The sequence below is a fragment of the Cottoperca gobio genome, unplaced genomic scaffold (genome assembly GCF_900634415.1).
Source record: "Cottoperca gobio unplaced genomic scaffold, fCotGob3.1 fCotGob3_332arrow_ctg1, whole genome shotgun sequence".
NCBI lineage: Eukaryota > Metazoa > Chordata > Actinopteri > Perciformes > Bovichtidae > Cottoperca > Cottoperca gobio.
Window position 1 is genome coordinate 10,069 of NW_021166938.1, and position 65,796 is coordinate 75,864.

At 41.6% G+C, this 65,796-nt stretch overlaps 4 protein-coding genes, 1 non-coding gene and 1 gene segment (V, D, J or C); 5 read left to right on the top strand and 1 right to left on the bottom strand.

Moving 5' to 3' along the window:
* The first annotated feature begins 4,341 nt into the window (after window positions 1-4,341).
* Window positions 4,342-6,854, top strand: LOC115005630 (transcription factor 15-like). Its single transcript, XM_029427554.1, has 2 exons — window positions 4,342-4,824; window positions 5,880-6,854. Exons 1-2 carry the CDS (start codon window positions 4,342-4,344, stop codon window positions 5,943-5,945), a joined length of 549 nt encoding a protein of 182 aa, XP_029283414.1. The 3' UTR covers window positions 5,946-6,854.
* A 14,562-nt stretch (window positions 6,855-21,416) lies between these two features.
* On the top strand, window positions 21,417-36,868 carry LOC115005626 (casein kinase II subunit alpha). 2 transcript variants are annotated; one of them, XM_029427527.1, is made up of 14 exons: window positions 21,417-21,590; window positions 27,337-27,648; window positions 27,737-27,848; window positions 27,926-28,027; window positions 28,162-28,218; window positions 29,439-29,489; window positions 29,885-29,944; window positions 30,187-30,270; window positions 30,503-30,613; window positions 33,058-33,159; window positions 33,786-33,886; window positions 34,194-34,342; window positions 34,428-34,517; window positions 35,353-36,868. In XM_029427527.1, exons 2-14 carry the CDS (start codon window positions 27,548-27,550, stop codon window positions 35,469-35,471), a joined length of 1,239 nt encoding a protein of 412 aa, XP_029283387.1. In that variant the 5' UTR covers window positions 21,417-21,590; window positions 27,337-27,547; the 3' UTR covers window positions 35,472-36,868. The 2 variants fall into 2 exon arrangements, with proteins under 2 accessions (XP_029283387.1, XP_029283389.1); XM_029427529.1 differs by lacking the exon at window positions 28,162-28,218 and having other exon boundaries at window positions 21,420-21,590.
* On the top strand, window positions 29,700-29,790 carry LOC115005635 (small nucleolar RNA SNORA57). The gene has a single exon (XR_003831970.1). It is a non-coding gene; the product is annotated as a small nucleolar RNA SNORA57 (small nucleolar RNA).
* A 385-nt stretch (window positions 36,869-37,253) lies between the features above and the next one.
* Window positions 37,254-47,617, bottom strand: slc2a10 (solute carrier family 2 member 10). 3 transcript variants are annotated; one of them, XM_029427559.1, is made up of 6 exons: window positions 47,443-47,617; window positions 44,451-44,526; window positions 41,758-43,022; window positions 41,392-41,514; window positions 38,377-38,512; window positions 37,254-38,290 (listed from the first exon to the last, which is right to left on the bottom strand). In XM_029427559.1, exons 3-6 carry the CDS (start codon window positions 42,845-42,847, stop codon window positions 38,194-38,196), a joined length of 1,446 nt encoding a protein of 481 aa, XP_029283419.1. In that variant the 5' UTR covers window positions 42,848-43,022; window positions 44,451-44,526; window positions 47,443-47,617; the 3' UTR covers window positions 37,254-38,193. The 3 variants fall into 3 exon arrangements, 2 of the variants coding, with proteins under 2 accessions (XP_029283419.1, XP_029283418.1); XM_029427558.1 differs by having other exon boundaries at window positions 41,758-43,026; XR_003831969.1 differs by lacking the exon at window positions 37,254-38,290 and adding an exon at window positions 41,200-41,299 and having other exon boundaries at window positions 38,470-38,512; window positions 41,758-43,026.
* A 2,244-nt stretch (window positions 47,618-49,861) lies between these two features.
* Window positions 49,862-55,863, top strand: tp53rk (TP53 regulating kinase). The gene is made up of 3 exons (XM_029427516.1): window positions 49,862-50,006; window positions 52,785-53,101; window positions 54,966-55,863. The coding sequence occupies exons 2-3, from the start codon at window positions 52,879-52,881 to the stop codon at window positions 55,445-55,447; spliced, it is 705 nt and encodes a 234-aa protein (XP_029283376.1). The 5' UTR covers window positions 49,862-50,006; window positions 52,785-52,878; the 3' UTR covers window positions 55,448-55,863.
* Window positions 55,864-60,393: 4,530 nt separating this feature from the next.
* On the top strand, window positions 60,394-61,659 carry LOC115005633 (Ig gamma-1 chain C region secreted form-like). The segment is given in 2 exon segments: window positions 60,394-60,504; window positions 61,236-61,659. Coding segments are annotated over 2 exon segments (441 nt in total).
* Window positions 61,660-65,796: the final 4,137 nt, after the last annotated feature.

Genomic DNA, 65,796 nt, shown 5'->3' on the forward strand with positions numbered 1-65,796 from the left:
AATAAGTCTTTATTATTGTGTCATGTTTTCAACTATACATAGCCCAATTGGACTCCAGCAATTCATATCAGCCATATCTAGAATACTACGTACAATAATCAGAGAGACTCTACGATGAAATTCCCTCCCTTTTTGTTCGTTTATATATTTATTTATTTTTTGTATTACTCACTCTGTTAAGCGTCTTTGAGTTATTATAAAAGTGCTATACAAGTATAATGTATTATTATTATTATTATTATTATTATTACTATTAAATTCATTATGCATCTACTGTACAATACAGGAGAAATCTGAATAATTACTAGTTAAAATGAACAGACGTTGCACTTTCTGATTCTCAGTAGATAACATCAAATTACCTCAGGGTTTTGTTCAGCGTTCAATGGAACATTTACTCTATTAAATCATCATCGTATGTGTACAATATAATATATGTCAATTCACACTTAGAATAGAACTCCCTATAGAACTTTTCAGGTCACTTGAAATTCATAAAATGTATGTATTTTACTTAAGTTAATGACAAAAAGAAGATTTCACTAAATTCCAGTATGATCCACAGTGCCAATCTGCTCTAGTGACACAACTGATCTGATCGTTTGTTATAAATAAATGTAAGTTTTGCCACTCTTTGACATAAGTTCCTGATAGAAGAGCGTGTCCATTCTGCTTCTGTAGAAACGGATTAATCATATAACATATTGTCATATTGTTGAAGAGACAAAGAAAAGACAATGATGAGGACATCGCAGTCCTGTGTGGCAGGCAGAATGCAGTTCAGTGCAACATTACGACAATGTAAGTATTTCTTAATAAAGACACTGTGGATGCTGTTTTTATATACATGAAACTCTAGTGTTATACTATTTAATATGCCATTACAGTATGTCTCCCCCACCCACTCTCTCTACACACACACACACACACACACACACACACACACACACACACACACACACACACACACACACACAGATAAATCATAAAGGCCCTGTGCAGCTGGCTGTTTCTCTTCAGTGCAGCTGTTTCCGATGAGTCAAGTTATCTGAGAGCGGTGTTTCCCAGCAGACAGTGAACACTGACCCTCCTCGTCTCGTCACTCCATACTGTGCAGTGGAGATATAGCAGAGCAGTATACTGCCTGCTGTCTGAAAACCTGCAGTGCCTTTTTTTGTCTGGCATCTTCATCTTTTTATGGATCTGTTTTTTATTTTGTTTTTTTAAAGTAGTCAAAATGCTCATAGTCAAAATTAAACAACACTTTGCTTGGTCTTTTATTCAGATATGAACCTGTCTGTGACACGATGGTTGACAAGTTTTTAAACCTGCAAATAAATACATTCAACAATGCCAACATATTATGAAATGACCGTTCTGCACAAAATGGCAGCAAATAATTCTGGTTTAAACGTATGATGTGTCATGAACACTGTCTGTACTCTACACTATCACTGCTCAATTAGTTTCACCATTGATTGATTGGCATCATGCCTGACACATTTACAGTGGGCGGGAAAAACCAGAACATTATTGCACATCATCAGTGCACAGAATGTCTCACCTGTCCCTTTATTAAAAATGCACAAGCTTATTAACGCTCAGGATCATTCAGGCAATATTTAGACTTAAACTTGACTGAAATGTGCTCCCTGTCTGCCTCTGAATACAGTTATAACACTCTATTATATAATATTATATATAATATGATATTTTGCAAAGCAGACATATCTGTGTTTAGTGCTGGTCAAGGAGCACGCAGGGGGTTTTCAATGTGCTTCATAGAGCTGTGCTGGGTGATATTTACTTTATACATTATACATAATAGTGTATATATGATTACTGCAGCTTTAAACCAAGTCATCCAACCTGTCTAAACAATTTGGTGACATGGAAATAACAATAATTAATTCCTAATGGATGGCCTTCCCCAGTACCGGCCTGGTAACCAACCTAAAGTAATAATCCCACTCACCGTGACTTCTCCAACCTCATGAAAACAATATCCCTTTTACTGGAAAGATTATGACTGAAAGTGCACTATATTGTTTGTTGGCAGCTTCATCCCATGATATTGGCTTCAGCTTCAAAAAGCATTTGGTGGACCTCATACTATAGTAAGAAGCACCATTCTCACATCTTCTCTGACAGACATCCCGCCCAACACACACTTCATTAGTACTTTAATCACCTCAACAGGCTTTTAATGGCATTCCTTTAAGTTGATGCAGGGGGTTGGGGGGTTAAAGTATTTACGGTTACAAACTGTGAAGCATGAGGGTGTTGGGGGAGAGAGAGTGCAGTGGGGTCGTGTTGCTGGCTGGCCGCGCGTGGTAAAACAACATGGTGTCCTGCTTTATGAGTGGAGCCAGGTTCCATACAGGTCACTGTTGTTGGTGCAGCTGAGCTGGGGGCCAGGGGCCGCCAGTGCCCCGATTTGATGTGTCGAAGGGTTGTGTTTGTAAAAACAGACCCTTTGATGACACTCTCGCTTTTCCAGCAGTCGTCCCCCCGCCCTCCAGCAGCACCAGTCAATCTGGAAGCCATTTGCTCGGTTTCAACAGAGAAAGTTCAGGCTTGATCACCTCCAGCATCTGCTCAGTGTTTATTTACCCACAGCAATTAACCCATTAGACAAAGTGAAACAGGGCAACTGTAGAGCCACCGATCACTGTGGCCCTCTGATGACGGGAGCAGGGCCGACTGCATTGTAGTGTAAAGCGTAGTCTAAAAGAAGCTTTCTTTTTAACCTGATCATTTGATAAACAATGTCTCTTTAATAAAAATAAATACATGAAAGGTTTTGAAATGTCATTTGAAGCTCCTTCCTGCATGCCACATTCTTTTTCACATTCACAACATGACACCTGCCTGAAAGTGGTGCAGAAAAGGTGGAGAGACTCTGGTATGTCTCCTGCACTTTTTGAAAGGCAGTGCGGAATTTGAGAGGAAATTCAGACCGAAGCTAAATGTAATGCAGTCTAAGGGACTGTATGAAAGGGACAGTGTTATGTCGTCTGACTTTTTAATTATTCTCTGTCTGTTTGCTCGAGGACCAGAAGCTTGTTTTTAGGGCTAAACCAGGGCTTCATTTTCCTCAACATAATCAACTGGTAACTAATATGGTCAATATGTAGAAATCAAATAAACGTGGATATTAATACTCAGTTAATTAAACAGTATCTCTACAGAGATTTTTAACTAGCCCACAATAGCTCCCACCCTCACTATGTCAGCAGCAGGAGTACAGTAATGTTAAATGTAAAGTGAACCTGTCATGCAGTTCATACATTGCAATCTTTTTCTACTAATTCATTTAATTGAAAGGCGCTGACTCGCTACAGTTTCAAAGGTTTTGTTTAAAACCTGTACACAAACCAGAGCGACTGCTACACAAGCGCACATGCTGCACAAAGGACCCACGCAGTACGTGTAGTACCTGATTATGCAGGATCTGGGGTGTTGCAAGTTTTCTCTCATTCAAAGGGAGGGTGCTCAATGTCATTAATTAATAATCATTATTAATCCTGGGAGGGCCTTGTCTAATTAAAGTGAAACACAAGTTCAGCCCCCTTTCCAGCTGAGTCCTACTGCACGGTCCTACCTTCATGAATGTTAGACTGTTTAGAGAGGAGCTATTTTGGAGGCTGCTCTTGAATTGCACTAAACTAAAACTTATATATTTCTAATATATAGTTATCCTCATTGATATATAACACTGTTGTAATAGACCCTAATAAACTGGTAACTGAGTGTTTTTTTGTTTGTCAGATCTTTATCTACAAAGTACAGTAACTAACTGGAAAATATACGAAGAAATCAGAAGTGCACTACAGTAGGTCTACTTGAGTAATTGTAGTTATGTTGCACCACTTTTCACAGCATTTTTATTGTGATCAATCTGCATCTGAAGGTCATCAAACTATTGTTCCAAAGTGAATGTGTCATGATCCCTCAGGTGCCAGTTTTTAGAAAAGCAAATATCAGCCAGTGTTCTTTGCTCTCCACTCATAAAAACGAATGGCTAGTGTTGGGGAAGTCCACATCTTGCCATACTCCACGGATGCCTGAAACTTCTAGGACCAAAACATTTTGGAGGATGGTAGCATTGCATGTGCCCCACCCCTCCCCCTGCTGAAGGGCTACTGTAGCTGCTATAAGAACCCTCCCTGCTACGATGACCATCACACTGGAACATCCTATGAAGAGTGTCAAAACAAACTGGGAACTTTTGTCTAAACCTTGGAGTTACAGCCACTTTAACGCTTGTCTGCATGCATCTCTTTTCTACTTGAAAATAAGGGATTGTCTTTCCCCTGGGAAACAATTGTTTACCTATAAATGATGGCTTTCACTATGCTGAGGCCGGTATCGACGCATCCCTTCTCTTACCCCGCTGACCTGACCTTGATGTCGGACGACGAGGAGGAGAACCGCAGCGAGAGCGACAGCAGCACCGACCAGGGCTACGGCTGCTGCGGGATTCCGGGGGAGAGTTACAGGCGGGAGTCCGGCGGCGTGGTACCACATAGGAACGCCGCTAACGCCAGGGAGAGACACCGGACCCAGAACGTCAACACGGCCTTTACGGCGCTGCGGACACTCATCCCCACGGAACCGGTGGACAGAAAACTCTCCAAAATCGAGACTCTGCGTCTGGCGTCCAGCTATATCTCACACCTGGCCAACGTGCTGGTGGTCGGGGACGGGAGGGAGGACGGACAGCCGTGCCTAAGTGCTGTCTACAATGATGTGAAGGGGGGTGGAGAAGGCAGACAGCCTCGGAATATCTGCACATTCTGCCTCAGCAACCAACGGAAAGGGGTAAAATATCTAGTAAATATAGCCTACTATTAGGCTTAAGGCTCACAGAAAAACACTGTCAAAACTACATTTTCTAAAATTGTACTAAAATATCTTTCTCATTGGCAAGTGTAACGCACATAGAAAATATTACTTTACATATCCTTTCCCTCAATATGTAGGATACTGCTTAATACGGCTTATAATAAGAATACATAGCAAAGCTATTTACTATAAAGTTTCAACTTTTACAACACGTCCGCCTGTTGTTCCTGCATCATCGTTCCTGCAAAATACGCAGAGGGATCCAAGTGTGCTGCCAATTAAAAACATTAGGGTGGGGTTATAAAACGTACGTGATGGATCATTTGTGTACCGAATGTCCGATAAACCATAAAATGTCTAATATTTCATTTTCATTACGGGGTTACAGTGTGTGTATCGGTGTGGGCCAGAAACAGTTGCACATTTATATATGGGGTCAGAATGAAGAGAGAAAGCAAAGTAAATAAAATGTCTGAATGCTAATGAATTGAATATTGTTTGGAGTCCTTTTGGCAGCAGTAGCCAGTTCGTGCTGTGATACATTTTCATTAATTGTGGTGTGAACAGAATGAATGTGTATGCTATTTTATTTCAGCATTGTTACACTTTACATCAGCATTTCGGGATGAGTGCTATGAATTTCATTGAAAAAATAATTCTAAATGTATAATTATATAGACATACTAAATGTACTTTTCAGCAGTTCATCAGTATATCAAATTAAGAGAGGTCATAGGACAGAGTGGGGTTAGAATCAGCTGCATGCTTCTCAGTCAAATGGACATGGTCCATCTTGCAGGTAAAATCTTGGTGTTTAGTTTATTTATTAGTGCTTTATCATTCAGTGCATGGAGATGTCCTTTAAAGGAAAACTGTGTCTTCATCCATTTTAGACAGCTATGGAATTGCACTGAACCTATTCATTTGCTCGAAGGAAAGAACTTCAAAACATCTGAACTTAGAAATTGTGATTAGTTAAAAAATATTGCCTATAGATACAAAGTGACAATAATGTCCCTCTTTGTTCACAGGTGAAAGACAGACGAGACTTTGTAAAAATGCGTGGAAGCAGTGTGAGACAAATAAGTCGGCGATGAAACCGTCTGAGTAGGATGATTGGATCTACTCTTCAGACTCCAGGGAAACCTCCACCGTCCATTCCACAAGGCTCGAAGCATCTCAGTCTTTGAGGACGACTTTGCTTTGGCTCATTGGTCACTTTATCTTGTATGAGAAAAGAGGATTGGCATCAAAACCATCCAAGTATCTGAAGCAGAAACAGGCACTCATTCCAACACACTAACTAATGTCATTGGAAATATTGTAAAAGTGAGAGAATAGGAGTGTAACGCTGCGACATGGCCATGGGTCTTCTTTTCATTTAAATGACATGAGATGTTCAGGGGATTGGTGGAACAATTAAAGATCTTTCATGAGCAGAGTATGAGCCTGAGTCAAAGCATAATGTTCTGACAGGTTTTTGCAGCATAGATAATGCTAATCACCTGTTATTACCTAAAGGCACAATGCATAATCCAAATGTTAATAAAAGGAGACGTTCAAATTAAAACAAAGGATTTGAACCAGCTATCACTTTTAGAGGAACTTAAGGATCTTTTATATTTGAACTGACAACAGATGAACTTTATTTACATAAATAATGTCTTATTTTATGTATAGGTCAAACTTGTTTAATCACATATGTGAAATTATCAAGGCATTAGCATGACTGCTGAGACACGGAGATGCTATTGGTGCCTATCCCCGGCCTTATAACTTGTATTGGGTAAGGTACTGAGACAAACTCGCATTGAAGTCTTTAAAATGAAGAGGTTTTGGAACAGACTTGGAGCCTGCAGCAGGGCAGTTTCAGGACTGATATGTGGACAGATCACACACACTGGTGGTGTGAAGATATGTGCAAGGACATTTTTGTGGGACACTACTTTCTTTGCTTTTTCATTACATGTTGTAATCTACTTCGAAATAAAATTTATTTTTACATAGATGTGTCTCTCTTGTTTGCTTTGACAATGGATTGAACTATTTTTTAATTCTAGTTGAGTTGTTATTGGCATATTTTTAAATATTTAGAATTACTGGCCCGTAACAAAGCTGTTCAAAATATCAAATATGAACTGATTACTGGTTACATTTAAGTTAACATTTGATTAACTCAATTTGCAAAAACAAAACAGAGCACACAACCTGATATTGTCAAAGGTTATAAACCACATTCATGTAAATGTAGGACAGCCGGAGCCCAAACAATAAACTACTTCTGCTGCATGTAACCGCTCAGAGGAGGAAACCTATACGGGGAATTCCAATGAAGGTTTACCCTCTCTGTCTGAGTAATGCCAAGGAATCTCAACTGAGGAAGTAATCAATCTCTTCCTCAGCGGGCTCTTTCTGAAATCTGCTGTATCCCAGCAGTGTCTGACCACAGACAGCCCTGTCAGGGTGGTAGGTGTAGTGCCAGTTAGGAAGGCATGAATCAGAGTCAACTCTGGGAAAAGGTAAAGGCAAAACAGGAAAGACACAAATTAGTGTTGTTGGATCTATTGTGGTGACTGATGATTACTCATGGGGACCATCAGGGGGTGTAGCACATTACTGGAGCCATGCCAACAAGATCAACCACAGAGAGGAAGAAGCTTGTTAAAACTTTGGTGTTAGAGCTGAAAAACAAAACTCCATTTGGAAGTTCACAAATTTGTGCATTCTCATGTTTGACAAATCAAACACAGAATCTGGTTTTCCTGAATGCAACTAAAACAAATGATCTGTTTATATGAATAACACTGTTTTTAAAGTTTTGGACATCAATAATCAGTATCCGGGAAAATACAGAAATCTGAGGGCTGATCTTTTGCATAACTGCTCTGGTAGTAAATCTCCCGGGTTGGAATCCACATGTGGTGTTGATCAGTCACAGCTAATATCACCTAGCACCCTGTGTCCAGACAAACACAGCTGCTGAATAATTAATTTTAAGGAATCCGCATACAAGTAGAGAGAGAAATGCAGTTTTTTTAATTGGAAGTACCAAAAGCTACACAAAGTGATCAGATTGATTTGAATCTGATTGAAATCTGCACCGCATTACCTTGCACCAATCATATAATGTGGCGAAAAATAAGAGTAGACAAGATGTCCACTGTGATGGATTACCTCATTCAAACAAATATCTACTAGCTGATATTTATAGTGAAATGACCAGACAATTTAAATCACTGCAGTATTTCTTGAATAAAACAAATCAATATAAAGGAATAGTTTGACATCTAGGGAAATACACTTATTTGCTTTCTTGAGAAGATTGATACCACTCAAGTATATAGCTACAGCCAGGAGTTGGTTAGCTTAGCCTAGCATAGAGGCTGTAAACAAGCGGGGAACGCTAGCATGGCTGTGTCTAAAGATAACAAAATCTGCCTCCCAGCACCTCCAAAGCTATTAGGTTGTGTGCCTGACTAGCTGTGTCACCCTCTACCCACTCTTTTTGCTAAGCACACTGGCTATGGCTTCATATTTACTTTAGCCTACAGATGTGAGAGTAGTGTCGACCTTCTCATCTAACTCTCTGCAAGAAAGTGAATAAGTATATTTCCCAAAATGCTATTTTTTTAGATCCCTAATGGGTTTTTGCTCAAGGTGTAGGGGTTGATTTAGTCACATGTACAATACAATACCTTATGATGCCTAGGTCCTCTGTAGTTCCGCCATAACCATTTCTACAAAAGCACTCAAAAGTTGCATCACAGTGTGTGGCGCAACAGCCGAGTCGCAGCCAACCATGAGATTTATTGCAGATTTTAAACATTTGACAAGACAGTTATGACCAAACTGAATCATTTAAATTACCCCTGAAGTGATGTTTGGAGGTACACCTCTCTGGACAAAAGTTATTGCACTCGCAGTCCTCTGGGGCAACCCAAATAACTGCACACTTGCATAAAGCATCTCAACCCTCCAGTTTCTCTCCACCTGTCAGTGCTAAAGCCTAATTAGAAGCTGCTGTGTGAGCTTATCCTGCAGCTCAGAGGGCCCGGTGGAGCCCCGCTCGATGACTCCCAGAGGCCCCCCCAGGCAGGAAGATGTCATAGAGGAACAGGAAGGAAAAGGCCTGAGCGCTCGACCCTGCCGAGGCCCTCCCTGTGGGGCACTGGGCTCTGCGTCAGTGCCAGCTTTGACTTTAATCGGGGCCCAGAGGACCCACCGTCCTCAGCTGATACTTGTTTTAATTCCGGGGTGAGAAAGCATGGCTGAACATTAAACATAGAATAAAATAATACAAAATCTTATAAAGTACAACTTGTAGTATGTGTAATATGAGCTTTAAATCAGTTCATAGCAATCTGTGGATGTAGGAAATATTGAAAACTATACATGCAGATTGTATTGTTCTGGGTTCTGCTGTAAAGCAAAAGCAGAAACATGAACTGGAAATGCTGAATCACTGCATAAATAGGCATAAGAACCTCCATAAGTGACTATAGATAAGTACATGCAGAGTGTCTTTGACCAGAAATATGGTAGTGATAAAAAGTAGTGTTGTTGTCCAAAAAAGCTGACAAGGATGGTAAACGCAGAGATAATACAGAGGGGGAAAATGTCATATCTTTTGTATTATTGGAATCCTTTGCACCTTGGATAGAACGCTAGGCATGCCTTATCCACCCGTGGCAATCTATTTAAAACAACTTACAGTAGATCAAATATTTCTCAATTATCTGCTCATTCACAAAATGCTTATCAACTGTTTCAATATTTCAATGAGCTGCTGTAGTTGCAGCAGCAGAGGGTTTATACTATGCTGAAGGTTTTGAACATCAGGTGTTTATTCCTAGCTTGCTGTCTGCAAGCATTTGTAAATAAGACAAGAAAGCTTGCATGTAAAGAAAATGTAAGCATTTTAGAAACATGTTCATTGACATGAATTGTGTTAGACCACAACAGACAACTGCTGTGCTTATTGTGTTTAGAGTTTTGAAAATATGACTATGGATTGGACAAAATGATGTTAGCGATTGTAAAAAACTGTAATTACAAAAACCCTCCCAGCATTTATGGTACAATCCCTCATACAGCACAGTAATGTGAGGGCCCTAGTCCTCGCTCTCCTACATTTGGCAACACCTGGGTAGACTTTCAGCTAAAATTGCAGTCAGTTGTGTTTGGAATGAGTACTTTATTATTTAATTCTATTGTAAATATTCTGCAAAGCTTTTCTATATTTCAATATGGTTACTGCAGAAATGCAAGGAATTTGCCATCATTCTGTTTTAAAAACAGCGTGTTAGCATCTGAAATATTTTCTGCATATATAATGTATCTTGCAGGTGGTGGAGAAAAAATTTGAAAAGAGTTCATTCATTTTGGAAAATGTAGTCACTAAATACATTTTTTGTGAAACTGACGAAAGATTATTCACAGTTTGGTCCACATAAACTTCTGTTTTGCTGAATGTGTGAAGAGTTTTGACAAATGCAATACATTGTAAGACGCCCCCTTTAGTAAAGAGGAGTCCTATCTTTCAGCTGTTTCACGGCGTCTCTATGCCTTCGTTGTTATAGGTATAGAAGTTGGGGAGACTCTCGAACAACCAAAAAACAGAGACCGCCTATGTATAGGGTATTCCGTGCTACACCCCTGGTCCCGCGGGTCTCAGAGGCCCTTTTGTCTGTGTGCCAATTTACTGTTCACTCTAAGTATGTGATATATTCTCTTATAAGTTATTGAGTGGCTATGTATTATTCTTTAAATGATTGTGTCCATGAAGGTACTGCTTTGGCTCAAATTGGTTACCCATCCAAATTTTAGGATCAGGCCAAAACTTTGCCAGCTGTCACTTGATGTGCAGTTTTTGAGGAGGGTCACTCGGACGATCAGATCGATAAACTGTAGTGAGCTGGTATTATGTAATTACCAGCCACGCTGGCATTGTTTTCACCTTGTGAGTCTGTGTGTGTGTCATCACGGTAAAATGTGCTCCTGGAGACATCTACTGTAGCAGGAACTACTTTGCCAGGTGTTGATATTTCTGTCTGTCTGATCAATTGATGATTGTCACCACGCTCACAACCATGCAAGATTAAAAATATGGAAAATAATTCATATTTACTTACAAGTGTAATTAAATATGAATTACTGGTTGTGGTGGTCTAGTGGTGAAAAGCTGTGAGTTCAATACCATGGCTGCTTCCATTGTACCCCTGAGCAAGGTACTTAAACCCTAAGAAATGTATGTGGTCCATTACTTTAGAGATGGGCGACTCTGCTATATATCACTGACATATCGGTCCAGCAGAGCAAATGAGTGTGTGGGCGAGTGTTCTGTATGTTGATACACTCTTCTCAGCAGCGGACATTCTCGGGACTATTGTTTCCCTCCCAATATGCGGTGGGAGGAAGCGGTGGAATGACCTGAGACATTAGTACAGACAATATCAGTCCACCGGGGCAGGCCCCTGATTGCTCTCTGCTTGGCTCCTGAGCTCTACCTCAGTCTTAGGGCGGCGGTCCTTAATGCAGAGGTGAAAGGTGACTAATCAGAGGCCTGATATCTCCTCCTGACAAAATAGTCTGCTCTGAAGGAGGAAAGAGGTAGACTTCCGCACAACCCCAAAAACCTACTTTGCAAAGACATCATGTTTTCTGCATTGCATCTTTGCCCAGTGAAATACTTTAGGCCTACTTCTGAAAAAAAAACGGTTTGTGATTTGTCTTTTTTTCCCTTGTTATAGAATAATCTTACTAACTTGAACGCCTTTTACCAACAATAAAGCTTGTTCTTCAGAAGGACAAATTCACGTATAAGGAAGCCTATGGATCTGCATTTAAACAAGTCATGAAGAACAATAAATGCAAGTGTTTACTGCTTGGAGCCTCCTGTAACTGCAACATGGATGGGAGGAAGAATATACGTTTGAAAACTTTGAACCAGTTTCAACACCCACAGCAATTGTTTAGAGGATATCCTCAATCAAGGCCCCAGAAAGCACAATGAATAGTCTCGCTGACAGAAACCTGCTGCCCCCAACAACCTCCTAGACCTGCCTGCTGTGTGCCTGCTCCATGCTCAACACTACAGTGACGTGAACTTATTTTTCCTCATTGAACGTTGCCATCTGATAATAACTTAGTGAGTACTGGCAAAAAGTCGAGAAATCTTGAAAGTAAATGGCGTTCCACTAAATTGGAAGAACCTCGTTTAGTCTGGTTAGATCATCTTAAAACGTATAAGAAGGCTCTCCGTAATGCCAGAGCAGCTTATTACTCTTCATTAATAGAAGAAAATAAGAACAACCCCAGGTTTCTTTTCAGCACTGTAGCCAGGCTGACAGAGAGCCACAGCTCTACAGAGCCTTCTATTCCTATATCTCTCAGTAGTGATGACTTCATGAGCTTCTTTAACAATAAAATTATAATTATTAGAGACAAAATTAATCTCCTCCTGCCCTCAATTGGTAATGACTTAACTTCAACCTACGGAATTTTAAAAACATTAGTAACTCCTGAAATATATCTAGACTGTTTTACTCCAATCAACCTTAACCAACTAACTTCAACAATCTCATCGTCTAAGCCATCAACCTGTCTTTTAGACCCGATTCCAACTAAACTGTTTAAAGAAGTTTTACCCTTAATTAACACCTCGTTATTAAATATGATTAACCTGTCTCTATTATCTGGTTACGTACCACAATCCTTTAAAGTAGCTGTAATAAAACCACTTCTTAAAAAGCCTAGTCTTGATCCAGAGGTTTTAGCCAACTATAGACCGATATCTAACCTTCCCTTTCTCGCTAAGATCCTTGAGAAAGCAGTTGCAAAACAGTTATGTGATTTTTTACATAACAATAGTTTATTTGAGGTTTTTCAATCTGGATTTAGAGTTCATCATAGCACAGAGACGGCACTGGTGAAAGTTACCAATGATCTTCTATTGGCATCAGACAAAGGACTTGTCTCTGTTCTTGTCTTGTTAGACCTCAGTGCTGCTTTCGACACTGTTGATCATGACATTCTACTACAGAGACTGGAACATTGTGTTGGCATAAAAGGAACCGCACTAAGCTGGTTCAAGTCCTATTTATCTGAGCGATCTCAATTTGTATGTGTTAACGATAAATCCTCCATGACAGCCAAAGTCAGTCTTGGAGTTCCGCAATGTTCTGTACTTGGACCGATTTTATTCACCTTATATATGCTTCCTTTGGGCAATATTATAAGGAACCACTCTATAAACTTTCATTGCTATGCGGATGATACCCAATTATATCTATCAATTAAACCAGACGAAACCAATAAATTGGCTAAACTTCAAGCATGCCTTAAGGACATAAAAACTTGGATGTCCAGCAACTTTTTGATGTTAAACATAGACAAAACTGAAGTTATTATACTTGGCCCTAAATGCCTCCGAAACGCATTTTCTAATGACATAGAAGCTCTGGATGGCATTCATTTGGCCTCCAGCATCACTGTAAGGAATCTTGGCGTCATCTTTGATCAGGATCTGTCTTTTAACTCCCACATAAAACAAATCTCAAGGACTGCCTTCTTTCATCTACGTAACGTTGCAAAAATAAGACACATCCTGTCTCAAAATGATGCAGAAAAACTAGTCCATGCATTTGTTACTTCAAGGCTGGATTACTGCAACTCATTGTTATCAGGTTGTCCCAAAAAGTTGCTTAAGACTCTTCAGTTGATCCAAAATGCAGCGGCATGTGTATTGACAAGAACAAGGAAACGGGATCATATTACTCCTGTATTAGCTGCTCTGCACTGGCTCCCGGTAAAATACAGAATATAATTCAAAATCCTTCTCCTGATTTACAAAGCAATTAACGGTCAGGCTCCAGCATATCTTAAAGATCTCATAGTACCTTATAAACCAACTAGAGCATTGCGCTCCCAGACTGCAGGGTTACTTATAGTTCCTAGAGTCTCTAAGAGTACAATGGGAGCCAGAGCCTTCAGCTATCAAGCTCCTCTCCAGTGGAACCACATTTAAGAGTAGGCTAAAGACTTTCCTTTTTGATAAAGCTTATAGTTAGGGCTGGCTCAGGTTTGCCCTGGATCAGCCCCTAGTTATGCTGCTATAGGCTTAGACTGCCGGGGGACACCTCAATGCTCTCTTCCTTCTCTTCCTCTCTCCTCCCCTCCCTCTCTTCTTCTCCCTCTCTATCTGTATGCATTTATGTAAATGTATGTTACTAACTCATCATCCGGGGTATCATCTCCAGAGTTTCTGTGTCTCATGTGGCAGCTTGCCACTGATAAAGTTTACATCAGGATCAGGAATCGTGGCTGCGCCTGCTGCCCTGGTCCTGCTGGACACCGGGAAGCCTTTTTGACATTTTCCTGGATTCATCCAAACTTTCTCTTTTTCAACACAACATCATTTTCTGTCCAATGTTGTATTTGTACTATGTTGTTTATCCTGTACACACGACATCTATTGCACGTCTGTCCGTCCTGGGAGAGGGATCCCTCCTCAGTTGCTCTCCCTGAGGTTTCTTCCATTTTTCCCCCTTTAATTATGGGGTTTCTTTTAGGAAGTTTTTCCTTGTGTGATGCGAGGGTCTAAGGACAGAGGGTGTCGTAACCTGTACAGTCTGTAAAGCACACTGAGACAAATGTATCATTTGTGATATAGGGCTATACAAATAAATTTGATTTGATTTGATTTGATTTGGCATTAAGGCGAACTAAAACTTGGTTCAGGCTTTACTGTATTCATAAAACAGTTTATCCTATTAGTGTATAGGTGGCTCAAAGGCAAATATTAGTTGATGGGCCCTTATTGGGCACTTATGGGCCCGAAAGGGTGCTTCAGATCCGGTCCAGTGGATGGAGCCGTGCCAGCGGGTGTTTGAGAGGGTAAAGAAAGCCCTCTGTGGGGAGCCACTACTGTTCTCTCCTAATTTTGCTCTCCCTTTTGTTTTGCAGACCGACGCCTCGAACAGCGGGGTGGGAGCCGTTCTGGCCCAGGAGGTGGAAGGGGTTGACCGCACATTAGCCGGAAGCTGGCTCAGCGGGAGGTGAACTACAGTACGGTGGAGAAAGAGTGCCTCGCCATACGGTGGGCGGTCGACGCCATGCGTTATTATCTCCTGGGGCGCTCTTTCACTCTCTGGTCGGACCATGCCCCGCTCCAGTGGCTCCACCGCATGAAGGATGCCAACGCCCGGATCACCCGTTGGTATCTGGCGTTGCAACCGTTCAACTTCAAGGTGATCCACAGGCCGGGTAACCGGATGGTTGTGGCTGATTTTCTCTCTCGCTCGGCGGAGGGGGGGGGGGAGTTAGCTTGCGGCCGGCGGGCTCCTAGCCTGAGTCGGGCGGTGGGGGTGTGTGGCAGTGGGGTGTGGTTAGGGCGCCGGCTCCTGAGGAGAGACAGGAGTGTCCTAGCTGGAGGCCAGACAGCTGAGCGGAATCAGGTAATCAGTCACATAATAAATGCACGGTGATGGCCTGGTTCTGGTCTTGCAGTAGGCTGGGTCCCAGCAGTGAGGTCGTTTGAAGCCACAGCCCAGCGGTGACACAGGACCACAGTGCACGAGAGCCGGAAAGCAGCGGAGTCGCGGAGCAGCCGAAGCACCTGTCTGTGACCACGTGTCAATTAAAAGTCTGTTTGGTACACTATTTCCTCTCCGATCATCATTCCCTCTACGGTGGACAGGTGTAGTCCACAGTATTATGTTTTGGGGGCTGTTGACAACATTGGCCAGTTGGTAATCAGGAAGTATACTATTACTTAAAAGGTTTGCGCTTGTAGCCTTGCGACCACGTTCGTCGGAGCTGCGGGTTACTCGCCCTTCAGAGGCTGCGAAGGGCTGTCCCTCTCCGAGAGGGAACTGTGTGCCACCGATTTTGGATCTTCGTACTGGCGGACTCCGGACAAGTTTATCGGTGGTGAGATCAAAAGTTTTATATAGACCATCAGGTGTGCACCAAATCCGCATGGTTGCTGGAAGTGTCCCAGGCTCTTCTGACGTGGGCTGCCCCTTGCTTGACCAGACTACGGGCAATGTATCTACCAGGGGAGCGGAATAATGTTGCACACTTCCTCTCACGCCACAAACCTCCACCAGGGGAGTGGCGGTTTCATCCAGATGTGGTGCACAGCATCTGGGGACTCTTCGGCAGGGCAAAGGTAGCTCTTTTTGCCTCGAAGCGGTCAACCCACTGTCCCCTATGGTTCTTCCTGACGTAGAGGAAAGGTCAAGACTCTTGTGACCGGTGCGAGCCCTCAGAGCTTATATCAGGTATACCGCATATGAATACGGCATGTATACGACAATCAGAACAACTCTACGCTACGCTCGAAGCAGCGCCTCTCCCACTGGATCGCGGATGTAATTTCCCATGCATACAGGGTGAATGACCGTTCTCTGCCGCCCAGAGTAAAGTGCCACTCCACCAGGATCATGGGTATCCCTGAGAGGTGTGCCCTTGGAGGACATATGTGCTGCGGCCACATGGGCATCACAGAGCACATTCTTCAGGTTTTACAGGGTCAATGTAGCCACCCCTCATCCGTTAGGCGTGGTGCAGAGTCCCTCTGTGCCACCTTTATGGGGTAGGTATTCGGGATTCCTCACGACTCTGTTGTTATAAGTCATTCAGTGTTAAGCACTGCCTCTGGTAGTCAGTAAGGATGAAATAGAACGAAGGTTACGTATGTAACTACGGTTCTATGAATCCTGGATCCTGTCATTTGGTATTAAAAAATACCAAATGACAGTAGTAGTAGGATTTGACAAAGAACAAAAAACAGAACATACATATGGTGAAGTAAGAAATCTAAGGAAGAACCTGAGTGGAACAGTACAAGGGAAATAAAAGATAAAACACATATATAAATAAGTCTATAAACATTGCTAAAGAAATGATTCAAAAGATGCCAGTGATTGTAAACTTTGAGCTCATAAATCAGGTTTAAGAACTCTAAGAAGCCTGATTGGAAAGCCTGATCACCTCTTACTAATAGTTTCCCTGTATGTTGCAGTGTTGTAAGTATTTTAGTAGTGTTGTGTTGTGAATGAGTGGGGTTGCTTGAAGATTTTTTAATGTTGAGGCTCCCCCTTTTGGACATAGTAAGAAATATGTTTTTCCAGATTTCTTCAAATTATTAATTTTTAAAGCTTACTTTCAAAAGAATATTGATTTTCAGATAAAACATTAAAACAATGTATATACATGTTATTTATCTTATCTTTGTTTATTAAATTACAATCTTTCAGAAACTGCAATTATAAAAGACAAGGGGACGGTTTCACAGACAGAGTTTAGTTTAAACCAGGAATAGGCCTTAATGTGGACTAGTTAATATAAAACATTTAAGTCTCTAGCATAAAGGTGGCTTAAGTTTGGTTTAGTTAGTCGCAGACTATAGAGTCTTGGAGTAAGGTAAACAAGATTAAACGAGAACACCTGGGTTAAGCCTCATTAGGTTAAGTATGAACACATGCTGTTGGTGTAATGGTGCCCATAAAAACCCAGAATGGATTCAAAAACATCAATTCTAATGTGAATCTAGAGACTGGCAGTATGGCAGATGCAAAAAGAATACGTTCCAAAAACTTTAGTGAATATAAAAAAACGGTACTAAAGCAAATTGTGTCCAACCATCCCAATTATAGAAAGTAAAAATCATATTGCTGCTACAGAGAAAAAGAAAGAGTGGTTGATTTATATTTTCCAAAATCACATGTAGAATTATATCTGCCTTTATAGACTCTGTGGAAGAACCTTGAACTGGCATTAAAAAGCTTGAGAGCGATTTAAGACTGGTGGAGGATCAAACACAAACAACACGGATGAATTCAGTGACTTGCTGCCTGGAATTATAGAGCACCAGCAACCTCTGGGTGGTATAGATAGTGTGCAAACACGTGACAAAACTGTGTGATGTATGCGTGCGACGCCATGTTGGATGATATACAAATAAACAATGGCGTCTAAAGCGAACAACAACAGCAATACAACTCCGACTTCTTCAAAGTATTCTGACTCTCTGGAGTCCTCTGCAAAGGCAAGATTCGGAGGAAAAAATCCAAATTTGAGGCCGTGACCCGTACACGCTAAAGCCGTCGGATTATATTGAGGATTTGGAGTCATTACCGCCGATTGAATATCCGGATATTGTGAACTACCTTGTGCTACAAACGTCGTGGGCAACCAACGCACAAATGAAGGCATACAAGAGCTTAGATGCTTATAATTTCTTTGTTTCTGGCTGGGTTGGTAGTCTTCTTACCAAACCACTGAAAGATGACAAGGTGCTCGTCCATGCCCGTGTAAATCACTCTCAAAGATCTCGAGATACACCGCTCAAGCCATGGTTTGTGAGTGAGAAGAGCGGCGATGTTATCCTCGCACACTGTGATTGTATGGCTGGATTAAGCGAAGCATGTTCTCACATTGGTGCTTTGCTTTTCGCAAGTGAAGTAGTCTCAAGAATAAGCCAAACAAAAACATGCACAGAAGAAAAGAGCAAATGGCTGCCATCACATGTAAAGAAAATACCTTATTTACCAGTCAGCGATATGGAGAAGTAAGGTCTTACAGTGTTCGGGTATATCATAAGCACAAATGTTTAACGTAAACATTGAAAACATAGCTTTAGCTTGAGCTCTTACCAGATATAAAGTGGACACCACACACACGGGTGAATTGTGCTTTTTCTTCTGTTAAATCCTTTACGAGTTATGTTGCTAAACCACAGCTCACGGCGTTCGGTAGACAGCAATTCATCCCTCGTTTGTGGATCGTTATTTTGATGATTGTAGGAAATCTAAGGAACCGTTTCTCTGGGTCACAAGTAGCGTTATTACCACAATTATACACTGCGCACACGATTGGCATTTTCTTTCAATCTTAGACGTGTTGCTGATCTGTGAAGCACAGTGGCACACGCACTGTAGATACATTTACATAGGTATTTGGTAATATACGAGTATGACTGTGGATCATATGGTTATATTTGTGTTTCTAATGGTGTTTTATTCCCAGAGGAAAGGAATCTAAACAGGCTTGAAGAGCCAGGGCACAGTGAGTGTGTGCCATCCACATCTGCTGTAGCATCCCTGAGAGAAGATGATGCCACCACCTTTCAGCAGAGAACAACAAAGATGACCATGCATGAAAAGTTAGTCAGAGAGCAAAAAAAGAAATGAAACTCTAAATTAGGATTGCATACACCCTGGACATTGATGGAAAACCAGTCCTTACAGTTTCTGTACTCCTCAGCATCAGGAGTTGATGGACACTTGATGGGAACATGACATCCATCTATGCAACCAATCACACCTTGAAAATGGCCATATTCATAGAATTGCAGATTATTGTTGGCTTGGGCAGCAGCATCAAATCAAATCAAATCAAATGTATTTGTATAGCCCAATATCACAAATTATACATTTGTCTCAGTGTGCTTTACAGACTGTACAGGTTAGTACATCAGGGAACTTTATATAAATACTCCTCAATTCACAAATGGCCTTGCAGACTTTGTGAACTATTCTACAAATAGTTGCTTCACTGACTTCACCAGTTTCCCAATGAAAGGTTCCAGTTGCCAAACACTTGGTGTGAAGTGGGTAAAGGCATTCCTCTTTGAGACAAGGAGGAAAGGTTAGACCAGGGTTTTTCAGGCCAAGGACCCCCAAACTGGTGTAGCATGGAGCAGGGACCCCCTACTGCAGCGGTATTCAAATGGGGGGGGGGGGGGGTGCTGTCAGAGATCTGTGCGAGAGGGGGGTGCTGTCCGAGTTGTGTGCGACCGGGGTGTGGTATGTGAATGTGCAACAACAAAAGAAAATTCTTTTTTTAGAAAATAATATTTGCTTTATCTACAAACAGTTTCGTGCTTTAGATTTTGCGCTTTAAAACAAGGCCCTTATTAACGTAGCCAATTAATGAAAAAGTATAGATCCAATGAAAATGTAATGCAATACAGATGGATAATCTGTGTTTACTGACCTGCGCCACAATCTGCCTAATCACGTTACAAAAAGAAGTTCTCCATTATTACTTATCTGGGCCTCAGCCCTCGTACCAAGGTTCCAGATAAGTCTTTGGCCCATAAACAATTCTACACTGTAAAAAATTGACACAGACACTAATCACAAGAACGGGACACAGCTGGAGGAGGCAGCAAAGACACAAGGGAAGGGTGATTGGACGGGGAGGATCAAATCAGGGCAGGGCAAACAATCACAGAAGGAGGGAATCAGGGAAAACACAAAGACAAGAAGTAAAACTAGACATGACACAAAGGGGAGGAAACTTTTCAAAATAAAACAGGAAGTAGGAACCCAAGGATCATGACAAACACACCTGTCAGTCAAGGGAAACACACCCACATACTTGTGTCAGATTAATGTTTGTTCAATGTCAAAATGTCCCTTTTAATCTGTAACATTGACACAGAAGACACACATTTAGAAGGGAAAGGTGCTGTTCACTTCGCTCTGCATCGGCCAATCGGCTTGTTGCTCCCTCACTGCCAGTGGGACCCAGATTCCCCTCAAACAAACCCGCCTGTTTGCTATCCTTGCTCCAAAAATGGTGGAATGACCTCCCCATTGATGTCAGGTCAGCAGACTGTCTTCACATCTTCCGCCGCAGACTGAAAACTCACCTGTTTCGACTGCACCTCTGCAAATGATATACAAAAAAAAAAGAAGAAAAAAATGTTCTTTGAATGTTGCACTTATATTGGTTTGGCTTATTTGAAGCTAATGTTCTGCACTTAAAGGATTTTACCTATTTGAAGATAATGTACCTGCAATATTCTTGCTGTTCGGAGTTGTATCCTCATGATTGTTTGCACTTATTGGACAAAAACGTCAGCTAAATGAACTGTAATGTAATGAGCCACTGAGAGCTGAATTTTCTATGAAACAAATATTTACTTCATATTACAGATTTCCAATTCCCTCCCATTCCCCTTAACACAGGCAGCAGTGGACAGTGGTGGATGATGCGTGGTTTCTGATAAGCACTGCAGTCAAAAGGTATTAGGACATCATTAGGTTCTGTACAGCTCATTGGATTTGAAATGACTGTGAGCTTAAAGTGCTAACCCTTAGTTTTGATGTATGTTTTCGCCAACATACAACATAGGCTACAATGTATGAATTGTATCCCTTTTTATACATAGTACCTCAATTTTAAACACCAAATATTACTTGCATTTGGTTAAAGTCACTGTGTTTCCGCCCTGCTGATGGGCCGTTAGACCAGACTTCAGCAATCTCGTAGACAGCTCATACTCATAACTCACAGTTATTAAACTGCTACAAGCTACAAGTGTTGGTAATTATTATATTATTTATTTATTTTGGGTATAGTATCCTATACATTCTATTGTTTTGGGGCTTTCAAACATGAACAGTTTGTTAAGGTTTGATGATTGACATGATTAGTGAAACATATCTCACAGTTTGACCATAAAAGACGCTCAGTGTGCTGAAGTACAGCTGAAAATGAAATGACAGCTACCACGTTTTCGCTGGTCTGCCGCCCTGCAGAGGTTTGTCCCTCCACGGCCTCCGTTGCATTACTCGAGGACGTAGGACGGTGGTCAACCATATTGTCTCTGATACAGCAGAAATCACACACTGGCACTGACACACCGGCGACGGAGGGAGTCGAGGACCATTGGCTTAAACAAACTCACCTAACTGGGAAGCATTTCGGTCGTCGAATTGATCAAGGGGGTAAATATCAACTCCTATGTTTCTCTACTGTCCATAATGCAGACTCTCATTCTCTATGGAAACAAGCGAGAGAGCACTTTAGCCTAACGTTGTGCTAAGGTTAGCGGTCTAGCAACTCGGGCCCGCCTAGAGCCGATAAGTTAGCAGCACCTTCTGCTGTAGCTAACTAATAAGCATTTGCTTTGCTTTGGAAAATAAAGCTAGTTTAACCACAGCACGTTTGTAAACAGCACAACATTAGCTATACATGTAACGTTACCGTTTATATTCCAATGTTGACATAACGTTAACATTGTGGATGTCGCATAATTCCGAATGAATAACTAACGATAACGTTGGATTTTACGTTAACTAAACTGATCCAAACAACGCTAAATTGTGCTCCTATTATTGTGCCTTTCGATGCAAGACAACCGTGGGAGCTTTTGTAAAAGTTACGATTTCTGTGAGTTTAGTTTAACTTTGATAAATGCCGAATTGTCGAGTCGGAGAAGGTCTTTGACGTTTCATGACTGTACTTGAGGATTTTAGGCAGTTATTACATATTATTCGATATAGATCGTGTGCATGTGACGTCACGCTTACGTCCCAACCCGTAAGTGAGCCATGTTGGATGATATACACAACCAAGACTGCGCCCGTTCACGTGTGAGTTGCTGCAACGTTTCGTAATTTTCTTTGTATTTAAACGTCTAAGATTGAAAGAAAATGCCAATCGTGTGCGCAGTGTATAATTGTGGTAATAACGCTACTCGTGACCCAGAGAAACGGTTCTTTAGATTTACTAAAATCATCAAAAACAACGATCCACAAAAGAGGGATGAATTGCTGTCTACCGAACGCCGTACGCTGGTTTAGCAACATAACTCGTGAGGATTTAACAGAAGAAAAAGCACAATTCACCCGTGTGTGTGTGTGGCGTCCACTTTATATCTGGTAAGAGCTCATGCTAAAGCTATGTTTTCAATGTTTACGTTAAACATTTGTGCTTATGATATACCTGAACACTGTAAGACCTTACTTCTCCATATCGCTGACTGGTAAATAAGGCACTTTCTTTACATGTGATGGCAGCCATTTGCTCTTTTCTTCTGTGCATGTTTTTGTTTTGCTTATTCTTGAGACTACTTCACTTGCGAAAAGCAAAGCACCAATGTGAGAACATGCTTCGGTTAATCCAGCCATACAATCACAGTGTGCGAGGATAACATCGCCGCTCTTCTCACTCACAAACCACGGCTTGAGCGGTGTATCTCGAGATCTTTGAGAGTGATTTACACGGGCATGGACGAGCACCCTGTCATCTTTCAGTGGTTTGGTAAGAAGACTACCAAGCCAGCCAGAAACAAAGACATTATAAGCATCTAAGCTCTTGTATGCCTTCATTTGTGTGTTGGTTGCCCACGGCGTTTGTAGCACAATGTAGTTCACAATATCTGGATATTCAATTGGCGGTAATGACTCCAAATCCTCAATATAATCCGACAGCTTTAGCGTGTACGGGTCACGGCCGCAAATGTGGACTTTTCCTCTGAATCTTGCCTTTGCAGAGGACTCCAGAGTCACAATACTGAGAAGAAATCGGAGTTGTATTGCTGTTGTTCGCTTTAGACGCCATTGTTGATTTGTTATCCAACCAACATGGAATCGCACGCATACGTCACACAGTTTTGTCACGTGTTTGCACACTACCTATACACAAACTGCGGAAATGTAATGGAAAACAAGATGGTTAAAAAGTCATCTTTATATATATATATGTGGCCCAATTGAACAAAACACAGATTTTCATCAAGGGGCTTTACAACCTGTACAAATAATAAGCAAATTCTTAACATGGCTATTTCGAACATTTAAGTAGTTTGACTCATTGGCCTTGGAGAGCTGCATTTTCTTGCGGCTGAGCACAAAGCCACTTGGGGGTCTGTCTGGGAGTTGTCAGACTAGCTGCAGATTGATGTAATAGTGGAATAAATCAATGTACAGGACACTTAGACTTTAATTTGCCAGTTTATTGAGTACATCTAGCTATGACTAATATGCAACAGTGCTGCAATAAATTCTACATTCAGACATTAAAGAGGAAACTCTAATATTAGCCCAACAGCAGCACTCTATTGTTGGAAACTTGCCTCTTATTCCACTCAAGCCAATATAAATAATTTGTTATACCAAGTTAGAAAATATGCTGGTATGGTTTGTGTATGCATTTTAAAACCAGACACTGCAATGCTTTCCTTCTTATTTCACACATGTATTGGGGAGGTTTCTGTTGTTCGGTGTTACTTACTTGACCTGGGTTAGAAAGAGATTAAATTGTTATGGTGTCATTCAAAGAATGGATTTGACTGTTTGAATAATATCAATAGTTGCATCCTTTACTGACTGTCAACTCTAATAAAGAAAGTACAATTAAAAAAACATTTTGACAATATTGTCACTTAACATTGAACTATACAGATATATATAATACTGTAGATATGTAGAGTGTTCTTCTCGGGCTGCATTTAAAAATAAAATTGAGAAAATAAATAAAATGGCTTTTGAAAGATGGTGCATCTTAAAATAAAGTGTAGCAGCAGCTTGAGTTTCCCTTTTTCTTTAACTGTTTCACATCTTGATTTAACTCTCAACCAATGTTAGAATAAATCAGTCCCAACACATCTTAACAATTGAACAGTTTAACCCAGGCTAGCACATCCTGGGTTAAACTGTTCTGTGGCTGATGATGCTGTCAGGTGGCCTGTTTGCTTTATTTAGTCACAAATCAAAATCATATTTGGCTCTGAGTGCTTATTTTCTGTGCCCTCAGTTCAGACTTGAGTGGGTATGTTTGGTCAAAAACGTTGTGCTTTGTCTCATAGTGGCGTTTCACATCACTACTTTTAATGAGCACCACGGTCTCTGAGCACATGAGACGCTGGTGTTACGCTCCAGTGGGAAGGATGAACGAATGAGTCCATTCTGGGTTGAAAGCTCTGTTGACTTTTCTCTTCTTGGAGAGTGCCATGAGTAGTTATTTGTTCTCTCCCTGTCTGCCGCTCACTCGTCTCTTCGTCTGTGTTTCTCTCCCTTTCTCCGTCTTCTCTCCCTGTATCGCTAACTCGTCTTTCCGTCTGTCACTCGCCTCGCGTCTATATTATTCAGAGTCGCAATGTTTGCCGGTTTGAATGCACAGATCACGTGGGATGGCTTAACTCGCATGTAATTGGTCTGAGTTTCCTGAACGGAGCGAATGTGAATGCAAAAAAAATAAGTCAGGCTCCGTATAGGTCGGCATCCGACTGCTAGTGACCCCTGGGTAAGAGCATAATGTTTTGAGCTTCAGGCTCCGAGGCCTGTACTACGAAGCAAGTTCAACATACCCAGGATATCTTTATCACCAATTTAAAGTTTGAATGTCTGACCCGTTTCTGATTGGCTGGTGATCAGCGTGGTCGATGCTGGGATCATTTCAATGACTTCTGAGACTACTTTCAAGTTTGAATCTCAAACTTCTTACCGTTGCATTTGTTTAACATTCCTGAATAACATTTCTATGTACATGGCTTTGTTTGCTCCCTGGGTACATGGTGTTTTAGGGCAATTGAAGGTAAAAACAACATAATATTTAATTTAGTAATATAATATTTATTATTATTTAGAAATGTTATTAACTTCAATCTCAGAGAATTACATTTTTTATAATAACATTATATAGCAGCTTAATAATAAGAGAAATAATATAAGATTTTAAATACAAAATTAATATAATCAATATGTAATATAAATATTAAATACTAAGAATAATAATTATACAAACAGAATAATAATCAACATTAAAATTGAGGGGAGACAATTGGCCTACATTTTATTTGATGGGGGGGCAGTAAGGGACATGGATAGGGGGACGCTGGCCCAAAAAAGGTTGAGAACCACTGATATAGCCTATAACTTCCTCGTATTTTACGATCTGCCCACCGAGCTGTGATTGGTCAACAAATGGCGCTTTTACACAAGTTGAGCTTTTATTAGCTCAACTTTAGCTAACTTTAGCTTTATTTCGTTCATATGCGATTTAACTCCAGATAATAAGACCATCTGTCTCTCCTGCAAACCACCATGTTGTGTAAACAAGAGGGACTGACCTGAACTACCTCCTGACTTTTGAATTCAGTATAAATACCGCAGCAGAGGATTCACTCCTCTGAGCAGCACACGGCAGTCTTACAAGCTTACGTGTGAGCGTTTGTACATCTTTTTGTATGTATAATTCTGCTCCTTCTTGCAAGAATATTGATTAAAACTCTTATTTGATTTTGATCCTGACTTTGTGGGTTTATTTAAATATATTTTTCCAACAACGGTAAATGCTGATAGATTGTACACATCAAATGAAACGTAGACTACATTTATTACTGAGTTTATTACTGAGTGTCAGAGTGAACGTACCCTCAGCAAGATACAAAAAATTCACCACATTTAGTACGACACAAACTTCCGCTGTGGATTTTCCAAAATAAAATACAGTAAAACTATGGTTGCAGGTCCAAGTTTAAGAGGAAGTTAACAATAAACACAAGTTAATTATTTAATGTAGCATAAATGTACCTTACAAAACACAGCAGATTTGCCTCATTCCCGATATCAGTCGACTCGTCCAGTTGCAGTGTGAAAAACTGGCTTTGGCGTAAACGTGTGATCAGCTGATCTTTCACATTGTCAGCCATGGCTGTTATTCGCCGCTGGACAGTGTCATTGGAGAGGGGACCCTGTTAATTTTGTCGCTTGCTTTCTCCCCAAACAATAATGTAGTCATGATCTTGGCAGCTGGTTTGACTCAATTCTCACCTATCTAATGAGGTTTACCTGTTTTTGCGATGAGAAGGGATAGCCTATATGATGCCTCTGTAGCCTTCACAGTTTCTAATGTCATTTGTTTCTTGAGTTCATCACGTTCTCTCAAACACTTAAAGGTTTCCCAATGTAATCTTTGTGTTAGCTCTCAAAATGTCGCTTGAGCTCGGCGGGTTTCATAGCCTCGTTCGCCAACGACTCGTAGCACAAAGCAAAGTGAGGAATGGGATCCTCTTCATCTCCAGTCCAAACAATTCCAAATCTTATGTCGCTGTGATATTTTCTTTTCACTTTAGCGCTGGACTTTCCACGTTCATGCCGAGTTTCACAGCTTTCAGGCGGGTGGTGGTCGGACGGCGAACCGCTCTCCTGGGACTCAGTAACGGACACAAAATGACTTGTTGCTGCGGCTGAAGCACTTGAAGCTGCTGAAGCAGCTGCATCAGGACGATGCACCTTGCCTGTTGCGTCAGATTGTTCATTTAATTTTCTTTTAACTGACCCTGTCTTTAGCCATCGATCCATCTTGTCAGTTGACCGCTCAAATTGACAGCGCAGATAATTTGTGACGTAAGAACGTAAACATCTAAGATCTACACATGGCTGCGTAAATTATTTCAAACGTGACATTTTACCAATATACTCGCGGACCACTAAGGGTCGCTCGGTCTGCGGACCACTCTTTGAGAGACTGCTGTAAACAAATGGTTTTACCAACAGAGGTGGAGCACATCTCATGACTGATAAAATAATTGTTTGTGTGTTTATGCCCAACATGCACTGGTGTGGTGATTTGTGGCCCCTCTATCTAACGTCATTGCTGATGGATGGTGACACTTGTGATGTATCCGTATTAATCAGGAATTCAATTGCTCTAATTCTTCATTTCCTCTCCCACCTTCTTTGTCAGCTATCCCACCGTGCCCCTGGTGGCCCCTTCCCCCGTCCTCAGGCAAAGCCCCCCCCCCCCTTCCCCCCCAACCCCTTTCTCTGTTGCGATCAACTCTCCTCACCCCCTACCTTCCCTCCTCTTCCTCCCTCCCGCCCACCCATTCCCCCTGTACTCCAACCGTCATCCGCTGCAGTAAAATCTCCCAACCATCTCTGCCAAGCTGTCGGACATGTCAGGACCTGTGCCGAGCCGGGCCCGAGTGTACACTGAGGTCAACACTCACCGGCCCAGGGAGTACTGGGACTATGAGTCCCATGTTGTTGAATGGGGGTAATCACCTTGTTGACTCTTGCACATCATTTGCAGCATGCTGCTAGACAACTCTTCAACCCAGCTCATATTTGAGTTTTCTTCACAGAAATCAGGATGACTTTCAATTGGTGCGTAAGCTAGGGCGTGGCAAGTACAGTGAAGTCTTTGAGGCAATCAACATCACCAATAATGAGAAGGTGGTGGTGAAGATACTGAAGGTAAATCTATACAGACAGGCTCTGATGAATGTTTTAATGCTTTAATCCCATCTGCCTAACTGCCTTTTTTCTTTTAGCCTGTGAAGAAAAAGAAAATCAAGCGTGAGATCAAGATTTTGGAGAACCTACGTGGAGGTCCTAACATTATCTCCCTCATTGATATTGTGAAAGACCCTGTAGTAAGTATAGCATATTGATTGGCAAGGAACACTTGACACTTTGGTCATGAGTACAGTAGAGGCCATATGTAAATGATATGTTTTGTTTTCCTGACTTATGTTGGTGTTCTGAAATATCATTACTTTACCAATAGCGTGGCGAGCCCACCACCTGTGCAAGCTTATCGATTTCGCTTGGGAAGTATGTGTCTGTAAGTACTTGGCCATCTATGGCTGTAAGTTAGATAAGTGTATCTGAGCAGTTTAATAGCATTGCATTCCAATGTAGCTCTCCCCAAAGAATGCACTGTTAATATATTATGATGGAGTGCTGTCATAATCATTTTAAAATCTGTTGTTTCAGCATATTTCTGCTTTAAAAGATAACCGCAAGTAAATCTCCCTTGTTGGCTTGTGCTCAGTTTAAACAATTAGTTGATCAACAGAAGACTATTCAACAATTTCCATAACTCATTGCCAAGGGAAAAGGCCAAACATTTCTTTTTGTAGACTTTAAAATATTAGGATTTTGCTGCTACCCTTTTGTTTTAATGTTTTTTTTATTTTAATTTTTTTAATATCTTTGAGATTGGCCTGTTAAAGCAAAATATAACCTTTTGAAAAACGACGTCTTGGACTATGGACAAACTTCTGTCTGGCATTTGCTTTCTGGCAATGAGTGGATTAACTAGTTGGCCAAAGATTAATCGCTGACAGTGCTGATAGTTGACAAATTGTAAAATATTCTACTTTTCCCTCTTATTTACATCATTGTAAATTGAGTACCTTTTTCAAATGTCTTTTGATTGTTGCTCAGACACACAAAGAAGTTTATGATATTGCTGATTAATAGAATATAAAGCCATTAATAGATAAATAGTGAAAGTTGGTTAGTTTCATCTCTAACTTGTAGCTTCAAACTGTAAGCAACAAGTGTGGTTATGGTCAACAGACTACTTGTGTATTGCTTACATTTTTAGTGTTAAAACACTATTAGCTACCTAACAAGCGCTAATTACATGGCATTAAATGGACATTTTGCAGATGTCTGTTAGCTAGAATGTAAAGCTCTGAAGGGCTGTGTTGCACCTCAATGGTGAAGCTGGAAAGCCGGTTCATGAGTGACTAAAATAAACTTTTTGATCTGCCAGTGACAGCTGTGGCCTCTTGACTATCCAGGCAAGTTTCCTTGCTTACTAGTGTACAAAAAATGAATGGATATTGGGATTGGAGACTTGGCCATAGTGTTGCTCACAGTGTGGCTGCTTGCTTAATTTGTACAGAGTTTGCATTAATGCCATAGCTTTTTTTTTTTTTTTTTTTTTTTTATAACTGTTTTTCAGTCAAATACATTAATTTAACTGGGCCTTTTGGTAGATATTATTGGTTGAGACTGCAACACATTAAATACAGAAACTAATATTTTTTTCAGTCCCGGACGCCCGCCTTGGTCTTTGAGCATGTTGACAACACAGACTTCAAGGTAGGAGCTGAATTTTCTCTTGCCTCTATAAAATGTTGTGTGAGATTATGGAAACCTCCTTTCTTGGCATACTCGTGGTTTGTGTGTGTGTGTGTGTGTGTGTGTGTGTGTGTGTGTGTGTGTGTGTGTGTGTGTGTGTGTGTGTGTGTGTGTGTGTGTGTGTGTGTGTGTGTGTGTGTGTGTGTGTGTGTGTGTGTGTGTGTGTGTGTGTGTGATGGAGGAATATGAATGTCCAGTTCTATGTCTTCGGTGCCAGAAAGGCAACCATCTTCTGGTTCTATCCTCAATCACTGCCACATTTCCACAGCTCGGTGTGAGTGACGTATGACTGTTCCATGAACGTGTGCTTCCTGTTTATTGTAAGACATTACGAATGACATTGTTTTGGTCTCCAGCAACTGTACCAGACCCTGACAGACTATGACATCCGGTTCTACATGTACGAGATCCTCAAGGTGAGTCCTCCATGTTTCAGTTGCCCCTCGGCCCATAATCTATAACCTCCTTAATGTCTTGAGTGGTAAAGCATTGAGTCCTTTAACAAGTTTTTGTACATTTACACTAACATGCCATTGTTAAGGTCATCAACATTGTGTGTGTTATCTAGTACGCATCCTTTTCTTGTAATATGTTGCTATTTTGGAATCACTTGGAAGAAAAAACTGACCAATGGTTAACGTAGTTCCTTTGTGTGTAGGCCCTAGACTACTGCCACAGCATGGGAATCATGCATAGAGATGTGAAGCCTCATAACGTGATGATTGATCATGAACAACGCAAGGCAAGTGATTAAGTCAGTCACTAACCTTAGCCATTCGACAATAACTATTGCTTTTGTGTAGCTTTTTATCTGTTATGTCGCTACTTTTATTATTTTTCCCCATTGTGTAGTTGGACTCATTAATTCAGTTATCTGTCACAAATAATTAAATATCTATTTTTTCCCCCTGTGTTGAACACTAATGTTTGCGCTGTCTGTTTGTAGTTGCTAACTTATTCAGATCTGTCTGTAGTTACGCCTTATTGACTGGGGTCTGGCAGAGTTTTACCACCCAGGACAGGAGTACAACGTTAGAGTAGCCTCCCGCTACTTTAAAGGACCTGAGCTCCTGGTGGACTATCAGGTACAGCTGGGGCTTGTATGCTTTAGGTTAAGTTGACATGTTTTAAGTATGAGGGGTGTATTTCTGGGATGCCATTTGTTTTGAATTAATCTTGATGATCTGTCATACATGTAATCTAAGACACTGCTGGTCAGATTACAGTGTTTCCTCCAAACCTACTGACCTTGCATTTAGTGACATTTGTGTATGTATCAAATCATTTTTATAGAGAACTTACAAATATAATTCTCTAATGGTGATAATTATGTTAGTTATTTATAGCTGTCTGAATAGATTGTATGTCATTTTATTTAGGGGTTTCAGATGTATGAGACCTGTAGTTTGTGTGTGTTTCAGATGTATGAGACCTGTAGTGTGTGTGTGTGTGTGTTTCAGATGTATGAGACCTGTAGTGTGTGTGTGTGTGTGTGTGTGTGTGTGTGTGTGTGTGTGTGTGTGTGTTTCATATGTATGAGACCTGTAGTGCGTGTGTGTTTCATATGTATGAGACCTGTAGTGTGTGTGTGTGTTTCAGATGTATGAGACCTGTAGTGTGTGTGTGTGTGTGTGTGTGTGTGTGCGTTTCAGATGCATGAGACCTGTACTGTGTGTATGTGTGTTTCAGATGTATGAGACCTGTAGTTTGTGTGTGTGTGTGTTTCAGATGTATGAGACCTGTAGTTTGTGTGTGTGTGTTTCAGATGCATGAGACCTGTACTGTGTGTATGTGTGTTTCAGATGTATGAGACCTGTAGTTTGTGTGTGTGTGTTTCAGATGTATGAGACCTGTAGTTTGTGTGTGTGTGTTTCAGATGCATGAGACCTGTACTGTGTGTGTGTATGTGTGCGTTTCAGATGTATGAGACCTGTAGTTTGTGTGTATGTGTGTTTCAGATGCATGAGACCTGTACTGTGTGTGTGTGTTTCATATGTATGAGACCTGTAGTGTGTGTGTGTGTGTGTGCGTTTCAGATGTATGAGACCTGTAGTGTGTGTGTGTGTTTCATATGTATGAGACCTGTAGTGTGTGTGTGTTTCAGATGTATGAGACCTGTAGTGTGTGTGTGTTTCAGATGTATGAGACCTGTAGTGTGTGTGTGTGTGTGTGTTTCAGATGTATGAGACCTGTAGTGTGTGTGTGTGTGTTTCAGATGTATGAGACCTGTAGTGTGTGTGTGTTTCAGATGTATGAGACCTGTAGTGTGTGTGTTTCAGATGTATGAGACCTGTAGTGTGTGTGTGTGTTTCAGATGTATGAGACCTGTACTGTGTGTGTGTTTCAGATGTATGAGACCTGTACTGTGTGTGTGTTTCAGATGTATGAGACCTGTAGTGTGTGTGTGTGTGTGTTTCAGATGTATGAGACCTGTAGTGTGTGCGTTTCAGATGCATGAGACCTGTAGTTTGTGTGTGTGTGTGTGTTTCAGATGTATGAGACCTGTAGTGTGTGTGTGTGTGTGTTTCAGATGTATGAGACCTGTAGTTTGTGTGTGTGTGTATGTGTGTTTCAGATGCATGAGACCTGTACTGTGTGTGTGTGTGTTTCATATGTATGAGACCTGTAGTGTGTGTGTGTGTGTGTGTGTGTGTGCGTTTCAGATGTATGAGACCTGTAGTGTGTGTGTTTCATATGTATGAGACCTGTAGTGTGTGTGTTTCAGATGTATGAGACCTGTAGTGTGTGTGTTTCAGATGTATGAGACCTGTAGTGTGTGTGTGTTTCAGATGTATGAGACCTGTAGTGTGTGTGTGTGTGTTTCAGATGTATGAGACCTGTAGTGTGTGTGTGTGTTTCAGATGTATGAGACCTGTACTGTGTGTGTGTGTGTGTTTCAGATGTATGAGACCTGTACTGTGTGTGTGTTTCAGATGTATGAGACCTGTACTGTGTTTCAGATGTATGAGACCTGTACTGTGTGTGTGTTTCAGATGCATGAGACCTGTAGTGTGTGTGTTTCAGATGCATGAGACCTGTAGTGTGTGTTTCAGATGTATGAGACCTGTAGTGTGTGTTTCAGATGTATGAGACCTGTAGTGTGTGTGTGTGTGTTTCAGATGTATGAGACCTGTAGTGTGTGTGTTTCAGATGTATGAGACCTGTAGTGTGTGTGTTTCAGATGTATGAGACCTGTAGTGTGTGTGTGTTTCAGATGTATGAGACCTGTAGTGTGTGTGTTTCAGTTGTATGAGACCTGTAGTGTGTGTGTTTCAGATGTATGAGACCTGTAGTGTGTGTGTGTGTGTTTCAGATGTATGAGACCTGTAGTGTGTGTTTCAGATGTAGGAGACCTGTAGTGTGTGTGTGTCAGATGTATGAGACCTGTACTGTGTGTGTGTGTGTGTGTCAGATGTATGAGACCTGTACTGTGTGTGTGTGTGTGTGTGTTTCAGTTGTATGAGACCTGTAGTGTGTGTGTGTGTGTGTGTGTCAGATGTATGAGATCTGTACTGTGTGTGTGTTTCAGATGTACGACTACAGTCTGGATATGTGGAGCTTGGGTTGTATGTTGGCTAGCATGGTCTTCAGGAAGGAGCCCTTCTTCCATGGCCATGACAACTATGACCAGGTAGACACAAAGCAGGGTTGGTTGATGGGGGCGGGAAATGATCCTTGTGTCTCTGTACCCACTAAATGCTGGGCCACACCGCCTACCTGAGCAGTGCATGTGCTTTGTGGAACCTCTTAATTTCTGTGCACATGGTAATGGTTTAGAGCAGCGACAGAGACCAAATATAGACGCATATTCTTTTTGCTAGTCATATTGACATCATGCCACCGACAACTTTCACTATAGTTTTAATGTCTATCTGTAGAATATGTTGCGTATTCTTCAAATGTTAAATTTTTTTCACACAATTGAGCACACGTTTCTTATTTTTTCTGTCTAAAGGTTTAAATGTAAAAATGCAACATCTCAATGCAGAAAGATGGGGCTGGCAGGCCGCAGCAGTTTAGCGAGGTAGCTGTAGGCAATTTGTCCCCAGCGTTTCTGTAAAGACAACCCACAATACTATTCAGTGGAAGGCTACAGTTATGGCAAGCTGTGACTTGCCCTAAAGTGGAATATTTTCCATGATAGCCCAGTATTTTCTGTAACTGACTTGTCTGGGTTCAATATAGATTTATTTCTGAAAGGGTTAGTCTCGCGTACAGAGTTAACAATCGGCTTGTTCCTTATTTGTGCTCTTGTAGTTGGTGAGAATAGCCAAGGTTCTGGGGACTGAAGACCTTTACGACTACATTGACAAGTACAATATTGAGCTGGAACCACGCTTCAATGACATTCTGGGAAGGTGAGAGCTGTCTCATGATGATGATGATGATGATGGTGGTGTCCTGGATTTGCAGACTTCTGTTTTGTTCCTATTCTTGGCCCTTATGTTGAAGAAAAATAACTACATACTATCAACAATGAACCTTAAACCGGTCCAAATTTGTAATGCAACAACTGGAGGTCATCCCTGTTCCATGCATGTATACATGCCCCAGAGCATGTCGCTCTGGGGTTGTGATCATTACAACTGCCTTTCTGTGTCCACTTGTATTCAGTGTAAATTTGTCTGAATGCAGTGTGTTCTCAAATTTGACTTTTGACTATAGGCATTCTCGTAAGCGGTGGGAGCGGTTTGTCCACAGTGAGAATCAGCACCTGGTCAGCCCAGAGGCATTGGATTTCCTGGACAAACTGCTGCGCTATGACCACCAGGCTCGGCTGACTGCTCGCGAGGCCATGGATCACCCGTACTTCTGTAAGCCCTCAAAAACACCCTTTTGTATGAAATCAAATCACAATGAGTAATAACGGTGACAAAATAATTTGTGTTGTTCCTGCAGTTCCCATCGTGAAAGATCAGTCTCGTGTGGCCGGATCAGCCAACCTATCCGGTGGAAACACAGCTGTTAGCACAGCCAGCATGATCACAGGTGAGAATACACGCACACGCCATCAAGTGATCATACTGCCCCGCAATCTAGATAAAACACAAATCACTCAATTCTGTAATAATAATACTTTATTATACCAACTAAGATTTACTTTACAACAACAAAGTAAAATAACGCAAGTGTTCACGAAGGGATTGGATATTTCCACAGTAACCATATTATCTCAGCCACTGAAGTGTGAACAAAGACATTAAAGTTATTGTACCCTTATTAAAATCATTGATGTTTAGGGGTCTGCCCTGTCGCATTTATTTTGCAACTATGGCTTATACTGTATGTACCTTATGACCTAGGAACAGCTGCACTGCCTTCCTCGAACACGTCTCACCGTAGCACTGAGTTATCTGAACCTTTTAAATTATGCCCCATTTTTACAGTATGCTGTTTACTGAAGCCAGTGAATGAGTGTCCTCATTACCAACAGGGTGTCTTTCTCTATCAGGGTATTTCTCTTTACCAGTGCCCCCAGCTGCACTACATTTGAGTCGTTTTTATATCTAAGTTAATGCACAAATAATCCAGAAAACTTCTTCTACTGAATGTCTGGTGTCAGAATGTCACGCCCACCCTCCGGTTTCTCCTCGCGTTAACACTGTTGGCACCATTAGCAGCTAGCCGCCGACTCAGCCGGCATGATTTTGAGAGCCTTGACGAGACGATCGCTCAATCATAGATATTCCTTTTAAATTAGTCGCAGTGTCTGTTTTGTTGTGGACCAGTCTTTGTCCACAACACCCTCTCTGCACATGTGACTGAACACAGTATTTAGTATCAATGTTCTAACAGTCTCTGTCTATTCCCTTCTGTTCCTTAGGTATCTCTGCTTTGCCAGCCTCCACTGCCCTGGGCCCCCTCACTGGCTCGCCGGTCCTGTCTGCTGCCACCAACGTCCTGAGCACCCCGGTGCCTGCAGCTGCTGGCGCCCCGCTGTGACATCCTACCCAAATCCACACTCCCTCTCCTTCTCCCCAGGCTCTCCCACTACCGCCCAGCCAGCGGGGAGAAACTAAAAAGGTGCCACTCTGCCAGCCTTCACCATATCTAACCCGACTCAGTGTAACTGCGCCTCACCAACCTGCCGGCTGAAGGACGCTGTGGACTAAGAAAAGAATGTTCCTTTTCCTCTCCAATGAACTTGTTAACCTGACATCTGAAATGAATGTTCTGTGTAATTGAAATATACAGGTATTTCTTTAATTCTCCCACAACCTGTAAAGAATACAAAGGGGTGTGTTTGTGTGTGGTAAGTCTGAGAGCGAGTGACATCCATGGCTGATTCCTGTATTTTCAGTTTGAATTGAGGTCAATAAGTACATCAGCAGAAGGCAAAGGAAATATGTGTTTGCTATCAGGACCAAAAGGAGCAAATCCTGAATAGTTAACTACTGCAGTATTGTCAAAAAACAAGACCTGGTGACACTTAATTTCACTCCCGAGATGAGTCTAAACACCCGCAAGATCGCAGCATTTTGGAAGTGTCTGGTGCTCCAGGTGTATGTGAACACAATGACACATCAACACTTATCTGCCTGAGAAGTTTTGTCTTGAATTTCTTACCAAACCAGATCACCAGTCTTCTTTTGATATTTGACTCTGTCACGTCATCTGTTATTAATTTCTTTTGTATTGGAATGTTGTGGACTGCTGGATAAGGTTCATCACTATAAAGTGGTTTGAGCGACTCTAGTTTTGTACTAGGATCATTAAGAAGCCAGGTAAGGTTCATTCAGGTTCTCAAAGAAATGGTTTCTCAAATGTGCTGCTTTCCAGTTCCTTGAATTACTTAAAGTGGCTTTTCTTGAATTACTTCAAGACGTAACCAAAGTTTACTCGGTTGGTTGGAAGAAGAGACTGACCAAACCTTGTTTTGGGGGAGTTACTCATGGAGACACTAATGCAGGTTGACAATGTGGGTGTTAGTAAATACAATGACAACATCCTACAATAATCTGCAGGTGACTGAAGTGCTGTTAGTGTTGGAGGAAGGTTCACTTCTGTTGTGTAGTGACATTAGTAAGCTCTGTGATGAGTAAGACAATTTACTGGCTTTCACCAATTATTGGAGTTGAATAGCACTTGAAGGGTAAGTTTCCCCAGTGTTTTAGTGTCAGAGATTGAAAGTGTAAGTTTTAGACCCTTTTGTACATAACATTCTTTTTTTTTTTTTTTTTTTTAAACCTAAAAATGCTAATAAATCCGAACATGTATACATTGACCAGAGAACGGAGCAGTTTCAGTCCCTACATCACTGTATATATTTGTATGTCCTTATGTTGAAGACTAGTATTTGAACATATTTGTGTAAATAAACGTGTTTTATTTATCGGGTACATTTGACTGATTTATGTCTGTCGTGTTTATACTGACCACTCTCTTATACGTCTCATTGCATCAAGGTTACAAGGTCCATATTATGCTTTTATAAAACAATGCTACATTTTAAAGTTTAAAGTCCCTCTGGCAGTGAGGACACACTTTTTGTGGCCCTCCCTATCCTCAAAGTTGCCCATCCCTGAGTTAGACCAAGTAAGTATCTTTATCTATTAAAAAAAATGCATTTTTGCACAAAACTGCAAATTGTGTCCACAAATTCTTACATTGGAGTCACATTTGGAAGGGATTACTTTTTAAATTTATTATGCAGACTAATAACTAAGTGTACATATGGCTATGTCTGTCAAAAAAAAAGAAAAGACAGCCCTTTTCTTGAGATAACATGACAAAACGGAAACTGTAAATGTCACAATGAAGTTTGAAAGTTGTTAAGGGTAGAGCAGCCAACTGCTCTGGGGCCACAGACCCAAGGGCCTAAATAGTCAGTCAGTTTAACAGTGTCAGTTGCATTTTGATAAGTTGTAAATTAGTTAAAGATGTTGCACCTGTAAAGCACAAAATTATCAGTGTCCTGCATTATTACTTGATCTGGTGTCCGTCTGGTAGAGGGGCTCTGTGAAAATAATACATTTTATTTATAGAGTGCTTTTTAAGATCCCAAAAGAAGTGATCTCAATTCTAGTTTGAACATTATATTGTGTTTACATCAAAACAAGCGTTTCATCACCCAGGTAGGATTCCAGTAAAGGAACAGTGGTTGTTTTCAGGGGCTCTGTGCAAAACATAAAAAAAGATGCTAACTATAGTATAATATTGCTGTGTTTACTGCACCTCATGGGAACTTAGAAGCAACAGAAAAAGAAATTCACTATGGCCATGTTGAGAAGAAGCAATACCGTACAACATCGAGGGATCATTGTTTTCTTTGTAGTGTTTCCCATCAACAATATGGTACTTCACAATTTTATTGCTAAAGGGGACAAAAAGTTGACAAGTGTTTAACAAATGCACAGGTAATTGTGTAAAGTTAATTATTTTGAAGATAATGTCCTTTATAAAAGCTTACGGCTCTGTGAAACTACAGTAACTGGTAAAGTTGCAAAAGGAAGGTCTATGTAGGTAGTTAAAGTTTTTAAATGCCAAAAATAATCAGTTTGATAGCTTGTATGATGACAACACATATGATCACATACAAATGCTTTGCAACTTTGTTAGCATGTTTCACAAAGATACCACACATATTCCAATATTAAGTGCAACAGAGAAAAGCCTATGATCTTAAAATGTTTTTGATGTCAATATGGTAATATCATATAATGAATCACCCTGAAGCGCTAACTTGGCAGTGCACTCTCTGGTACTGTGGGGAAATGTTTCGCCGGCTGATGATGCTACAGCAATCCTCGCTGTGGTAAAACCTGCAACACAAGAACACACACACCAGTGTCTGAGCATGCCATGTGACATGATTATGTGTATTTCATCAGACAAATATAGATCCTACTTGATAAAACACAGCTCCTTGTCTATCTCCTCCAGAGTCTTCCCTTTAGTCTCTGGTAGCATGAAGTAGAAGAAAACTCCAGCTGCCACAGCGGTCATCCCGTACAAAAGAAACATCCCCGACAGACCAATCGCATCTGTTGGTTGAAAACACAGTTCAGTCTCTGTTGGCCACCAAAAAACATGCCAGGAAATATGACCATCATTTTGGGAGTTTCAAGTAAGAACGGAAATTAATTCATCAATGAATCCGGCTCTACAAAGTCTAGAAAAGTTATTTTATTAGCCTCAAGAGTATCACATTTTTATAAGATTACTAAATTAGAAATAAGTACTGCTCTTCAATTTGCTTTCAAGCTGCATTATGATTGTTTTTTATTTTTTTTATCTTAAAGCCATACACAGTGGTCCATCCACACAGGTGTTTTCACTTAATTTGATAAGACCTATTCCTGTGTAGGTGTGTAGCCCTGACATGTCTCTTGTTAGTTTATCTTTGTAGACATTTTTGTCAGCAGACATTTTGACATGTGAGAGAAGTGTTCATTGAATACATTTTTAACATTCATGCTAGCTGTAATTACTCTTGCTGTTTGTGTTTAGAATGCTATAGGCTATGTTGTGGCTCAGGTGCTATTATCGGCCACCACCAGCAGCTTTCTTATTCATATAATGTAACACCAAATGATATCAACATAACTCTTCTCTCTTCAAATACACTTTTGAAATATTTTAATTCCACCCCAGTAAATCCTGGGCCACCTCAGCATTGTGTGGGTTTTGTGGTTTCCAAAATAAAAACAATCTCAAAGATATAAAGCTATGCAGTTTCTGTGTGAGTGTATGAACCACCAATCGGTGGTGGATATTGCTGCGATGCAAGAGGCACCAGCTAAAATCTGGCTAAGGGCAGCCAGTTGGATAGGGCCGGCTGAACTAGCTGGTGAACATAGTGGAGCATTTAGATGCTAAAGATCCAGATATTTACCTCAGGAGTTGGTGGAGACAAAACACAGAGCTAAAAGAGCGAGTATACTGAACTTACATTCATCAGGGGGACACAAACACAACTTCAAATAAAGGCTAATGTTGCTCTGTGTCTGCTGGATGTGTAATAATAATGAGGCACTGTTTGCTAGGAAGTTCGCCATATATATGTTGGTGTTGCAGATACTTTTGAACTAACACGACACAAAACTAGATTTAAATTTGGCAATCTGGAAAAATCTCGTTTAGTCTGGCTAAATAATCCTAAAACGTATAAGAAGGCTCTCCGTAATGCCAGAGCAGCTTATTACTCTTCATTAATAGAAGAAAATAAGAACAACCCCAGGTTTCTTTTTAGCACTATAGCCAGGCTGACAGAGAGCCACAGCTCTACAGAGCCTTCTGTTCCTATATCGCTCAGTAGTGACGACTTCATGAGCTTCTTTAACGATAAAATTATAATTATTAGAGACAAAATGAATCACCTTCTGCCCTCAATCGGTAACAACTTTACTTTAACCTCCGGAACCTTAAAAACAGCTGTAACTCCTGAAATATATCTAGACTGTTTTACTCCAATCAACCTTAACCAACTAACTTCAACAATCTCATCGTCTAAACCATCAACCTGTCTTTTAGACCCGATTCCAACTAAACTGTTTAAAGAAGTTTTACCCTTAATTAACACCTCGTTATTAAATATGATCAACCTGTCTCTATAATCTGGCTACGTACCACAATCCTTTAAAGTAGTTGTAATAAAACCACTTCTTAAAAAGCCTAGTCTTCATCCAGAGGTTTTAGCCAACTATAGGCCGATATCTAACCTTCCCTTTCTCGCTAAGATCCTTGAGAAAGCAGTCGCAAAACAGTTATGTGATTTTTTACATAATAATAATAATTTATTTGAGGTTTTTCAATCTGGATTTAGAGTTCATCATAGCACAGAGATGGCACCAATGACCTTCTATTGGCATCAGACAAAGGACTTGTCTCTGTCAGGGACAGTCTCTCTGGAGCAACTCAGGGTTAAGTACCTTGCTCAGGGGTAAAATGGTGGCAGCCCTGGTATTGAACTCACAGCCTTCTGGTGTTTCTGTTTGGAAGCCATACCACTAGATCACTAGGCCATCACCACCCTTGATCATGACATTCTACTACAGAGACTGGAACATTATATTGGCATAAAAGGAATCGCACTAAGCTGGTTTAAGTCCTATCTATCTGAGCGATCTCAGTTTGTACGTGTTACAGATGAATCCTCCATGACAGCCAAAGTCAGTCATGGATCATGGAGTCAAGGTTCTGTATTTGGACCTATTCTATTCACCTTCTATCTGCTTCCTTTAGGAAATATTATAAGGAACCACTGCATAAACTTTCATTGTTATGCGGATGATACCCAATTATATCTGTCAATTGAGCCAGATAAATCCAACCACTAAACTTCAAGCATGCTTTCAGGATATGGAGCTTTTTTACTATCTTTATTAGTGGTTTTCTATTTGAGAGTATGCCTCCTTGATTTCAGGTTCAGATTTTGTAATGCTTTCCCCCAAAACTATGCCCTCACACTCACATATCCCCTGCTTGTTCTTAGATTTGCTCTGACTCTCCTCAAACTGTATGCTTGCACTCAAATATATTGTAGCTTGCACAGATTTCTGCGCTCCAGCTTCAGCCCTTCTCCTCACACTCAGGCTGCTTCTGTACACGAGTGAAACTTCTGATTTTGGATTTCTCCTCTGCTCTTGGATTTTTTTGTGCAATAACCCTGTCAAAATGCCCCAACCAATAGAATACCAGGTGTAGTGTTGACCAATGAAATGATCCCTACCTCGTTGTGGGTGCTTTTCTTTTTTGAGCGTCCCAGATTGGCGGTTACTCTTAAACCAGGTTGAAATTGATAATTGATAATCAATCAATCAACTGGCTCACTGGGAAATGTTATTGAAACAGAGTTACCCTTGCACTTTTACCACTGTGATTTATCAAAATGTCCTCTGTGAAAAATGGTGTGAGAACTCACCGATAAAATTCAAGAAAGTGAATGTGACCAACAGGTTGGCAGCCCAGTTGAAGCAGTTGGTGAATGCGAATGCCCTTCCTCTGATAGCAGCTGGAAATATTTCAGTCAGGAGAAGCCAGGTCACTGGTCAAAAACAAAAACACTTCTCAATGTCCCAGCTCTAATATCCCCCTGGATAATGTTACTTTAAAGCTACGTGAGGCATCTTTGCATGCTAGCAGCTCCACAATGCTTATTAATGGAGGCTGACAGTGTTATGTTTGTATTTTAATCAATCTAGCCATGTCTAGCTTTAAATGCACAATTCTGAACAAAAACTGTTATATCTAAAAATAGAAAAATCCCATTTTGAGTGGATATACAAACTTGGTCCAAATCCAAAGGAGTATGCACTGACGACAGCCATCATACACACGAAAATGATCCAGTTCACTGCTGTGACGCTAGGAGAAGATACCAGAGTGTTCGGTGGTTTCGGTCTGACTTTATCAATTACATCATCTTCATCTTGTGTGTTGTTATTAACTAGTCTTTGGCTCTCATCTAAAGGCGTGTTAAAAAGTGTCCAATTACCAACCATTAAATGAGGTAGATCTGTTCTGTTAACGTTGATGTCCTCAGAATTACAAGGCCTTTCAGCATTCATCAATGAATGTCCACTGAGGAGTCCGATGGTTATCAGACCCAGCGCCATGACAGAGCACCCACTGATGAGCAGAGGCCTCCGGCCCACCCTGTCTGAAAACACCATCGAGGTCAGAGTAGAAATCACTTTGACTAACCCCAAGCCCACAGACGCCAGCACTGCCGAGGCGTTGCTCTGAAACCCCACTGAGTGGAAGATGGTGGAGGCGTAGAGGAGAACATTGGGCTGGCCTGTGAACTGCTGAAAGAGAACCAGTGCGAGGCCAAGCACGGTCCGAGTTCTCATGTTGTCTTTACGCTGGAAAAGGGACATGCTGTTGTACTGAACCTTCTTGTTGTTATTGCTGACTTTTGAGTCATCTGCTTCCTTGTTTCCGACAGTATTCATCTTGTCTCTTTCAGTTTGAGAGAAATATCTTTGGCTTGATTCAAAAGAAGTGCTGGATGGAAGAAACCAGATAGAGACCAGCTGAATCATAGTTGGTACTACGGCTAATCCAAACATCCATTTCCACCCTCTTTTAGAGTCAGACAGCAGGTAGTTCATGGCATAAGCAGCCAGGATGCCCACAGTGATCCCAGCTTCATACAGTGTTACCAGGAAGCCCCTGCGGTCCGGGGTAACCATCTCAGACACAAAGATGCAGCAGGACATGGAGGATATACACATGGCGAAGCCCACTGTCATCCTGCCCACCACCAGTGCAGAGTAGGAGCCGATGAGCAGGAGCAGGCTGCCGGTCAGGATCAAGACATTGCTGAGGAGGATGGAGTTCCTGCGGCCCCGGTAGTCGATCAAGCAGCCGCCCATGATGGAGGCCAGCAGAGCTCCTATTAACAAAGAGCTGACCAGAGCCTCTTGCTGGACACATGAGAGTCTGAACTCTGCCTTGAGCTGCAGCAAAGCACCTGAAATGATGCCCAACTCATAACCAAAGACCAGGCCGCCCAGACTGGACACCACACTGGCCAACAGGAGGGTGGAGCTACCTAGGAGGAAGGAAAACATTGTCATGGTTTACTTTTTGAGTTGAGCACTCCGAACAAAATATTTACATTTACACCCCAAAATAAGCTCTATGGTAACCTGTGAATTTTATATTAATGTTTTAACTTCATGTGGTTTTCATCAGATTCTCTGGATTAATTAATTGCTGCGAGATTGTCAAATCCACCACCAAGGCTACAGCCAGGGCACAGTTGCCTTAAAATGCATTACCACTAATGGCCAATAGATGCTGACTCCAAAAAATCAGAAGCTCTATAAATATCCATTCAAAAAAAGAAATGCAAAGTGGAGTTTCATTATGGCTTGAAGAGAGGTACATTTTAGAGCTTGTCTGTTGTAATATCAAGATCCATTAACCTCTCCAGATAGCAGCAAAGTCTATAAGTCAAATCCTCAAAATGTGACTACAGGAAGCTATGGATGATGTAATAAATGCTTGAGCAGTGGTTTCCAATATGGGAGCTGCGACACTCCGGGGGTGCTTTCGGGACACCTGCGTGCTGCAAGGGATGCCAAGAAGATCAATCATATGAAGGGGTGCTGTGGGTACCACTGCGCTAGAGCCATGTTTTTCTACAGTCTATAGTCTAAATGTAAATGTAAAAGTGTAACTGTCAGACTGATCCGGATTTAAACTTGAACAACTTTACTTATTTTGCTGGTGAGATAATGACGGTGAAAATCTCAGAAGCAACAACCCTTTGTTCATAGAGTAAGCAACACGAGGGTAATCATTCTTTTACACAGGTACATATATAAATGAGCTTTACACAATACATTAAAGGGAAACATTCATGTTGAATATTGTTCAGGGTCCTTTACAAATAAATAAAAATAAATGTGTTGCAGTCTATAGATTTCCTGTATTTTATCACAGCTCAACTTTTGTGCAAAGAACATCCAATCTCAGATTGTCTTTTTTACATCAGTTTACTGTATGTATCATATTTGAGTGAGTTCCAAATCAATGAGACACATTCATCACTCCAACTGCTCTGCAGCAGCTTCTCACATTCACCTGCGAGTCTTTCATGTGCAGTATTTATTGACAGAAATGCAAATGAGGCAGACCCACACTCAAATGAAAGCTGCTGAATCTCAAAGCTGATAAAAGATTACGCCGTTTTACTTTCAGATGGGGACAAATGAAGATTAGAACAGTTCTTCAGATACAGTCCATGCATTAAGATTCTTCACGTTTGATTGATTGATTTGAATAGTTTTATGATTTTTAATGCCGCTTCATGGTCTTAATGTAGTTTCAGAGGTTTCAGCACAACATGTCGGCCACTGTCAGCCCTGCAGAAGAGCCTGATGCATTTGTTACTTCCCTTGCTTTATTTGTCTTCAGAGTAAAACAATTCCTTACAAAGCTGCTTTACAATGGAAACCACAAAGAACCTACCCATTGCTTCTGTCCTGTTACATTCACATGTCGGTCAGGCTGCGCTGGTCTGGATTCATTTCTTGGAACACATCCTCTGTGAAATAGAAGCAAAACATAAGAAAATAATAATAATTATAATAATAATATGGACAATCTCCAGTTCTGGCACCCACTAGGTGCCTTTGTCCTAATCATAGAAAAGACAAGGGAGCCCACACGAGCCTGTTGCAGCCCTGTCGCCATGACAACCCTCTTGTTGATTGCCATGATCTCATTAGGGAGTCCACTTGAGACGGTTTCAACAAAATACACGGCTGTGTGGAAATCAGTTAGCTTGTTTAGTCTTATGTTAACACCAAATATCCCATCAGCTGATAAGGATGGAGCAACAACAGCAGGAGGAGTCTACATGAGAGCTCCACAGCTCAGACATCAAAGGAAATGAACTGAGAGAGACGGAAGAGTTCAATCACACGCGGACACTTCAGAGGACATCCTCGTGGTCCTTGAACTTAACTTATTGGACATTAAGTAAAACTCAAAACAATATATGGATATATAAGGTTCCTACTTTCAGACCATTTTAACACAAACAGAGAAACTTCACTACATTTTACCAATCCTTATGTTCCTTCAGAGACTTTCAGTAGCTTGGAGTTTATTTTAAAATGTATTTGATAACTTTTAAAGCTCTAATGACACTTGCACCTAGTTAAAGTGCCGAGCTGTGACCGCCTGTGTCAACAACCAATGATTTCATATGGCATGTCCACAAAGTTAGGAAACTTGCAGGACAGAATAAATAAAATGTTTGTCAAAATCAAAGCAGCAGATATTTGGATGTCCAGACTATATGTCCCGATAGGGTGAAGCTTTCATTAGAGCTTCCTGATTTCAAGCTCCATACTTTAAGTTTGTAACACAGGCCTTCTGTTATAAATGTTTAATCTTCAAGCCCAGACTGAGATCATCTTGATGGCCTCATGATAAAAACTCATGCACTGCCACAGAACAAGTTACACATCTGTTATTATAGGCTGAGTAGTTCTCCCTGAGAAGAGTAAATGTGTAGAATGTAAAAGGTGTCAGGGCCTTCCTGTGGAGTTCATCTTGAAACAAATGTGCTTTTAAGTCAACCTGAGTTTGTTCAACTCTTCATCAAAGTCAGGTCTTTAATACAGATCCTGAGATAGAAAAAAAACTAAATATGAGTTTTTAATGTTTTCTTATGCTGTTAAATGCTGTAAATTATTATTTACATTAATATGTAAACAGTGAAAAGGATCACATTCATATGGCATTAGGGCTGCAACCAGTCATTATTATTTATTATTTTTATTTATATTATTTAACTATTCCCCACATTTAATGAGCTTGTTTATCTTGTTATATGTTTTATATGGAAATTCTTAATCTGCGAAGTAAGCAGTAACTGTTGGCAGAAGAACAATATTCCCTTGTGTTTCGGAGTAGAAGGGTCATTCCAGAATTGGAGGACATTTTATGTCCTACATATAAACAAAACTAATAATCCATGCCCAAAAAGCTAAACCATGCACTTGTTGTGTTAAATATACTTTTCTTGAGACAAAATGTATATAAAGTTGCAGAAAAAGCATTATTTTAAATACCAAATAGCTCTCGAACACCCCTAAAATAGCATTTTTCTCTTGTCCGAGCTTCTTTGTGACCAACTTGCATGTCAAATATAACATTTAAAATAGGGTTTTTATTTACTTTTTTTGGTATTATTCTATTGATGTCTCTTGTATTGGTAAAATCAATTTGTTAAATCATAAACATATTTAAAAACAAAACAAAACACATGTAGACCGGTTGGTCCGTTGTTCCACGACCAGGACGGAATCAGCATTGTTCCTCTTCAATCTAGGCGTGGCGTGTCCACCAAGACAGCCCCGCCACACCCAAAGCCTTCAGCATTTCTGGACGCATCTCATCAACCCCTGGGGCCTTTCCACTGTGGAGTTGTTTGACTACCTTAGTGACCTCCATGTTTTATATTTGTCCAGTGTATATTTGATTATATCCAGTTTGTTGTTGTATTGACATGTTTGTTATGCATCATTGATACTCTTCCTGTTAATCCTTGATTGGAAAATATATAGAATATTATCAAACAACAATTTCTGTGGTCCTGAGTATTTATTTGTCACATGTCATGATCTACAACCAAAAGTAATGTAGCCATTCAACCCTGTTACTTTACGCAACCCTGTTACTATATCATTTTCTGTTAAAATAACCTTAAATAATTTTCTCAGCTCACAAAAGTTTAAACTAATGTCCTTTTAATAGCTTAATTAATTATATGCATAATGTATTTGAGTAAATATTTCAAATTAAATACTGAAATTGGTAAAAAGAAACGTGTGACAACTGAAAAGTTGGGCAAGATCGATTTAAAAAGCTACTTAAATTAATATTAAACCAGTTTTATCCACAACTACATGAGTATTTAATATAAATGTGACTTTCTTTACTTAATAGTAAAGAGTTTTATTGAAGAATATAAAAAAATAAATACCCTTTTCTGCTTAATGAGTATGTGTCACAGGGTGACGTTTGTTGATGGTTTATTATCTGTTTTTCCTAAATACATAACAAAAAAGAATAAAATAAAAAGTTCATTTTTCAAAAGTGTTGATGTCTAAATTGTCCTCCAATTCTGGAATGACCCAGAAGTATAAACAGTAGACTTGAGTAAATGTACTTAGTTACATTACGTCCCTGGGTCTATCTCTCTTTTCTCCTGAGCAGCAGTTCTTCACAGACCTCCCTGTGTGCAGTTCTGACATATGGTAACACTTTGTGTTGTACACAGCAGGCCCGTTGTTCATCCACTCACAGTTTGTCCGTCCAGGTATTTCAGACAGTTGCAGTCTGTTGCAGCGCTGTTACAAACATTGTTATGAACTCTGAACACACTTTAATCCGCTGCAGATTTTTACATGTTCAACTGTGAGCCATGCGGTAAGAAAGACGGACTCACCGTAAGTAGCAGAGGGGATGATAAAGAGATGCTCCTGGAAAACTTCTGGCCTTCAGGAAGTCCGGGCTACGTGGCAGCAGTGTCAAATTGCAAGAGGAGAATCTTCTTGGTTCAATTTTGACGCCAGAGGTCGACAACTGCCCAACTTTTTCAGGAAGGAAAGTCCCAAAGAGGCTCAACAACCAGGCACGATAGCAGGGTTAAAGGGCCAGTCAGTGCTTTTCATTTTGGATCATTTCTTATATTTAGAATCCGTACATTGCCCCCCCCCAAAAAAAATACAAAACATGTCAGTAGCTGAAGACTTTTATTTTGAAGAACTTCTAGAACGCCATTCACAGACGCAGCAATGCCTGCAGTAAAGCATGAGGCAGTATGTAGTAATCATATCAGTAAAAATAATAATAACAGAAGTAGGCCTTCTCTGCTGGCCTAAACATGATCAGAATATACATTTAATTTTGATATATTCTTTCCACAAATATGTATTAATTTATTCCCCATAGTCTATTCTCTTCATTTTATAGCTTTCCTCTTGGTTGCGCTGCTTCCAGCCTCAGATCGAGATTTGGAGGGCTGGCCTTTATGTTAGAGCTTTTATCCAATCATATTTCAGCCATAATGTGTTGCCAGGGTCCAAGAAATCTGCTCTTAGGCCTTCAGAATCAACAGTGCGGGCGCCTGTAGCTTAAAGTGAACGGAACAAAACTGTGGCGTTAACCAATCAGATTTCGAATTGGGGACACCAGGGCCAGCTAGCGTACGATAACGTCAGCACGTCCACGTCTTTTGATTGGATATGCACTATTGAGAGGCAGAGCTATGCAGAGCTAGCAAACTGAACTTGAACGAGCTAATTTAGATTTCTACAAGCTGTTTTTTTTCAACCCACAATGGCTGAAGGAGGAGAAGAAATCGATTTGGTCGCAGATATAATTACAACGCCATTTTCAAGACAAACTTTTCAAGAAAAGCTAGACATCGTGAGAAGAGAACAGCTAACCCCGACGCTAGCGAGACTATCACAGGGTTTGTCCGCCACTTTCAAATCACTAACTACGAGCGGTACCCCTGGCTCACAGCCTCTGAGAGGCACTGCAAATTGTACTGCTGGGAATGCCTGCTATTTACAACGGATTGATTTGGTGTTTGGAGCCACACTGGGTTTGGAAACTTGAGTTGTCTAACCAAGGCAGCAACAAGACACCAAAGCACGGCTGGGCACTTACAAGCAACGGTGCTTTTGAAAACCTTTCGGACACCCGAGTGGATCTACAGCTCAACGAACAAGTGCGCAGGGAAACGGAGCTCCACAACGAAAGAGTGAACAAAAATAGGGAAATGCGGATTTATTGATTATAATTATATATGCTTCGGAAATATTAACATAACTCTGTTGTACTTGACTATGTTAAGGTGATGCAACGCCCGGTTATACTGCATTTCTGTCTAAATGTATAGTTTCTAGAGCCATGGCGTCATAATGATGGTATTAAGAGGTGGAATATTTCAGGTAGGACTGTGTAGGACATCACTGAAGGCCTAGGTGGGAAATGCACGGCCCGCCACTGCATCCATCTATGCAACCAATCGCTCCTGGGAAGTGGCCATATTCATAGAATTGCACTTTATAGTTGGCATGGGCAGCAGCATCAGGGAACTTTATATAAATACTCCTCAATTCACAAATGGCCTTGCAGACTTTGTGAACTATTCTACAAATAGTTGCTTCACTGACGCCACACAAATCACCAGTTTCCTCATGAAAAGTTCCAGTTGCCAAAAAACCTGAAAGTGAGCAAAACTTGTTGTGAAGTGGGTAAAGGCCTTCCTCTTTGAGACGAGGAGGAAAGGCTAGGCTCAAGCAAATATATTATTTGCAATGCATTTTCTTTGTACATTCTAAAGCAGTCTGGAAAAGTTATTTCATCATAGTAATTTAATGGATTACTCCCATCAACAAGTATTCATCTTCATTTAGGTAATCAAAGTATACCATGCTCCCTCACAAACAAACATTTGGGTTTAAGCAGAGGTTAAACCTGCCTCCTTGAAGGATTAATGTAAGATTCAATTTAGTCCTAGTGTAGCTCTAATCCTCCCTCTTGCAACCAGTTTAGTTTAATCCAGAACAAGATAAATACAGGACTATTTTAAGATGAGTCTGTGCAGGTCGCTTAGAGTTAGAACAGCCTAAACGGGCATTTTAGTCTGGGATTAGGTTTAAACCTTGACTGTGAAACCGCCCCTAAAAGTAAGGCATACATTAAGCAGTGGAAGGGAGCGTTCGTTTGTATGAATATCTGTGTAGCCTAAATAGATTTAGGGATGTTAAGGTAAGAAGCGGCCGCACCGACCACCACTACCAAGCCTCTTTCTCGCTAATGCCAGGTCCATCTTCCACAAAATCGACGAACTGGAGGTACTATTAGCTGCTAACACGAACGTCCGCGACTGCTGTGTGATGATCATCACGGAATCCTGGCTACACTCGCGGATTCCGGATGCAGCAGTGCAGCTCCCAGGCCGCTCTACCCACCGCTACGACAGGAACAGCGCTTCCGGTAAGAGCCGAGGGGGTGGTCTGTGTGTTTACATCCACAACGACTGGTGCATAGACAGCAGGGTCACTCATACACATTGCTCTCCCGACCTGGAAGTAATGTCTATTATGTGCAGAGCCTTTTACCTGCCCAGAGAGCTGACAGGGGTGATAATCAACACTGTGTATATCCCACCTGATGCTAACGCTAGCATTGCACTTGACCACCTCCAGAGCTTAATAAATAAACAACAGAGGTCCCATCCCGACGGAGTTCATATTGTAGCTGGAGACTTCAACCATGTATGTCTCAAAAATGTGCTTCCTAAATTTGTACAATATGTACAATGACCACCAGAGGAAAGAACACACTGGACCGGGTGTATTCTAACCTGAAGCATGTTTACAGAGCGGTACCACTCCCCCATTTAGGACTATCTGACCACCTCTCACTGCTTCTCATCCCAGCTTACACCCCCCTAAGAAGTAACACCAAGCCGGTGGTTAAATATATCAGAACCTGGCCCGAGGGGGCTCTCTCACAACTGCAAGACTGCTTCGAACACACAGCGTGGGACATATTTGAACAGACAGACTTGGAGGAAGACACAGAGGCTGTCTTATCGTACATCAAGTTCTGCACAAACACAGTAACTGTGGAAAAACGCATTCGTGTCCACCCAAACCAAAAACCATGGATGACGAGCGGTGCGGTCTCTCCTGAGTTCCCGTGACGCAGCCTTCAGGCCGGGGGATGCAGCCCAGTACAGCATGGCAAGGGCGAACCTGAGGAGAGGCATCAAGGCTGCGAAGGAGGACTACAAGGGGAAAGTGGAGGAGAATCTCGCTCATAACAACATACGGTGCGTTTGGCAGGGCCTTCACCAGCTAACCAGCTATAAGGGCAAAACATCAGTCACTACTAGAGCTGAGGCCCACCTTGCAGAGGAACTAAACCACTTCTTTGCCTGCTTTGAGGCTAGCAGACCCCCCACTTTTCTACTCTGCCCCTGTCCCTGCATACCACCAGCTCCATACCACCTCCCACCCTCAAAGAACATCAGGTGAAGCAGATGCTGAAGTCTGTGAATCCTGGTAAAGCCGCAGGACCCGATGGAGTACTCTGCAAAGTACTTAAAGCTTGTGCTGACCAGCTGTCAGGGGCCCTGACCAGCATATTCAACCTGTCCCTGTCACAAGCTAGCATTCCATCCTGTCTGAAGACGGCTACCATCATTCCTGTCCCCAAAAAGACACCAGTCAGAGAGCTCAACGACTACAGGCCCATAGCCCTAACATTGGCGGTGATGAAATGTTTCGAAAGACTGATAGCCGACTACATCAAAGCCAGCCTCCCACCCTCCCTCGACCCTCATCAGTTTGCTTACAGAGCTAACAGATCCACGGATGATGCCATCGCCATAATCCTTCACACAGCTGTGAGCCACCTAGAAGTCCCAGGCAACTACATCAGGATGTTGGTTGTCGATTTTAGCTCAGCTTTTAACATCATCATACCTGACATACTAGTGGAAAAACTGTCAAGTCTAGGTTTCCCCCCCCATCATATGTGCCTGGATAAACAATTTCCTAACAGACCGTCCTCAGACAGTGACAATAGGCACTTATTGCTCCTCCACCCTCACCCTCAGCACTGGCTCCCCGCAGGGCTGCGTGCTGAGCCCTCTACTCTACAGACTCTACACACACGACTGCTCTCCCATTCACCCCTCCAACTCCATTATAAAGTTTGCAGATGACACCACTGTGGTCGGCCAAATATATAAGGGAGACGACGAGTCGGCATACAGAGACGAGATCCTGAAGCTGTCTGCGTGGTGTTCAGCTAACAACCTACATCTGAACACAAGCAAAACAAAAGAAATCATCATAGATTTCAGAAAACACCGTCCAGAACCCGCCCCCCTTCACCTCAATGGAGAGAGAGTGGAGAGGGTCCCCACCTTTAAGTTCCTGGGGGTTCAAATTTCAGAGAGCCTCAGCTGGACAGCACACACCACTGCAACAGTTAAGAAGGCCCAGCAGCGACTACACTTCCTGAGGGTGCTACGGAGGAACAGACTGAACAAGAAGCTGCTGGTGTCCTTCTACTGGGCGACCATCGAGAGCGTGCTGTCATACTCCATCTCTATGTGGTATGCTGGATGTTTAGCTGCGGACAAGAAAGCCCTGCAGAGAGTGATTAGGATGGCAGAGAAAACTATTGGCTGCCCCCTGCCCTCTCTGGAACACATCTCCACCTCCCACTGCCTCAGTAGAGCAAACAAAATAATAAAGGACAGCTCTCATCCAGGTCACAGACTGTTCTCTCTCCTGCCTTCTGGGAGAAGATACAGGAGCTTCAAATCACGGACAAACAGACTAAAAACAGATTCTACCCCTGGGCCGTCAGGCTACTTAACCACCACACCTAATGCAATAATCATAACCATCTTCATCTACACTCTGAATGCACTTTTAAAAAGTATAAACTATTTTTATATCAATAGTTGTAATCAATATTTTTAACTATTTATTCCCCCGTATGATTGCTTATGTTGTCTGTCCTACTGCCGTGTTTTTAATGTTATGTATGTCTTTGTATTTTTTGCACACTGGGACAGAGTGGCACTCTGAATCTCGTTGTACTTTTTGTGTAATGACAATAAAAAGGCTTTTTTAAGTATCTAGAACAACTATTGTTTTCATTTGGCCCATGCATGTATGGTAGAACAGGTTTGGCCATGTCGCTGTGACATTTACTTCTGTAGTGTATTTGTGTTTGATTGTTGGCCGTCAGGTGGCAGCATGTGGAGCCAGAGCAGAGGAAGCAGGAGGGCAGCAGACAAACAGACAGTAGAAGAAGAAGAAGAAGAAGAATAACGGAAGTAAACATGGCCCAGGAAAAGAGCATGGCGGTCCCAGAGTTTCTCAGTAAAGCAGAGTTAATAAAACAAGGAGCAGAAGCCAGAGTGTACCGGGCACAGTTTCTGGGAAAGCCGACTATTGTGAAAGAAAGGTTCCGGAAACGTTATAGACACCCAGTGCTGGACGAAAAGCTGACCCACCGCAGGACTGTGCAGGAGGTCCGCTCCATACTGCGCTGCCGGAGAGCAGGCGAGTGTTCCGCACACACCATAGACTGTAAACACAGAGGGTCTGGACCTAACTGTAACTAACTGTAACACTGGTGTTGCAACAAAAGCGGCACCCCTTCAGATTCTGTGACATTAGAAGTTGAGGGGTTGAGCTCTGTTGAGATGGGATGTTGTATTTAACTATGGAGCTAGGGAGGTGTCATTGAAGAACAAGAATGGGCCTGGATATAAAACGAAAAATGAACAGTGTAGAACAATATATTGTTTATTATTTGGTAAATGGTTTTCATTACAGCCTGCTGAAGCCTATTAGGACCACAGCTGATGTTTTTTATCATTGACTAATCTGTCAATTTTCTGATTAATTGTTAATTAATTGTTGAGTTTATAAAATGTCAGAAAATAGTGAAAAATGCCGATCACAACATCTGGAACTTCAAATGGCTTATTTTGCTCTAACAGCAATAACCCAAAGAGAATCAGTCTACATGACATAAAACCACCGGGGTGTATATATATATATTTTATGTGTTTTTAAAGCTTTACATTTTCAGTAACAACCAATAGGTGACATATGCGTGCGACGCCATTTTGGATGAAAAACAAATCAACAATGGCGTCTAAAGCAACAACAATACTGACTCTCTGGAGTCTTCTGCAAAGGCAAGATTCAGAGGAAAAAGTCCAAATTTGCGGCCGTGACCCGTACACGCTAAAGCCGTCGGAATATATTGAGGATTTGGAGTCATTACCACCGATTGAATATCCGGATATTGTGAACTACCTTGTGCTACAAACGCCGTGGGCAACCAACGCACAAATGAAGGCATACAAGAGCTTAGATGCTTATAATTTCTTTGTTTCTGGCTGGGTTGGTCTTCTTACCAAACCACTGAAAGATGACAAGGTGCTCGTCCATGCCCGTGTAAATCACTCTCAAAGATCTCGAGATACACCGCTCAAGCCGTGGTTTGTGAGTGAGAAGAGCGGCGATGTTATCCTCGCACACTGTGATTGTATGGCTGGATTAAGCGAAGCATGTTCTCACATTGGTGCTTTGCTTTTCGCAAGTGAAGTAGGCTCAAGAATAAGCAAAACAAAAACATGCACAGAAGAAAAGAGCAAATGGCTGCCATCACATGTAAAGAAAGTGCCTTATTTACCAGTCAGCGATATGGAGAAGTAAGGTCTTACAGTGTTCGGGTATATCATAAGCACAAATGTTTAACGTAAACATTGAAAACATAGCTTTAGCATGAGCTCTTACCAGATATAAAGTGGACACCACACACACGGTGAATTGTGCTTTTTCTTCTGTTAAATCCTCACGAGTTATGTTGCTAAACCAGCTTACGGCGTTCGGTAGACAGCAATTCATCCCTCTTTTGTGGATCGTTGTTTTTGATGATTTTAGGAAATCTAAAGAACCGTTTCTCTGGGTGACGAGTAGCGTTATTACCACAATTATACACTGCGCACACGATTGGCATTTTCTTTCAATCTTAGACGTTTAAATACAAAGAAAATTACGAAGCGTTGCAGCAACTCCCACGTGAACGGGCGCCGTCTTGGTTGTTTATATTATCCAACATGGCTGATTTACGGGTTGGGAAATAAGCATGACGTCACATGCACATGATCTATGGTGTTGGGGCACAGACAGAGTAGAGAAATCAGCAGAGATTTAGAGACACACTAACACGTACTGCATCGGTTTTGGTCTTTGCATGAGACTTGTTGACAATAAGGAAAATATAGAATAATATCCTTATTATTTAATATTACTAGAAAACACAGGCTCCTAATGAGTTGATGTTGTATCTTTAGAGCTCAACATACACTTTTTTTTTTAAATAAGACTCTTCAATTTCTCTTGTCCTCAGGCATATCTGTCCCTGTAGTCTATTTTGTGGACTACACATCCCACTGTATTTTCTTGGAGGACGTCGTGGGTTCCTCGACTGTGCGTGACCACATCGCATCTACCCAGCAGTCTGATTCCTGTAAGGAGCTGGTGCGACTGGCTCAGAGGGTGGGTCAGATCCTGTCCAAAATGCATGACGAGGACGTCATCCATGGAGACCTGACCACCTCCAACATGCTGCTGAGATGCGGCCTGGAGGACGGGGAGTCCGAGCTGTTCCTCATTGACTTCGGCCTGAGTTACATCTCTGCTCTGCCGGAGGACAAGGGGGTGGACTTGTACGTGCTGGAGAAGGCATTCCTCAGTACCCACCCCAACACAGAGGCGCTGTTTGAAAGGTTGCTGAAGAGCTATGCAGCGTCATCCAAGAAGTCGTCAGCAGTCCTTAAAAAGCTTGATGAGGTTCGATTGAGAGGGAGGAAGAGGTCCATGGTGGGATGATGATACATGCTGTGTACAAGGTCAAGCCTCTGGAAAAAAAAAAAGTGTTCTAATTACAAAACTGTTATTGTACAAAAAATAATTTCCATAAAATAAAAAAATGTGTGTAGTAAATGTTTTTTCTTCATATGGAAGGCCAATATAATGAAAAGATGTATTTTGACTGTTCATGTGTTGACATCTACAAAAATGTTACATACAAAGTCAGACTCATTAGTACACATCAGTTTCCTCACATCCATTATTGCTGATACTGGTAGCATAGTAGCATAGCATTAGTCTTGACATCAATGTGGGGTTGCTAGGCAACCAGTGGATATACCAATAAATAGTCACACATAACCTACAAAACCACAACCTGCTGTTTTTACATTTTGTTTTTTGTACGGATTAAATAAACAGATGTTAGCTTTAAAGGGGCTGCTATGTTTCTTTACCTCCGGACAGAGCCAGGCTAATGTTAGCGGTTCTCCATAATTCCAGTCCATGTGCTAATCAGCTGCTGGCTGTAGCTTCTTATTTGATGTACACACATGAGTGGTATGAACATCTCTGCAAGAAAGCAGATAAGTGTATATCCCTGATATATCCTGACTTTTTTTTCTAATTTTGGAAAGCTCCCTCCAGAGGCACAGAATATAGTATACAACTGTTTTTACCAGACTGAGAAGAAGGCTACTCCTGACAAGTAAACTGCACTTCATGTGTTGGGTGAGTGCGCCTTTAAGAGGCTGTTAGGGGATAGGTACACGGTTCTGTTTCAAAACAATAGTCAGGTGCTCATATATCTACCATGCAGACAGCCACTAGTTTCTATGTATTGCAGTATTGTTCAAAATAAATATTACTTAAGATACTTCTTAGCTGAGTTAATCCCACACACAGAACATTATCATTTATTTTTGTTAGAGTTGTTTTTGAGTGTACTGCTACTTTTACTAAACTAAAAGCAGGCGTAATGTTAGCACCTCATGGCTGACAAGTGAAAGTTTACTTGTATAACTGAAGTGCACTGAGTGTGTGTAGGTTGTAAATAGAAGACTGCCCATTTGATACTCATCATAGGTGGATGAGATTCACAGTATACATGAAGGTGATTTATGATGGTGACATTTAATCATATTATTGACTCATGAGTATACATAATTGCGCATATGCTACTGGGAGCAAAAGACTCCCACTGACATTTTATTGTATGAGTCTTCCGTAATGAAGCAGGTGTCAGCCCCAGGTCAGAGTCCAGGACTCAGAAGAAGGTGCAGCCAGGTAATTGTTTACTAGACAAGCCCTACTGTACATGTCCATGACACAACCACCAGGGAATGTCTTTGAACTGTGCGAACACACCTGACCGAAAGTTTGCTTTCGTAATGTACATAACGCAACAGTCCAAATGGAGTACCTACAGAATATAAAAATGATGATTAAAGTCCTGGTTATTGTTTTGCACTGTAGAGGTAAGTGTGAAGCATTGTTTTTTATTGTTCCGGTATGAAGTTTCAACTGTGCACAGTTTATTGTCCTGCTTTTTTACAAACTTGTCTCCACTCTCATGTTTCCAGGTTCCTCAGCTGACACGACGAGCAAGCTCAGTGTCTTGGTGGGTGCAGACGTGACTCTCAGCTGCCTGTTTGACAAACTGTCCAAGCTGGTGGAGTGGAGCGCTTTCACCATTGAGTGGAACATGGTGGATACACATCTAGAGAAGAGCATTGTGTACACTTTTGAAGATGGAATAGTGCAAGTAAACAGAGATGGCTCAGTAGTGGATAGAATGCAGTTGCTACAAAGTGATGCATCTCTGCAGCTTCGTAATGTGACTGTGGGAGATGAAGGGCTGTACACCTGCAGAATCATCACACCAGTAGTCTACACAGAGACCACTTCCCTGGAAGTTCTGGGTATTTATTCTCACCTGAATCACATACTCAACATGTGCTACTGGTTTACAAACACTGTCTTTAGTGAGAAGTTTCAGTAAATGAGATCCCTGAGACAAGTTATACAAATGTCTAATAACACAAGACTGTCCATTTTATTATCCAAAATGTCTCAGATTGTTTTTCAGCAGTTTTAGTTGCATGTCAGATTTCTGGTATGGAAGCTGTGTGCCAACAGAATCATCTTTATTGTTCATCATAACCAATTGTTAAATTATAATTTATACCTTTTATGTGTTGCAGAGTTCTAGTTGTGGTTCCAGTGTTTTTGGTTTTTACTAAACTGAACACTTTAGTTGAATACTGCTTAATATCCATACATTAAATAAATAGTTCAACATTTTGGGAAATATGCTTATTTGCCTTCTTGCTAAGGGTTAAATGAGAAGATTGACAGTTATACAGTTATCAGCTGGTTAGCTTAGTTTAACTCAAGACTGGAAACAGGGGGAGTAGCTGGCCGAGACTATCTAGCTGTCCAAAGATGACAAAACCACATACCAAACCCTCTGAAGTTTTCCCATGTTTCCAATCTTTATGCTAAGATAAGCTAACTGGCTGTTGGCTGTAGCTTCATATTTGCTGTATGGATATTTTTTTGGCAACTGGGGCAGTAGAACAGCTTGAAACACAGTAGGCCTATTGACATTTTATCATTGTATAAAGTTGTTATGGAAAATATATTTGCAAACTATTGCTTATTTATACATGTGTTTCTGTTCACCTAATGAATGCAAGTCCTATATTCACTCTTCTTTGAGCTCTGTTTTGGGTTCCACCAACTTCTGAAATTTCTGTTTTTTTGTTGATAAATGCTGCATTACAATATGTCCAGTTAGCTGTAAGAGCAGCATGAGCACCGCAGCTTTCTACACTGTGATATTTGTGTTATATGGTGCAATTTAGGGAGGAACATTCTACCCAAAAAAACATAAATGTAAAGTTTTTGACGTCTGCCCCAGCTCGGCCTTCAGTGTTGCTCCCAGAAAAGGCAGCTGTGACGGAGGGGGGGGAGAAGACGATACAGTGTGACATCACAGGTTTCTATCCAGAGAAGCTGGCTGTGACATGGCACATTCAAAACGGCTCCCACACTGTCCACGCAGGTGCAAGCCACCACTCCCGTGTCTGCACCGAAATGGCTATTCACAATCCAGATGGGACCTACAGTATTCGCAGTGGCATCACACTGCACTCCTCAGCACTGAAGGATGGAGAGGTACGCATCATGTGCCAGGTGGAGCATCAGACCTACAGCCGGCCGTACAACACATCTGTTACACTGACTGTTCAGGGTACTTCTCTTTGTTCTTTGTCATTCTTTAAACTCTGAATCAAAGTCAGTATCCATACTGAAATACATATTTACTATATGTAATATGGAGCTCTCAAATCTCTTCCTCCTGCAGCTCCATCACAGCCTCTTTACAGTGCTGTCACACTGATAGCTGTCACCAGTGTAATCAGTCTGCTGCTGGTCACCTCTGTCATTGGAAGCGCTTTGCTTCTCTACACGCATTTCTGTAAAGGTACTTCTCAATGTGAACAAAGTGCATTTTTATTTATTGAAATTTAAAAATAAAAAAAGTAATTGCAGACTAACATACTGAGTTTGAAGTGAGAGTGAATAATACTCAGAGTTTGACTCCTAATTCGAATATGGAAAAATACTTTATTGTCTCATTGTCTTATTTGTGCAATAACATGCATTTCTCTCTCTCTCCACAGCTCCACCAAGTGTTTCTGAAATCAGCCAAGCCAGCATCATTTATGCTCAGGTGCAGACCGACCTCACATGCACCATCCGAGGGGCAAGACAGCGGGAGCTCAAAGTGAAATGGTTTAAATTAAGAAGCAGTGCAGACTCAGAGTTCCAGTCAGAATCTGTTTCTCTGTTGGTAAGTGCAGATCTGAGTGATCAGGCTTGTCTCCAGTCAGATGGCAGACACCACACATCTGTCCTGACTGTATGTCTGAGTGTCACTGAAGACCTGACCAAATACCAGTGCGTGGTGCTGTGCAGGGGCAAGAGCATCAGCAGAATGACCACAGTCCAGGTAAAAGGTAAGGAACAGAAGCACACTGTACTCACAGCAGTGTGTTATCTTCTTTTAACGATTTGAAGAGATCACGTGATGTTGATCAGTCTGCTTATTTGGTGTGCAGTAAGATATTTGACAGCTGCTGGCCAGATTGCCAATATTTGTGTGACCCCTTGACCTTTTGTCTCTTGTAGTCAGGTCTAACCTTCCCTTTCATTAACCCCTTGGTCCATGGTTAGGTAATTTAAAACTTATATGTCAGAGTTCCTAACTTTGATGTGGATTTTGATGATCATGAGGGGAAGAATCCTCTGGACCTTTTATCTAGTTTTACCGTCAGCAACATTTTTCCACCAAAACCGTCTTGTCAAATATTTCTTCTGGCACAACCCTCCTCTTAGCTCCACATATGGCAAAATTAATTTCCATTTGTATCAAATTCATCAATATGAGTTTGTTCCTTTCATCACTTCATTTATTCTTGACAATCAAAACATAGTTTTAAAACTTTATCCAGCCACTGATCTTATGAGTGTTTATGAAAATTCAAAGAAGCATATCTTTTTTAATATTATTAATCACAGCCAGTGAGGTTATTTGTAAAATGTAAGGACCATTAAGGTTACTCTAGTTCTATTTGGGAAGACCTTACCCTGATATGCTGAGCATGTTCTGAACTGTTATTATTATCCATGTGAATAACTCTTATGATTTAACACGACTGCCCTCTCCTCTCACCACACACTCGCACCTCCAGTGGAGCCGTCTTTCTTCCAGATCTCCAGCATCCCTCAGATCCCCAAGGTGGAAAGGAATCTGGTTCTCTGCTGTCGAGTGGAGAACTTCTATCCCCATGACGTTGACCTGGAGTGGTCCAGGAACGACGGAGAGCAGGTCTGCACCTTCACACACTTTGGACCTTTCTCCGACCAAAACCGCCTCTACAGTGTGTGGAGTAAGATTCAGCTGGTCATGGCGAGAGAGGACGAGAGGGCGGTCTACACCTGCCGTGTTTACCACTCCAGCTTGCCTGCTCCGGGTTACAAAGATGTCCTGTACCACATCAACACTCAAGGTAGCAGCACCAAATGTTTCCTGCAAGAACCGATCATCGTATTTAGTAAATCTGCAGAGCATCCTAAACTCAAGATTCTATTGTTGTATAAATGTCACAAAACCTATGTTCAAGTTCTGTATTCCATATGCAATATAACTAGAGAGAAACAATCATTGGTAAATACAATCTTATATGTCAGGCTCCCACCAGCAATGCTCCTTTAAATATGCAAAGGATAAAAATAATATCGCTCAAGTAAAATGTTTAAGTTAGTAATAAAATATATTTTAAAATGAAAAAGTAAGAAATACAGTAGGTGAATATACAGAGACGTAACCAGGTAGTGACATTAAATAAAAGTAGTATAAGGACCAAATTAACATTCACCTCCCATTCGATGCAAGCAAAGGGGCAAAACTCCCTCGTAATGTTACAGCCTGAACAGTGCATGTTAGAGGATTCCTAAGAACACCGCAGGGTTGCTTGAAATTATAAACCTCTGCAAAATGTTGCATGAACCGAGCAAATCCCTTACCCTAAAATTGAGTTTATATGCAATTTTATTTAAATATTCCCGTCTAATCAGATCAAAATTAAAACCACATTTCTCATAAGCCTCATTCTGTCACGGCAGGTGAATTCAGGTAACAGAGGAGAGGAGCCAAACGCAGACAAAAGCAGGCAGACAGGATGAGTTCGCTGCTTTTAATGAATGTTTTGTGGCTTGTATACCCTGTCTGTTTGAACAGGAACTCCTCCTAATGTGATGTTCATCGACTGTGAACCTCTGTGTCCTCTGTTGAACGAAGAGTGTACACTGCACCTGTGCATCAAAGACTTCTGTCCGGAGGATGTGTCAGTCACTTGGACTAAAGATGGAGACAAGGTTTCCTCTTTCAACACTCCCCCGAGCCTAAACATCAACGGCCTCTACTCTATGTTCAGTTTTCTCAAACTCACCCCTAGCAAGGACGACCAGGGCTCCAAGTTCAGTTGTCGGGTGGTTCACAGCGCCCAGAGGGAGCCTGAGGAGAGGCTCTTCACACTGACTGCATCCCACAACCTGCATCTGATGGACATCGGCTGATGTTTTCACTGTGTAAACTCTTGTATTTCAATCTACAGTAGTTTGATTTGTGAAGTTGGAATGCCGATCAGTCGAGGCAAACGAGTCTGTCCACTGTCCACCTCTGATATGATGGGCATGATGTCACATTTTATTTTATGGGTCTATTATTTCTTATAGTATATACAGTATATCTCAAAAGTGAGTACACCCTTTAGATTTTTGCAAATATTCTGTTATATCCTTTCAGGGGATAACATTATCCTACTGAAACTTTGATATAACTTAAAGTAGTCAGTGTGCTGCTTGAATAACAGTATAGATTTATTGTCCTTTGAAAATTACTCAGTACACAGCTGTTAATGTCTAAACAGCTGGCAACAAAAGTGAGTACACCCCATAGTGAACATGTCTAAATTGTGCCCAAAGTGTCAATATTTTGTGTGACCACCATTGTTATCTAGCACTGCTTTAACCCTCCTGGGCATGGAATTCACCAGAGCTGCACAGGTTGCTTCTGGAATCTTCTTCCACTCCTCCACGACGACATCACGGAGCGCACGGATGTTGGACACCTTGCACTCCTCCACCTTCCTCTTGAGGATGCCCCACATGTGCTCAATTGGGTTTAGGTCTGGAGACATACTTGGCCAGTCCATCACCTTAACCTTCAGCTTCTTCAGCAAGGCCGTTGTCATCTTGGAGGTGTGTTTAAGGTCATTATCATGTTGGAAAACTGCCCTACGGCTCAGTTTCCGAAGAGAGGGGATCATGCTCTGCTGCAGGATGTCACAGTATATATTGGAATTCATGTGTCCCTCAATGAAATGCAGCTCCCCAGTGCCGGCAGCACTCATGCAGCCCCAGACCATGATGCTGCCACCACCATGCTTGACTGTAGGCAAAACACATTTGTCTTGGTACTCCTCACCAGGGTGCCGCCACACACGCCGGACACCATCTGACCCAAACAGGTTTATTTTGGTCTCATCAGACCACAGGACATGGTTCCAGTAACTCATGTTCTTGGATTCATTGTCTTCAGCAAACTGTTTGCGGGCTTTCTTATGCATCGGTTTCAGAAGGGGCTTCTGTCTGGGGCGACCGCCATACAAACCGATTTGATGCAGTGTGCGGCGTATGGTCTGGGCACTGACAGGCTGACATCCCACTTCTGCAACCTCTGCAGCAATGCTGGAAGCACTCGCACGTCTATTTTTGGAAACCAACCTCTGGATATGACGCTGAGCACGTGGACTCAACTTCTTTGGTCGACCCTGGCGAGGCCTGTTCCGAGTGGAACCTGTCCTGGAAAACCGCTGTATGATCTTAGCCACTGTGCTGCAACTCATTTTCATGGTGTTGGCAATCTTCTTATAGCCAAGGCCATCTTTATGAAGCGCAATAATCCTTTTTTTCAGCCGCTCAGAGAGTTCCTTGCCATGAGGTGCCATGTTGTCCAGCATTCAGAGAGAATTGTGCCCAAAACACCAAATTTAACAGCCCTGCTTATCATTTACACCTGAATCCTTGTAACACTAACGAGTCACATGACACCAGGGCGGGAAAACAACATCATTGGGCACAATTAGGACATGTTCACTATGGGGTGTACTCACTTTTGTTGCCAGCTGTTTAGACATTAACAGCTGTGTACTGAGTAATTTTCAAAGGACAATAAATCTATACTGTTATTCAAGCAGCACACTGACTACTTTAAGTTATATCAAAGTTTCAGTAGGATAATGTTATCCCCTGAAAGGATATAACAGAATATTTGCAAAAATCTAAAGGGTGTACTCACTTTTGAGATATACTGTATATAATCATGTACAATATCCTAGGATGTTTCCAGGAAATACAAATTATAGTATTGATATGATTATTGGTAAAAAGGGATTTCCTTGAGAAACCTGCTCCATCTAAAACCAAGGTAAATATTCACTCATTCTTTATTTATTGATGGCAATTTAGTCTCCATATAAATTAAATTGTGAGCTAGCTTGTAGACAAATGTCACATTTTTGCATTGTCTGCTGTGCATTGACTGAAAGACTTAGAAAGATTAAACACTGGCTATGTCTCTGTTTTTCATAGAATGAGTATACCAAATCAAATCAAATCAAATCAAATTTATTTGTATAGCCCAATATCACAAATTATACATTTGTCTCAGTGTGCTTTACAGACTGTACAGGTCACGACACCCTCTGTCCTTAGACCCTCGCATCGCACAAGGAAAAACTTCCTAAAAGAAAAATGGAAAAATGGAAAAATGGAAGAAACCTCAGGGAGAGCAACTGAGGAGGGATCCCTCTCACGGGACGGACAGATGTGCAATAGATGTCGTGTGTACAGGATAAACAACATAGAAATTATGTTGTGTTGGAAAAAAAAGAGAAAGTATGGATAAATCCAGGAAAATGTCAATAAGGCTTCCCGGTGTCCAGCAGGACCAGGTCAGCAGGCGCTGTCACGATTCATGATCCTGACGTAAACTTTATCAGTGGCAACCTGCCACATGAGAGACAGACACTCCGGGGATGATACCCCGGATGGTGAGTTAGTAACATACATTTACATAAATGCATACAGATAGAGAGGGAGAAGAAGGGAGAAGAAGAGAGGGGAGGAAGGGGAGGAGAGAGGAAGAGAAGGAAGAGAGCAGGGAGGTGTCCCCCGGCAGTCTAAGCCTATAGCAGCATAACTAGGGGCTGATCCAGGGCAAACCTGAGCCAGCCCTAACTATAAGCTTTATCAAAAAGGAAAGTCTTTAGCCTACTCTTAAATGTGGAGAGGGTGTCTGCCTCCCGAACACAAACTGGAAGCTGGTTCCACTGGAGAGGAGCTTGATAGCTGAAGGCTCTGGCTCCCATTGTACTCTTAGAGACTCTAGGAACCACAAGTAACCCTGCAGTCTGGGAGCGCAATGCTCTAGTTGGTTTATAAGGTACTATGAGATCAAATCTTAGAAATGGTTAGGAAATTAGAACTAGAAAAGACAGACCCCCAAAATAAGGTGTTACCACTGTTTGTACAGTTTGTATCTTTGTGTTTCTTTAATTCAAAAATATTTTTGAAGAAAAATGTCTTTATATTAAGCAAAGTATAATATCTCTGCTCACCATGCATTCTTATGAGTTCTCATGCCCTCTTTGACACATCGGTTTTTAACATCTAATTACTTTTTCTACCACACAATGTGAGAATAGAGGACAACCTTATTCCCTCAGGGTTACTCAACACCAATACACACTGATGGGAAGCTCCAAGATTCAGTGTAAAAACAATGTATCACCTTTTTTGTTTTATCTGGAAAAATAGACTGCTTTGCATGTCTAATTGCATATTTACTGTACAATGTAGTCTGTCCTCTGTTCCGTATCCAGTAACTGTAGCTTACTCTACGAATTCTGCATGAAAGCAACAAGAAATGCATAAACTCCTGAGAAAAGACGAGTGTCATAGCAACTGAGAAAATTCTGACCCAGAGGGCTGGTCTTCTCCGTCAGGGAGAACCATAGGGGACAGTGGGTTGACAGCTTCGAGGCAAAAATATCTATTTCTACCTTTGCCCTGCCAAAGAGCCCCCAGATGCTGTGCACCAGATCTGCATCCTCGGAAGAGGTGCAGAAGTTGAAGGATGTTGTCCACGCGTTGAGCTGAAGGACAGGCCCTCATAGTAACTGTCCAGAGCAACACCAATGAAGGTCAGGCTCTGAGAGGGGTCGGAACTGAAGCTTGTACCTCTGGGCTCAGGTGGAAACCACCCATGGGTCTGAAGCTTCTCAGTAGCTGAGCTGCGGCTTGGAAAAGAAGCCAGCCCCGAGGCCTCAATCCCTGCCCCCCGCGGCCCATGGGGGCTCTGGGGGGGCAACTCGGTGGGGCCGCGAGCATAGCCGCATGGTAGTGGGCCGGCCTCCCAGTGGTGTGCTGAGGCCCCGGGTGCCTACTGGAGTGAGCTAGTGGGTGGGGCCGGCCTCGGAGGACAGACGTGGAATCCCTAGGCCAAAAATGGTGACACACAATTCCCTCTTGGAGAGGGACAGCCCGTTGCAGCCTCTGGAGGGCGAGTAACCCACAGCTCCAACCAACGCGATATATATTTTTATTTCCTTATTAGCTCAAGCTAATGCTCAGTGAGTAATAACCTGCGTCTTAGCGAGAAGAAATTAAGGACTGATCTCGTCGATGACACCGGATCTTATACATGACTGGGGTCATCCAAGGTCACACATGACTTT

Coding starts and splice junctions, on each gene's coding strand:
- tp53rk (XM_029427516.1), top strand. CDS start 52,879: ATGGCCCAGGAAAAGAGCATGGCGGTCCCAGAGTTTCTCAGTAAAGCA. Junction 53,102..54,965: donor ACTGCGCTGCCGGAGAGCAG/GCGAGTGTTCCG, acceptor TCTTGTCCTCAG/GCATATCTGTCCCTGTAGTC.
- slc2a10 (XM_029427558.1), bottom strand. Junction 41,515..41,757: donor CTCCTTTGGATTTGGACCAA/GTTTGTATATCC, acceptor GTTTTTGACCAG/TGACCTGGCTTCTCCTGACT. Junction 38,513..41,391: donor CACTTTCTTGAATTTTATCG/GTGAGTTCTCAC, acceptor TTCAACCAACAG/ATGCGATTGGTCTGTCGGGG.
- LOC115005626 (XM_029427527.1), top strand. CDS start 27,548: ATGTCAGGACCTGTGCCGAGCCGGGCCCGAGTGTACACTGAGGTCAAC. Junction 27,649..27,736: donor TCCCATGTTGTTGAATGGGG/GTAATCACCTTG, acceptor TTTTCTTCACAG/AAATCAGGATGACTTTCAAT. Junction 33,887..34,193: donor TTCAATGACATTCTGGGAAG/GTGAGAGCTGTC, acceptor TTTTGACTATAG/GCATTCTCGTAAGCGGTGGG.
- LOC115005630 (XM_029427554.1), top strand. CDS start 4,342: ATGATGGCTTTCACTATGCTGAGGCCGGTATCGACGCATCCCTTCTCT. Junction 4,825..5,879: donor TCAGCAACCAACGGAAAGGG/GTAAAATATCTA, acceptor CTTTGTTCACAG/GTGAAAGACAGACGAGACTT.